The 72,089-nt window shown below is 36.9% G+C and overlaps 3 protein-coding genes across 5 annotated transcripts; 2 read left to right on the top strand and 1 right to left on the bottom strand.

The window, feature by feature from the left end:
* Positions 1-23,378: 23,378 nt before the first annotated feature.
* On the top strand, positions 23,379-24,119 carry LOC132181842 (uncharacterized protein At4g02000). Its single transcript, XM_088516748.1, has one exon. The coding sequence runs from the start codon at positions 23,379-23,381 to the stop codon at positions 24,117-24,119; it is 741 nt and encodes a 246-aa protein (XP_088372874.1).
* Positions 24,120-38,181: 14,062 nt separating this feature from the next.
* On the top strand, positions 38,182-65,003 carry LOC132180966 (uncharacterized). Of its 3 annotated transcripts, XM_059593984.2 has the most exons (18): positions 38,183-38,628; positions 39,526-39,621; positions 40,912-41,310; positions 43,083-43,286; positions 43,895-44,083; positions 44,277-44,536; positions 44,659-44,778; positions 45,007-45,096; positions 46,874-46,969; positions 52,399-52,485; positions 56,007-56,118; positions 57,237-57,528; positions 61,658-61,781; positions 61,883-61,902; positions 62,076-62,232; positions 64,031-64,319; positions 64,456-64,528; positions 64,644-65,003. In XM_059593984.2, the coding sequence occupies exons 3-18, from the start codon at positions 41,062-41,064 to the stop codon at positions 64,724-64,726; spliced, it is 2,445 nt and encodes an 814-aa protein (XP_059449967.2). In that variant the 5' UTR covers positions 38,183-38,628; positions 39,526-39,621; positions 40,912-41,061; the 3' UTR covers positions 64,727-65,003. The 3 variants fall into 3 exon arrangements, with proteins under 3 accessions (XP_059449968.2, XP_059449967.2, XP_059449966.2); XM_059593983.2 differs by lacking the exon at positions 39,526-39,621; XM_059593985.2 differs by lacking the exons at positions 39,526-39,621; positions 46,874-46,969 and having other exon boundaries at positions 38,182-38,628.
* Positions 64,790-67,680, bottom strand: MAX2 (RNI-like superfamily protein). The gene has a single exon (XM_059593986.2). The coding sequence runs from the start codon at positions 67,328-67,330 to the stop codon at positions 65,201-65,203; it is 2,130 nt and encodes a 709-aa protein (XP_059449969.2). The 5' UTR covers positions 67,331-67,680; the 3' UTR covers positions 64,790-65,200.
* Between the last annotated feature and the right edge of the window lie 4,409 nt (positions 67,681-72,089).

Here is a 72,089-nt window from a genome sequence, read left to right as displayed (position 1 = left end):
CCCCTCCCCTTCCTATTGCCGCGACTTGAACTCGCCCCTTTAGTGTCATAGTTCACAGAACACTCCAAATTCCTAATCTCCCTCTTACCCTTAGCCACACTGCTCGTATTCAAGATCAGTTGGTTGGTATCGCTTAGGTATCTCCTATATTTGGATGAGTTAAGATCAACTACAATGTTTACTAGTGGGGAAAGAGGCCAAACAGTCAACAGAAGATAGATAGCTGCATTACTTGTTCAGACAATGGGTAGCCACCTTTCCTGCAATAATGTTGGCATCTGTTTCAAGTATCATCCTGCCAAAGAGAGAAACTTGCCTTAATAAGTATCTTCCTTTACCATCACAATATTGTGGTAAATAGAGTGATGATCCAAACAACAAACTGAGCAAACAAATTTGCAGCTAAAATCCTCCACGGAAGAGGAAGCATGGTGGTGTATGTTGTGAATTCCACCGAGTATTTTGATAGCAAGACAATAATTAATGCAGTATGGTAAATAAAGTCTATTCCTCTCTGTTACCCATCTCCTTTTGATCTACCAGACCAATCTCACATTCATTATTTTATTTTTGTGAGTACTGATATCAAATTCATTGTTGGAAAGTTGGAAGACAGAAGATGCAGAGATTGATTAAGTGCTTTTATGCTTGAGTATGTGAAATTAAGAAGCATGTTAGATACCCTCCATCAACAATCCTACAACAAGGACATTCAAGAGAAGCATAAGTTAATAAATCTCTTTATCAAAATCACAAAGAAAAGGCAAGATTTATGATAAAACTACCTCAAGAGAAGGGCAACTACATCAAAGAATCCTTGAAGAACTGTGGCTAAGATGAGTTCATTTTCTTAGTCACCTCCAGTCCCACAAAGAAGTGAAGGTCCTGGTCCTCCTGGACAAACTTGTAGATAACAATGTTGTTCTCTGTTATAGTTTGTATGAACGGTTTAGACACAAAAGGCGGAGGGTATTATATTATTCAACTTATGTTAACCTAATACAGGCATCCTATTATATAGGATTAGGGAAATACCATAAAGACTAAAATACTCCCAAAACCCTAATGACTCAAACCCTAACTCTTCTAACACTCCCCCTCAAGATGGAGCATATACATCATATGAATCCAGCTTGGAAGATACAAGTAAACGAAAAACAACTAGAAAACATATTCTAACACTCCCCCTCAAGCTGGAACTGCTTGGACCACACAAGTTAATTAAATAAAACTTCAACGCCGGTCGAAAACTCGTTGGTAACTTGAACAACCATTTGATCGGTTCTCGCCGAAAAACACCAAGGCCGGTCGGATGCAACGATCACTTGATCAGTTCTTGCGGGAGAATCCAAGGCTAGTTGGATACATCGATCTTGGGATTGGTTCTCGCCGTAAAACACCAAGGCCGGTCGGATGCATCGATCACTTGATCGATTCTCGCCGGAGAATCCAAGGCCGGTCGGATACATCAATCACAAACAACAAATTTTCACATGATTAACCAACAAGATTCGCCGGAAAACAAATACTGGAAAAACAAAAAACTTTGCCGGAGCTTTGCTGGAAATATGCCAGAACTTCGTCGAGGCTTCAAAACTGGCCGGAAACACACAGAACTGGCTGACAGTACCTAAAAACACAAGAAAAACACTGAAAAACAGAACAGAAACAGTCACTGGAGGCTTGCCGGACCTTTGCCGGAGACTAGCCGGAGCTCGCAGGAACTTGAAGACAGAACACTCCGACCACTTCAACAACAGCAACTACAGAATCAATAGAGGGCAACACAGTAACGTTTCAACACCAAAAACATCAAATCGTCGGAATATATATATATATATATATATATTTTCCCGATGGCCGTTGCAACTTTTCCGGCCACCACAGAATACTCCGGCCACTTCAGACAAGATAGAAAACCACCACAGAACCATTCGGCCAGCATCACAGAACATCAAAAACAAACAATATATATATATTTTTCACCGGAAGGAGTTTCGGTCACCCTAAAACAAGAACAAAACAGCTCTACGGAGCTCTTTGAAGGTACTGCCCGTGTGGGTTAGCCCACACGGGCAGTGCGGCCACCAAGTTGAAAACTTAACTACCCAAGAATCGAAACAAGCTCTGATACCATGTTATAGTTTGTATGAACGGTTTAGACACAAAAGGCGGAGGGTATTATATTATTCAACTTATGTTAACCTAATACAGGCATCCTATTATATAGGATTAGGGAAATACCATAAAAACTAAAATACCCCCAAAACCCTAATGACTCAAACCCTAACTCTTCTAACATTCTCGAACAAAGATATCTCCGCTGCAGATCATAATTATACAGCAGTATATTCCGATCTCATGATAAAACATGCCATGTAACATATTACCAGGCTTTAAGAGGAGAGTTATAGGGCAAATATATTATTTTGTTTCTGTCTAGTGCCAGCAAAAGGAAACTTTTTTTCTGGTAGAGCAAAATTGATGAAAGACATAGCAGATAATGACTATTGTAAACTAAAGGAATATGTCTGGCCTTTTTAAATTGTATATTCACAAGGATATGCGCTTTAGTAGCTTCATGCCCGAGGATGGGTAGAATAACTGAGAAATGCAGAGAGGTCATCATTGTTTTACTAATCCTCTTGATGCTGATAAAAAAGATGTTATATCATTATTCTCAAAGCTTTGATGCAAGTAGAAATAAGATATCCAAACCTGCAATATAATTTCTATGCAGCAGTTGTATAAGGCTAACTGTTGTTAGCACACAAAAAGCATATAGAAACAATGCCCTTGAAAGTTAGAGATGTTTTCCAGTTCAATGGGAAAACTGCTGATCACAAATTTAGCCAAGATTATTTAATAAGAAAGTCATTAGCTTACACCCTTTACCTGCAAGTGGGTCCCAAAGAACATTCTAAATGAAAAATGATATTGGTCATTTTTACGGTTTCGAAACAAAAATGTTAGATGGTTGATTTGCCAGGTAGTTGTGCATTATGTAGAGCATAAAACGTGTTAATTGCAAGATGCTGTGGTTTAAACTCAACAAAGATGATTTTTGAGGTCTAAGGCAGCTATACAAAATCTTGCCATTAAAGAGTGGACAAAGGTTTTGCATGAAGAAGTATAACTTGCGGCACTGAACAATAGAACCTGTTGCAGGCATGAATTTACAAGCAATACATGCTTGTTTTGGTTATACATCTATGTGAGGCACCATTTTTTCTGAAATATATAGGAGGAAACTTTCTGATTTGGTTCAAAGACTAAAACTGCATTATAGCTTCTTTTTTTCTTTTTCTTTTTTAATTTTATTTATTTATTTATTTATGTTGGGGAACCTTTCAAAGGCAGGGCCTTTCGGACCCACCCCTGTAGAATAAACCCCGATCCCGTGCACTGCACCCTCAGAAGTTTTCCTACACAGAACTGGTTAAATCGTTAGCTTTTCACCAGGGAGTGTGATCCTAAAGGATTGTTTGCACCCAAGAGGTGTTGAACCATGGACCTTGAAGGGATAATACTTCAAGACCAAGGCCTCCACCACTTAGGCCAACCCCTTGGGATTCTAAAATTGCATTATAGTTGAGCATAAGAAAACAGTTTCTAACGTGAGAAAATAGCAAAAAATAGGCTGTAAATGCAAAATACAAATGAGAGTGTGTGCTTGCCAACATATATAACAAATCTTTTTTTTAAAAAAAAAAAAAAAAAAAAGAGAGAGAGAGAGAGAGAGAGAGAGCGATTTTGCTATTTAATGTTGAGAGTTTATTGACAAATAAATTATCAGCCAGGGATATGGCATTACATATCCTTGACAATGATGTAGGACGATATTTACCTTTATTTTCGGTAAAAACGAAAATAAAGAAAGTATCAAAAATAATATTGAAGCAACGCCGCTTGATCAGAATATTACCTGTTACCAAATAATGGAAGTACAAAAGAAAAGATTGTCACGATTCCCGCTGATTGTCAATTTTATATTATTTTATTTTATTTTATCAGGAATTTAATTTCTTTTCTTAATAAGGTTAGATTTGCTTTAATTACTTTCCTTTCCTTATTAGGATTAGGTTTACTATTGTTACTATGATTAGGTTTACTATTACTACTAGGATCAGGTTTACTATTACTACTAGAATTAGGTTTACTTTCTCTACATGTATTTCTCTTCTATAAATGGAAGAGCTTATTATGAAGAAAAAAAAAAAAACTCATTGAATTATTATCAAATCAGAGAATTTTCTCTCAAATACTCTGCGGAGTTTTATCTTTCTTTTAGCCTGCAGGCTTGTTTTTATCTTTTTGGGTAGAAGACGAAGACGCTTCTCCTTGCAGAATCAAAGACGCTGCTCTTTGATTAGTTACCTTAGTCTTTCGCTACGTTAGTTGGTATCAGAGCATGCTTTATCCTGATCATGGCCAATCAGCGCATCGGTGACAAACTTCTCTAACATCGCTGCTTTTAGGGGAAGGGCTTTTTCGAGAGCCAAATTCATGGGATATCCGAGCCGGCGTTATTCGGATTTGATGGCCAATTTATACTACAACAACTTTTATAACGATGCCGTTCGTGAGAGAGATGTTGTTTCGAGATCCGACTACTAGCGATACATCAAGCAATCACAGTCTCCTTGGAGAACCGAATTCCAAGAGTTCAAGCAAACTATGCATGCTATGCAACAGGAGGTGCGCCAAGAGATGTGCCAAATGCGGGAGACGTTGGAACGCATGCATATGGGTTCCCATTGGAATCACAGGGACAATGATGCCAAAGATGACTATGGGATCCGAGTCAAACCCGTTCAGTTTTCATACGTTGACAAGTTCTTTGACGATGACGTAATTCACATTCGACCTGTCCGTAACCATATTCATAAATCTCCAAATATGTATTATTCCTATGAAGAAAATATTAATTATGGTGGAAAGGACATTGAGACTGTTAATTTGGAGATGTCGCCAAAGAAACAATTTGTGCAACCACAACTATTTGTTCCAACGACCACATCAGTGGAAGAACAACCCCCACCTCCTCCATCACAGGTGCAACTCATCATGATCACCCCGAAAATTGTTGATTCCTTTGAAGAAAATGGTGAAGTTGTAGATGACATTCATGAAGAAATACTTGGAGGAGTTCTCCCGGAAGTAGACGAAAAGCAAAAATTGTGTCTTGAAGCTATCTATGTAGATTTCTCCAAGTACCTTTCTTTAGAGGAGCCACTCATGCTATGTCCCACGAGTTTTTTTCAAGTGGGGGTGTCTGATGTAGGACGATATTTACCTTTATTTTTAATAAAAACGAAAATAAAGAAAATATCAAAAATAATATTGGAGCAACGTCGCTTGATCAGAATATTACTCGTTACCAAACAATGGAAGTACAAAAGAAAAGATTGTCACGATTCTCGTTGATTGTCAATTTTATATTAGGATTTTTATTTTATTTTATTTTATTAGGAATTTAATTTCTTTTCTTAATAGGGTTAGATTTGCTTTAATTACTTTCCTTTCCTTATTAGGATTAGGTTTACTACTGTTACTATGATTAGGTTTACTATTACTACTAGGATTAGGTTTACTATTAATACTAAGATTAGGTTTACTTTCTCTACGAGTATTTCTCTTCTATAAATAAAAGAGCTTATTATGTAAAAAAAAAAAAACTCATTGAATTATTATCAAATCAGAGAATTCTCTTTCAAATACTCTGCGGAGTTTTATCTTTCTTTTAGCCTACGGGCTTATTTTTATCCTTTTGGGTAGAAGACCAAGTCGCTTCTCCTTGCAGAGTCAAAGACGCTGCTCTTTGATTAGTTACCTTAGTTTTCCGCTACATCAGACAAAATTCGCCAGCCTTTGAAAGATGACAAGAGTAGAAACCATATTCCAATCCAAAAAGTGTTGGTTATATGATGTATATTGCATCATTCCATCTACCCGAGCATTGGACTTCAGAGTCTTAGTAAACACAGATTTCTCAAAAGTTAATTTTGAACTATTTGTAGGCCAATCATCTGATACTTGACTGCTACACGCTTCCCTTCGGAATCTAGAAGAAGAATGTTTTTTACTGAAGGGCACAAATCCTGTAAAACATAGAAAAAATTGGATTAATAGAGTAATACATCCCTTGACATTGCAGAGGCATGCTCAAAACATCTCACACAACCAAGAGCTAACCTCACACTTTCCTGCAACTATAGTGGTTCTAGACAGCACACCAAGCAGGCTGCTACAACACTTTATGCAATTCTTGTGCATTTGTCCACCTAATACACTCAGATGTGATTCCCATCATCCAATTACTACTATTACCCACTTGACAGAATCACACGATCTGACCTAAATTAACCACATCATTTCTAAACGTCCTATCTAGGGTCATGATATCTTACACATTAATAAAAATCCCAAAATGGCCAACATTTCTAAGGTCTAACAAGTGTTTCCTTGGGTTAGGTAATATAACAAACAATTCATAAACATTCAATATCATCATAAAATACAAATAAATTATAGATCCAAGCTTATTAACACAAGGACACATCGAAACAAAGAGGGGCATCTATGCTCACACCCTGTTTGGATGCCGAGCAAACTAATACTGTTTTAGTTTCCAAGCCACCCTCAAACAATCCAAACTAGCTGTGCCAAACAAAATTAAAACCAACATAACCATACAGAATTTGTGACATTTTTATGGATCTAATCATAGTGAATGAATTAGAGACTCAAAATTTTGATTTGATCTCTCTTTTCTCTTTCATCACATTTTCTTAGGAGCCAAACAAAGATTTACACTCCCAATGGCATCACTCTGTAATTCGAAGTTAAATCTTAAATAAATATTAGGGGAAAGTCCACATAACCCCCTCCCCCCCCCCCCCTCCAAACTACCACTCAATTGACAATGTCCTCCCCCTCCCCCCCCACCCCTCCAAACTACCAAAAATTGTGAATGTTCCCCCCAATAACGAAATTATCCTTAGTAAAATTAAAAACTTAAAAAAAAAAAAAAAAAAAAAAAAAAACTAAAAAAAAAACTAAAAAAACTAAAAAACTAAAACTAACAAAAAAAAAAAAAAATCCAAACGTTGGCCAATTTTTTATTTTTTTAAATCAATTTTGTAAGAAAAAAATAAATAAATAATTCGATTTTTTTTTTTAATATAAAAATTGAAAATTTTCGTTTTTTTATTTTTATTTCTGTTTTATAATTTTATTTAAATAAAAATTTACGTTTAAAAAAATAAAATTTTCGTTTAATAAAATGAATTTTTTTAAAAAAACTAAATAAAAAAAATAGTTTTTTTTTTTAAATAAAAATTTCCGTTTAAAAAAAATTAAAAATTTTTGTTTAAAAAAACAAATTTTTTTTTAAAAAAATATTATTTTTAAATTAAAATTTTTCGTTTAAAAAAAAAAATCAATTTTTTTTTTTTGAATTTATAGGGGTATTTTTGTCTTATTGAGAAATCTATAGAGGCATTTTTGTCTTATTGCTAGTCTTGGGGGAGGACATTGACAATGTTTTGGTAGTTTGGAGAGGATATTGTCAAATTAAAAGTTTGGGGGGACATTGTCAATTGAGTGGTAGTTTGAGGGGGGTATGTGGACTTTACCCTAAATATTATATGGTGCGAAATTATGTCGATTCGTAATCACAAGAGAGAGAGAGAAAGAGAGAGAGACTTACGCGAGCCATTGATGAAGAGATGAGAATAGAACAAGCAGGCTATCAAAACTGGTTACCTCGTAAATCTAAATATATAGAGCATCTTCGGCAGTTGAGGGATATTTTAGTCACTCAAAATCAACTTTTTTAGTTTAGCTACTATTTTTTCACACTGAACTCTAGACTATCTATTTTACAATCTACTTTATTTAACTATTTTTTTAATCTATTTTTTATTATTTTTTCCCACTTATCTCTCTCACTCTCCCTCACCACGCACAATAATCCCTCCCCGTATTCATTTTTCAGCCCAAATCCCCTTCCCCTTTCTCACTCTCGCTCACCATCATAGAACCAGGATTGCTCTCTCCCCTTTCCCCTTTCACCTCTCTCACTCTCACTCACCAACTTTTTGGGTGTAATTTTTTGATGGGTGTCAATTTCGTTGGATGGGTATGGATTTTGAGGTGTGCTTTTCATATGGTTGGATGGGTGTTGATTTGGTTTGATGGGTAAGGATTTTGGGGTGTGAGTTTGGGGTGGGTGTCGATTTTCGGATTTAATTGAAGGTGAGTGAACCAAATAATTCTAAAAGTCTTTTTTGTGTCACTTTTGTGTCCCTCCAATAATGATGTGACTCTTAAAATTACCATTTGATCAAAATTCAATAATGATTAATCACAAGCACAATGGTGATTTTAAGAACCACATCATTCTTGGAGGAACATAAGAGTAACACAATAGGGACTTGTAGCATTATTCTGAGTGAACCAGTGATTTCATGTGTGGGGGAGGAAGATGAGTGAGAGAGAAAGAGAAGAGAGAAGAATCTGTGATGAGGAATCTGTGATGAGGAATCCGTGATAAGAGACAAGAAGAGAAAGTGGGAGAGAAAGAGAAGAAAAAAAATTTGGATGCCAGAATGTGTTTTAGGGAAGATGAACTAGAGAAAGAAAAAGAGGGAGAGAGAGAAAGAAGAATAAAATAAGAAAATGAGACCTTGGAAATCATATTATATTACTTACAGTGGCTAGTTTTTACTGTAGCAATGGTAGGGAAAACTTTCATTTTACAGTATTTACTATATAAAATGGAAGAAAAGAAATCCAAGATTACCCCATATGAATTATGGAAGAAGAGAAAACTTAATCTTAATTATTTTAAGGTATGGGGGTGCAGGGCTATTGTCAGATTGCCTGAACCAAAAATATTGAAATTGAGACAAAAATTCATAGAATGTATTTTCTTAGGTTATGCTCAACAAAGTGAGAGTTATAGGTTCTTAGTTGTTGAGCCTAATAATTATGTGGAGGTAAACACTATTATAGAATCTAGCGATGCAGAATTTTATGAAAATAGGTTCACATCAATTCTATCGATTAATGATAAGATGGTGGAACCTAATTAGAAATAACAATGAATCTGGTGAGCCAAGTGAACGTTCTGAAATCATGAGGGGTAAAATAATGAGAAAAAAAAAATCTTTTGGACCAGATTTCATTGTATATTTGGTTGAAGAATCTAGAGATTCATCTTGTAAACAAAAGATGATCTCACCTGATATAGATTCAGATCCTTTGACGTATGAAGAGGCTATGAAATCTCAAGATTCTGCATTTTGGAAAGAAGCAATAAATGATGAGATGGATTTTGTAATAGGAAATAACACGTGAATTTTAGTAGACCTACCCTCATGTTCCATTCCTATTGGCTGTAAATGGATTTTAAAAAGGAAATTGAAGGTAAATGGAACCATAGAAAAATTCAAAGCAAGGTTAGTAGCTAAAGGTTTTAAACAAAAAGAAGGTTTAGATTATTTTGACACTTATGCTCCTGTTTCTAGGATTGCTACCATTAGAAATTTGATTGCATTAGCATCCATTTATAATTTCGAAATTCATCAAATGGATGTTAAAACTATGTTTTTAAATGGTGAGCTTGAAGTAGAGATTTATATGCATCAACCCGAGGGATTTGTTTTGCCTAATCATGAACAAAAAGTTTGTAAATTGATTAAATCCCTCTATGGTCTTAAACAAGCTTCCAAACAGTGGCATGAAAAATTTGATAAAGCTGTGATTGTAAATGAATTTAAATCCATTATTCTAACAAGTGCATATATAGCAAGTTTCATAAAAACCAAGGAGTCATTATATGTTTATATGTTGATGACATGTTGATTTTTGGAACTGATTTTGAAAGCACTGAAAATACTAAAAAACTCTTGTCTTCCAGCTTTGACATGAAAGACTTGGGTATTACTAATGTAATTCTTGGTATTAGAATTGTTAGAAATGAGAATAGATTAGTTCTTAATCAGTCTCATTATATTGAAAAGGTTCTTGAAAGGTTTAATAAATTTGATTGCAAAATTGTGACTTCACCTTTTGATGTTAGCATGAAATTGTATCATAATACTGGTAGAGCTGTAGATCAATTGAAATATGCTAGAGTTATAGGCTGTTTGATCTATGCAATGACATGCACTAGACCTGACATTGTATATGCAGTGGGTAAAATGAGTAGATATACTAGTAACCCTAGTCATATTCATTGGATTGATGTACACAAGATTCTTAAATATTTGAAAAAGACCATGGATTATGGTATTTTGTATAGCGGATATCCTACAATGTTGGAAGGATATACAGATATTAGTTGGATCACGGATAATGATGATCACAAATCAATCAGTGAGTGGATTTTCACCCTTGGTGGAGGAGTTATCTTCTGGGGTTCTAAGAAACAGGCCCTTATTACAGACTCTACCATGGCGGCTGAGTTTGTGGCATTGGCTTCTTGTAGCAAAGAAGTTGAATGGTTGATGAATTTATTAATGGAAATTCCTTTATGGCCAAAACCTATGTCTCCAGTGTCTTTACATTATGATAGTCAAGCTACTCTGTCACAGGCTTATAGTCCTATCTATAATGGCATATCAAGGCATATTGGTTTCAGGGATAGTTATGTAAGGCAATTACTCACTGATGGAGTAATTACCATTGATTTTGTGAGATCTGTTTAAAATTTGGTAGATCAGATCCATTGACTAAAAGACTTGCAAGGGATTTGGTGTAAAAACATCAAAGGGGATGGGATTAAAGCCATTAGATCACCAATAGTGGAAACTCAACTCAACACTTGAAATATCAAGATCTTGAGTTCAATAAGCTAAAGTAAACTATATGTAGTGATTGCAAGCACGACATATTGTATTAGTTTTTAAACTAATAAAACATCCCAAGGTAAGGGTGCTCAAAACTTGTAATGCTATAGTTGAGGTTGTGTGTTATGCGCTTAATAGGCTTATAACATAGTTTTGTTGAAGTGTATTTGTTACAAGGCACTTCTAATGAGCCTACCTATACGAGTACCAGATGTGGTGCTGCCTTCTATGAGACTGAGATTTTGTTTCTAGAGCGCTCGTGAAACTAGGATATACACACAAGGCCAATCCACGTATCGGCTTAAAAAGAAATACCCAAAGAGAAGAAAAGGCATATGTGAGATATGTCCGGTTACTCAAATAGGATAACTGGTTCAAAGTTTATCTACCATGTTATTCTGATTAGCTTTGATATACTATCACTATCTAACGCCCCGGAAATTAATTAACTAGTAATTGACTCCACGATTCATCTCCTAGTCTTATTCTATGAGGAACAAAACTCAGAGATCTCTACTCCTCGAAAAGAGAGGATACTAAGCAGCGAAAATATTAAAATTCTATAAACATTAGTTAATACAACCAAAGCATCTACCACGGATCATCAAAGTAGCTAAAATCACACTATACATGTCATCTTTACAAGGGATCCATGCTATACCTTAATATGCAAGCATGCATGATAGCTCTTAAGTCTACAACATAACTCAAAAGTACTAGTTACCATGAGTACCCGCCTACGCTTACAATAAGTCTTCAAGTATCTTCCAGATTTGAATCCTCAACAATAACCAGATGATTCGTGGTATCTATCTTCTGCTAAACTATCTATAACAATATAGATGTACATATGAAGAAAAAAGGAAAATAATACAAGGGTAAGTCTGACGACTTAGTGAGTATAAACGCACATGACGTACCCGTCATTAAATGGTGAACTCAGTTGTTTATAAAGCATATGTAGCATTATGAGGTGACAGTTTATCATATATGCAATATAGATATAGTATATGCTATAATATGAAAATCATGTCATAATTCAACAGTATGGTCTACCCGAGATAGTACCCATTCTCAGTAGGGTTAGCGCTATCCCGAGGGACCTGTAATACAATACCGATGCCCCGAATATTGTACGCTACTCCATCACTAGCAGCCCGACTAAGTTCGACATTGGGTAGCCAACGCTACTAATGATGTCCGTCCTGTATTGACTAACCATTAGGCAATGGCTGCATACCAGTCAAGAATAACCAATAAATCCAAGGTCCACACACACACATTTGACCATAAAAGTTAACCTGTATAATAAGCCTATGGCCATTATCTCATATGTACCAGTGTACCATGTCATACGATGCAATTAATTTTATCCGTCTTTTACATGCATGCTTTTACAAGTCTCATCATTATCTTGTTAATCAACATACATTTTCGCAGAAGAGAGTTCAAAGTGGTTCCAAAATGTATTTCAAGAAAGTTGTAAATATACATGTTTGATATATATATAAAATAAGTGTGCTATAACGCCCCGATATTTGATCTAGCAAATATCGAAGTCTTGACGCTGCAACTTTAGAAATACAATCTTACAGCGGAGTATGTATATTTTCTTTTTCTTTTTCTATGACCTAGGAATAACTTGCACAACACAATTGAGCTGACTGAAATACCTCGAGGTGATATATTATTTAACAAAATAGAAATTTGGTTTTCATTACAACATATGTACACACTGGGTGTACTAAATATATGCCACAGACGGCACCAAATTAATATAGTAATATTTATCAAGTTCACACACATCACCACACGTAATAAAAGAGATTAACATAAATGAGACTTGCTCCATAGAGTAAGCATCAATCTTGCAGCAGATGGTCTATCAACCATCAAAACCAGTAAAGGGACCATCATCCTCACTTTCTATTCCTGCATCAAGGTCTATGTAAAGATGACATTATCATGTTTACATAAACAAACAAGTGAGTAATCTATTTTCCTAGAGATAAAGACTAGAAAGACTGTTTTGAAAAAAAGTAAGATTTAGGGCTATATATATATATAATGAATGAGTTGCGAATGCAGCTTGATGACATTAGTTTATGTTTTATGATAATCTCTTCAGACCTCTCGTCATGAGCTCTCAGCCCGCTTATGTCCGTTATGCCCCTCACACTTTAGAGATTTACCTATTTGGTGCTGGTAACTACACCGCCCCAGCTTAGTTATATAATAGGTTCGTTGGACGGTTATATACCCCCGTCCACTGAGATACCAACAGTTCCTCGCGGCAATCCACCCAGCTTATTCTTAAGGTGGCTATCTTATCAGCCCATTTTATTAGACACATTATGCAGCAGTTGTATTGCAAAATTATATTAATAAGACAAAATAAAAACTCCTATAACAATAAAACAAAGCTAATACTCAGTAAGTATATCCATACTTACACTCCTTAATGTAAAATTCTGCTCCACTTCTGCATATAAATACATACATTCAAACAATATATACATATTAGTTCATTCTCAAATAATATCATTGTTTAAAGACCCTCATCTTTTTATATTTATTTATTATTCGTCACTTCATCTTTACTTACTCATTTTATTATATTAATCCGAGATAGTCACTTATAAATAACTTTATGTCTAAATTTGTTTCTAGTGACGAGGCTAACGGCCAGTACCACTAAATACAAACTAGTATTATCATATAAATAATATATATATAAAGCATGACTCGTATTTCGGAAATGAGACCAATGGTCCGTACCTACCAAAGTATGAATCAAAATTTAAATAAAAAAAAATGACTGAATTTAGATACTGAATTCATATTTCGGGGATGAGACCAATGATCCGTATTGTCAAAAATATGAACTAAAATTTAAATGACAATAAACGAAATGACTGAATATAAAAGCTGTAAAGTAAATACTATATGTAATAAATATAGATAACATCATAAGCCCTTAATCGATTTTGTCCACTAACTCATTATTATTAATTCACTTGTATCCATTATTCTATTTTACATCATAAGTGTATTGGGTCTTAAACAATTAGATGAGAACAAATGATACAAACAATAAATCATGATATTTATACAAGAAACTCTTACCCGATAATTTTTTAGAAGTAAAGCTCCACCAAATCTTCTCTAGGTAGTAGTTTAGAAAAATAAGAACACTTGAACACTACAAGAAAGATCTTAGGCCATATGGTTTTTGGTTTAGAACTAAGAAATAGAATGAAAGGAGGAGCAAACAATTTTACTTGTTCTAAGATTGTAAACGAAAAGTGTTGTGCCAAATACTACATAAATTAATAGATAATATTTAGTACGTTTTAACTCGCAAGTGCACAAGATCAAAATAATAGTATAGTGCAGCAAGTACGAGATCAATTCAACGGAGAGACAAAAAGATAAAAAGATAAATAAAAGGTAGGTCATTGATATTTACCACTAATCATACTTAGATAATATAACAATATGATAATGATCCAATCATATTATGAATACCTAATGTTTGCTAACCTAAGGGTATGAGTGTTTACTCCTTAAGCTATTGATTTCCCTAAGCAACGAATTAGGTATGGGTGTTTACTCTAATTATTTTCTTTCTTAAAGGATTTAGCATAGGTGTCTACTAAGTTGTTCTTTAAGAAAGCATAAATCTGTGAAAATCGACAAACGCATGAGGCCTAGGGCATGGGTGTCTACTCCCGGTTCCCCATGTTGATTAACCTAAGAACCCGATGTGGATTTTTTTTGTTACTCTTATTTAACTTAGGACTCGATCACCCAAATTGATTTAATTAACTAGTCCATACCACATGTATATATTGATCAGACAAACACATATTAGGAATTCAAGAAAACAGGAATTAATCAAGTTAAGCAATACAATATTAAATAAACATAATTAGGGCTTCAATCTAGCCCTCCTAAAGAGTTAGTTACACATAATTAAAATTTAAAAGAAAAGGGAAAGAAAGAACCGAAAACCGCTCCTAGAAATAGCCTCCAAATTCATCTCCCAAAGTTGTGTCTATTCAATGATTCTTATTCTAAAGGTTTAAAGGTCTTATTTATAGGCTTATGAATACTCTAGAAAACCTAGAAACCCTAGTAAAATCGTAAGGTTTAGCCCTAGTGCAACTAGAATTAGAAAAACCCTAATATGGAAAGCAAAGGAAGTCTGGCCATAGCTTCTGGAATTCTCCAGCCACGGGTGCGCTGGATCGCAACTCGTGTGCACTCGATCGCACCTCTACGATCAATCGTATGTCTTCTACTCTCGATCGCAATGCAATCAAGTCTTCTCTTATGCGCACGAGCGCACGCCTTGCTCTTCACGTCTGGACCTCTCTGGAAGTGTGCTCGATCGCAGGTCCCCTACGATCGATTCACTACCAGAATGCTTTTGCTTGTTTCAAATCTTTTAGCTTTTTTCCAATTTTGTCCTTTAAGCCCGATACTTCTAGGAATGCTTTCTTTTCTTCCAAAAACCTATAAAACAAAGAAAATATAAAAAGGAAGGAAAATAACACAAACTAACAAAACTAAGGAATTAACAAATATAAGTTAAGGGCTAAAATATGAATATTTTGGTATTTATCACACCCTCAAACTTACATATTGCTAGTCCCTTAGCAATACAAAATTAAAAACAAAATGAAAAATGGAATGCAAAAAGATAAATCCATCTTTCGTGAGATGTACGATTGCATTTAGCATATGCAACAAGCCTTTTAAACCCCTAAGAATTCGCTAGAGGACGAATGAAGTCTCGTGAGGGTTTTCCAAGAATGTTACCCACAAACATTATGCACAAATTCATGTTATCCAAAACTCAAGTGTCACTCAAAATTATGATTTTCATTCATTAGCAAGCTTAAAAAGACAAACCCATCTTCTCAATGAATTGAAATTTTAAAGTCTAATTACTTACAAAAGACAAGCAAGGCATCACACGTTCGAAACAGTGTAAAGTGGACTAGCACACAAATATGAAGCTTCCAGTTATTTCCAATGTGCAATGTCTCAATATCTCAAAGTTCACTGAAATCTTCATTAGAATGAATAACTATGGCATAATTTTCTTTTTCTTCTCTTTTTTTTAGTCATGCTATGCATGTCTTTGTTCCCTTAAGCTTTCTAATTGATATATGTAATGAGTGTTAGTCCAATGACTCCCAAACCAGATGGTTTTAGGGCATTAGGTGTAAAACACCCCTAAGGACTTACTAACTAGAGTCAAAAAGGCTACGAAACCAAATTAACTATGACATTAACCAAATCAAAATTCTTCACCTTTTGACGTGAACACTCAGTGCTTAATGAGGCAGGAGGTCCAGTTACTTAGTGAAAACCTTATCAATGATCAATTTTTTTTTTTTTCACATAAATATATGCCAAAGTATCCATCTAATAGATCATCCAGTTTCACCCAAGACATAGAAACACACACACCAGACTTTCATGTCATACACCACAAATTATGTGCTAATGTGCTTATGTAAGATCATATCAAACATGTGAATTCTCAACTGTCCTAAGCAAGTAACCAACTAAAAAACTCATTTATCAGATCATGTGTTCAAAATTTTAAGTTCACTGATGAAATCAAATCACAATTTTTCAGATAAACCAAAATTTTAAGACAAACATGAGTATATATATATATTATAATCAAAAATATAAATATAGGAACAAAGTGTGTGTAAGTGTGTCTCCCATACCCCCAAACTTAAATTACACATTGTCCCAATGTGTGTATAACATAGAAAGATCTTACCCGAGAGATGGACGAAACTGTTTGGAATAGCATGGCTCATAGCACACCCCCAAACTTGAATGCAAGCACACTTGTTCTTGAAAAATAAAACACTAGAGTAACAAAGGAAAACAAAATAAAATAAAATAAACAAAGAAAATAAAAAGGATATGTTGTGGGGTACCTCCCATGAGCGCTAAGTTTAACGTCTTCAGCCAAATTGTGGCACTTTAAACTTGAAGCACCAGTCTTTTCTTCTCTTGCACCAAAGGGAATGAATTCTTCCTATTGCAAGATGTTTCCAAATGTTTATAGGTTGGGGAGGACCACTTTGAGTTTTCTCAAACAGTTTCTCATCCGGAGGGGAATCATGAACTTGAATAAAGTAAGAAGAAAACTCAGGGAGCTTGTCTATCTTGATGTCCTCAATTTGTTCATGTGGTAACTCTAATAGACTTCTCTCCTGGCCTCTTGGTGTTTTAGGAATAAGAGCTAATGTTGAAGAAATCTCAGTGCGCTCTTCTTTTTCCTGATGTGGCTCCTGTGGAACTTTGGTTTGCTCCTCATTCCCCTCTTCCACTTGATTTTCGACAGCTTGCTCATGATAGTTAGTCTCCTCATCCTCCATGTAGTGTCCATTAGAAAAATCTGAATGATCATACATGGGAGATGGTTCCTCTTCACGAACTACTATCTTGAAAATGAATTGCCTCAAACTGGAGCTAAGACAAGAATATGATTGACCATATAATTGTGGAGACGGCTACTCTTCTTGGCATTGTGGAGGCCAATCGGTGGAAGATGGCTCCTCTTGGTATGCTTCTTCTTCTTTGAGACTATTACCTTGCGGTTTGAGGTAGGTCTTCATCTCCTCAAATGCTTGTTGTGTAGTCTTAATCAATGTATTCATCATATCTAACGTCTCTTCAAAAAACTTAAGAGGAGGTGGTTCAGCCTGATATTGCTGTTGTGAAGCTGATTGAGAGGAATATGCATGATCATAGAATTGCTGATATGAGTGATATTGCAATCCATGAGATTGTGGAGCATGAATTCTGGGAGCTTGGGCTTGCCATGAGAGATTAGACTGTTAGCTCCATGATGGGTTACAGGAATCAAAATAGCGGTTGTTCCCCGGTCTAGAGAACGATGTGTTCATGTGCCCATAAAATTTGTTAGAAATTTGTCTCATTGTAGGACATTCTCTAACATGGTGATAAGGGTCATGGCAAAATGAACATAGTCTACAGGGTGTCGAAATGCCGCTCCATATGTGTGAAAATAAAATAGCAAAAGGTTAAAATAAAAACAAAATTAAAATTAAAACTTACGAAGATGCAGACTCAACTGACCCTGCATGAAAAGAAAAAAAAAATCAGATCTATAATTAGTACAGTAACTGTGTTGCTGTTCGGATGTGCGATCGATCGCACCGTGAGGTGCGCTTGATCGCACTGGTGCGCTCGATCGCCCTGGTTGGGCGCTCGAGCGCACCTCTAGAGGCAGGACAGGAACTATGAAAAAAACTAGAAAAAAAGAAAAATTTTAAAAATAAATTAATTAATTAAAGGAAAAAAAATTCCAAGCTATCCCCGGCAACGGCACCAAAAACTTGTTGTGCCAAATACTACCTGAATTAATAGATAATATTTAGTACGTTTTAACTCGCAAGTACACAAGATCAAAACAATAATATAGTGCAGCAAGTACGAGATCGATCCCACGGAGATTGTTAATTTTATATAGAATTAATTAAAATATGAAAATTGTCACGATATTGATATTATGAAAAGATAAAAAGATAAAAAGATAAATAAAAGGTAAGGCATTGATATCCACCATTAATCACACTTAGATAATATAACAATATATCAATGATCCAATCATATTATGAATACCTAATATTTGACAACCTAAGGGTATGGGTGTCTACTCCTTAAGCTATTAATTTTCCTAAGCAACGAATTAGGCATGGTTGTCTAATCTAATTCTTTTCTTTCTTAAAGAATTTAACATGGGTGTCTACTAAGTTGTTCTTTAAGACAGTATGAATCTATGGAAATCGACAAACACATGAGGCCTAGGGCATGGGTGTCTACTCTCAGTTTCCCATGTTGATTAACCCAAGAACCCGATGTGGATTTCTTTTGTTACTCTTATTAAACCCAGGATTCGATCATCCAAATTGATTTAATTAATTAGTCCATACCACATGCATATGTTGATCAGACAAACACATATGAGGAATTCAAGAAAACGTGATTGATCAAGTTAAGCAACACAATATGATTATCATAAAGGCGCCAATATTGAAATATTAAATAAACATAATTAGGGCATTCATAAGCGCCGAATGTTGCAAATTCAAGCCTCTTAATTTGCATATGTTAATTCCTTAGCATTGTTATTTGTTTGATTTTTTTTTGTTTTTGTGTTTTCAGGTGTTTAATAAAGATATAAGAAAATCATTGATTTTGGGCTCAAAATACATTTCAAGTACTGTAGCAAAAATACTGTAGCACATTACTGTAGCTACAGTACGCTCGAGCGCAGCTACAATGTGCTCGAGCGCACACGGGCGGCAGAGACAAAAAGGAGTCCGAAATATAGAAGGAAAGTTTTTTTAGGTCTCCCAATCCGACTAGGAGACTGATTTACGATTTTTTTTGGGATTCTTAGGGCTTCTAGGGTTCTCCTTATCCTTATAAATAGACATCTAAGCATTGAGAAAAAGGGGACATCGCTTCCTAGAGCTAGAAATCAGAAAATTGTCTTTAGAGCTTAGAAGATCATGAGCGGCTAAACCCCTTCGTGGGGTGTTGATGTAACCCTATCCAAGCACAATGGTTTGATTGTATTTAATTTCTAGATTTTCAATTTATGCATGTTGATTGTATAACTATGAGAATTGCCACCTTTTGATTCTGTTCTTAATTATTAAATGCAATTATTCTTAAATTCAAAAATCAATATTTGTGAAATTCTTCTCTTGTCTTAGAAAGTATTTTACTTTTGTTGATCTCAAATCATTCTTGTTTTCTGTGATTATGAAGATGATGGTTATACAATGAGTTTATCTGACATATGATCATTAGGATTTGATAGGTCATGCCTAGGGAAGACGGATTGTACTACACCCTAATTTAGTGTAATTTAGGTAGACAGTATGTGCCAATCGAAGATGGGTTACACTTATTCATTGATTGTATGTATCCTGTTAAAAAATTTGATAATTTATACCTAGGGAAGACGGGTCGTATCTCATCTTAGTGGTTATGTGGACAATCCGTGCTAACCGAAGATAGATTATGCTTATTCTTAAATAAGGTAGTTTTTTTGTTTATTTATAACATGCATAGAATGAATTTCTGGGATTAATTATGATTAGCTATTGTTGTGCGGATAGAGATGAAGTCAATACCCTACTCTCTCTCTCTCATATATTTACTCTCTTTCTTTTCGTTTATTTCATGCACTTTGAATTGACACAAACAAATCAAATCTCTTTTGAATTAAGTTAATTTTAATCTTCCAAATTTTGATAATAGAACCCATGTAGTGCTTGAGATTCGACACCCTCAATATAGCCATATCCTACAGGATTCGTCCTATTGCGAGTGGTAATTTTATAATTGATATTTTTTGTCACAAAAATACCACATCAGGCTTCAATCTAACCCTTCTAAAGAGTTAGTTACACATAATTAAAATAAAACTTAAAAGAAAGGGGAAAGAAAGAACCGAAAATCGCTCCTAGAAGTAGCCTCCAAATTCCTCTCCCAAAGTTGTGTCTATTCAAGGATTCATATTCTAAAGGTTTAGAGGTTTTATTTATAGGCTTAGGAATACTCTAGAAAATCTAGAAACTCTAGTAAAATCGTATGGTTTAGTCCTAGTGCAACTAGGATTAGAAAAACCCTACTATGGAAAGCAAAGGAAGTCTGGCCGCAGCTTCTGGAATTCTCCAGTGATCGGATCCCGTGTGCGCTCAATCGCACCTCTGTGATCAATCATATGTCTTCTGCACTCGATTGCAATGCGATCGAGTCTTCTCTTGTTCGCACGAGTGCACATCTTGCTCTTCATGTCTGGACCTCTTTGGAAGTGCACTCGATCGCAGGTCCCCTACAATCGATCCCACCACCAGAATGCTTTTGCTTGTTTCAAATCTTCTAGCTTTTTTCCAATTTTGTCCTTTAAGCCCGATACTTCCAGGAATGCTTTCTTTTCTTCCAAAAACCTATAAAACAAAGAAAATACAAAAAGAAAGTAAAATAGCACAAACTAACAAAACTAAGGAATTAACGAATATAAGTTTAGGGCTAAAATATGAATACTTTGGTACTTATAAGAAAGCTCAAGTGAAAGTGACTTAACTTAGGCTTCTATTTATAAGAGAATGAATGGCTAGGATTTATTTTTTCACTTTTGATCTTGAGATGTATTTAACCAAAAGAATGAACCTAGTCCATATTTCATGATCTATACCAATTAGCATTTTCGTCCAAAATGGGGGCAGTATATCCTGATCCATTTTTCGATGTCCAAACTCACACCGATTGACATGAAATTTTGAGTGTAGATAAAGGACTCTAAGACAAATGTTTTTTTTTATCTTTGATTTGACTTCATCCGAGTTCGCTTGAGTCTATTTTTGGCCTGTACAAAGTTTTCGATTCAATTTAGACTTTAACTACTTGCATTTCCACTTGGCCACTTGCCTTATTAAATTATTATTATCATGATATTTCCCATAACCCTTATTACTAGAAGACTTTAAGCTTTCAACAAAGGTAGCCAGCCTTGGTATCTTTCTTTAGCAGTTTTAATTTCGTTAGACAGTATCAAAATTAAGACACTATTTCTTAGGCTAAAAACTAAAAAGCTTCAAATTAATTTCTGACTTCACTAAACACCAATATAAATAATTTATTTACTAAATTGGGTTTAATTATGCCCATAAACATATTAGTGAAGCTAAATTTTAGAATTGAAGTGATATACAAAAGATGTCAAAAATCAGTGTAATATACCTTTAACACTAAATAGTTATTTAATATCGTTAATACACATATCATTGTTCTAATTTATCTATTATTCTTTTAATCTATTTAATATTATTTAAATAAGAGTTTTAAAATCTAGGTCGTTACACGTGCAATGCGGGAAAAGTAACAATAAATATCTCCATGTGAGTTTGTACTCACCTAGGTTGTAAGGCTCCTCCATAAAATCCCATTGAAGCTCCATAACCTCGAATACTGAGAAAAGATCTATCATTAGTTCTAAACTCGAGCTAAAACAAACCTATAACATAAAACAAGGGTGGTAGAACATCGGGCCAAAACAACGTTCCTTGGAACGTCACTGGGTGAATGCTCGGCCCCTAGGGCGAGCGCTCGACCAGAGAAGTTCAGGTAAAACCTCATTTGGTCCAATGCTCTCCCGACCTTCCTCAACTGGTCCTAAGGCTACAAAAGGGGTTTCTAACACTTCCTAACCCAAAACAACGTCTCCATGCATAAAAAAAATAAGTCTAACGGAAAGGAAATGCTAAACCAAGCTTAAATCAAGATCAAAGACAAAAACCTAACTAGAAGCTCAAACCAACAACTAAGCTAATTATGAAAAGCATAACAACTAAGTAAGAAACAAGCTAAGCTTAGAAGATTACCTCCTTGAAGCGAAACCTCCAAGAAATCTTTCCTTCTCCTCCAAGAACACCAAGGAAACACTCAAAAGCTCACACAACACTCAAGCAGCACTTCTGGGGCGAAAAATGGGCTTAGGAATGAATTGGGGGTGAGGTATTTGTGGGGGAAGAGGCTGAGGGAAAAATGAAAAATATCAGGAAAGGATCAAGCGCTCGTTGTACTACAGAGTCGAGTGCTCGTGTACTATTCACAACAATCCAAAAATGCTTTTCAGGCGTTGCAGGAGAATCTCTGAAAAGGAACGAGCGCTCAGGATTCAAAAATCCAAGATTCCCTCTTAAGACAATGTTTCCAATGCTTTCTCATCCTTTAGGAATTATCCCTTAACCTTCACACCGTAATTAATACCATACTCATTGGTTACCATGTATAAGCTGATTCTTCAGTACTACAAGCATTGGCACCTCAGTTGATCGTTCGGTGCAACAGTAAATTCTTAAAAGTCGAAGGTCCTACACTTAACCAAATGAGAACCAACACTAACATCATAATTAGAATGTACTTAGCCTTAATTTATTTTCAGGGTATTACACACTAAGTGAAGGTTCAAGTCCTCAAGACACCTTCATTTATGAATGAGTTTTCCTATTCTATTCAAGTTACTTTTTGGGCTTCACTTACAATGAAAAACGAAGGCAAGTATCTCAAAAGCTATGTCTGAAAAAGTCTCCTAAGCCTTCGAAGAACCTAATGGGGACAATGGTTGGTGTAGCCTTTGCGGTGGCGCTTACTATTTGTCTGTAATCTGTTAGGGAGAAGGTGGAAGAGGATTGTCTTGGACTATTTTTTGGGTAGACGGTTTTGCCACGAGAACAATTTTGTGCTTAGTGTATGTTAATTTTCTCCCTGGAAATCTCAAATCTAGGGCAGAAGGAATTGATTTCTTAGCCGAGAATTGTTTTTAAGACAGTTCAGTGTTTTCTCACTAGGCTTCACACCTAGGGGAGAAGGATTTGTTTCCCTTATCTCTTGAAGATTTAGGGAGGATTGTGAACTGTTAACCAGAATTTCCAGATTGAAGAGATGGCGGAAGACATGCCAAATCCATGGCCTTGTCATTCGTTGCTCGAAGAAGAAGATGTGGAGGTTGAAGTCTTCACGGAGGAGGTGCATAAGGCAGCAACCAGAGGCAAACTATGTGTAGTTGGGAAATTATTTGTAGATAGATATGTGAGCATGGAGACCCTCAAGAATGCCCTGATGAAATGGTGGAGACCTCTGGAGTCTTTAATATTCAAAGTGCTGGGTGAAAATCTCTTTCTTATTGAGTTTGAAAATACTCGAGATAAAGAGAAGGTTCTTAAGGGTAGACCCTGGGTCGTCGAAGGTGATCTATTTTTGGTGGAAGATTTTGATGGCCTTTTAGCGCCTTCAAAAATAGCTTTCAATAAAGCGTCATTTTGGATACAAATGTTTCACCTACCATTGGTCTGTATGAACAGGGAAGTGGGAAAGAAAATAGGGGCTATTGTCGGAGAAGTGGAAGAGGTTGATACGGATGCGGAAGGGATCGGTTGGGGGGAATACTTAAGAGTTAAAATCTCTTTAGATTTGTCAAAACCTCTTTCCAGGGGACGTAAATTGAAGCTGGAAGGGAAATTAACATGGATTGCCTTCCAATATGAAAGGCTCCCAAAGTATTGCTTCCATTGCGGAGTCATCCGACATGGGAGGGGGGGTGCCCGAAGAAGAGTAATATGCGAAATACGGAGCCGGCAAAATTGGCCAGGGATTGAGGGTGTCTTCTCCAACTCGACGAAATGAAAAAAACACAGAAAGGCAGAGCTTCAAACCGGGACAGGCGTGGTCGGTTCATGCAAGTATGAGAAATCATGATTCTTTGAGCTCTAAACCGGGGACACCCAGGGGGACGGAGGAGTCAGGGGAGGAGACGCCATATTGCCAGCAGGAAAATTTCGCCAAGACTGGTAGCAGAGTTAGCGGCGCTGATCAAGGACTCTATAAAGGCTCCCGCCATTTGGGGGATATGACAGATACGGCTGGATTTGGGGGAGGAAATCCTGGAATTGATTTGGAATCAAAAGAAGGGAATCATGGAATTAAAGGAGGGCGCGAAGCATGGGTGTCACCAAAAAATACTTCCTTTTTGAGCAACAATGATGAGCTGGAGGGGGAATCTCAAAATTCTGGCGGAGATATTGACTCACACGCGGTCAAGGATATTAAAGGAGGCCTTTTAGCCAAAGGAAAAAAAACAAGCGAAGATGGGTTTGAAGTACAGCCCAGGAGGATCCTCATATCCGGGCCCAATAATTGCAGACGTGGCCCGGACAGTTAAAGCGGCCCAAGAAGCAACCCGTCATCCGGAACAGGCACTGGTAGCGTGGAAAAGAAAATATGGGGAAGAAGATGAGGTTCCAGCTTCTAAAAAGAGAAAGGGATATAGGGGAGAAGGTCGCTTGGCTGAAAAGGGACGAAAAATCAGTGAAAATGCAACAACTATTTCAGGATCGGGAGTGGCAGAGGCTGCGGGACAGCCCCGCCGACCGATATGATGATTCTTAGTTGGAACTGCCGGGGGCTTGGGAACCCCCGAGCAGTTAAAGCCCTGAGCCGTTTGGTGAAGCAGAAGAGACCCAGTTTGGTGTTCCTTATGGAAACCAAGCTCCGTCAAACAAAAATGGAGCAAATCCGATGTACACTTGGTTATAATGGATTATTTGTTGTGGATAGTATTGGAAGGAGTGGGGGATTGGCGTTGTTTTGGAGTGAGGAGATTAATGTCGAAATTCAAAATTTTAGCCAGTATCATATAAATGGTGTGATTCGAGACCAACCAAATCATGTGCCATGGAAATTCACCGGTTTCTATGGTCATCCCGAAATGGGCAAACGACATGAATCGTGGTGTTTGCTAAAAATCTTGGCACGATTTTCACCCTTACCTTGGGTATGTATTGGGGACTTTAATGAAATATTGTTCCCATCGGAGAAATGGGGTGGGAATACAAGGAGCAGGAGGCTGATGTGGGATTTCCAGCAGGCTTTGGAGGAATGCGACTTAACGGATTTAGGTTTCTTGGGGCCTAAATATACCTGGAACAATGGTAGGGAGGAGGAGGATTTTATAAAAGAACGGCTCGACAGAGGGGTAGCAAATCAGGAATGGAGGGACCTATTTCCCAATGCTGAATTACGGGTGGAGTTTGCTTTGGGATCGGATCATCTACCTGTCTTTTTGTGTCTAAAAGGAGAAATTGGGAGGAGAAACAAGGTTCCAATTTTCAGATATGAAGCTAGTTGGGCTCTTGAAGAGGAGTATGGTGCAGTGGTTAAAAACTCTTAGGAAGAAGCTCCAAGGCAGGACGGCCCGTGGGAAAATCTGGCGGTGAAACTTCAATGTTGCAAAAAAAAATTTCTGCAGTGGCAGCAGAACCGGCGTAATCCTCTAAGCACTATAAACCGACTCAAAAAGGAATTGTTGAATATTCAAGGGAATGAAGGGGCAGCTTCGGTTTTGGAGGCAAATAAGATAATGAAGGAGCTACAACTTTTGACTGACCAAGAAGATATCAGATGGAGTCAAAGAGCAAAAGTCACGTGGCTTAAAAATAGGGACAAGAACACACGTTTCTATCATGAATGTGCTAATGCAAGAAAGAGGAAAAATTTTATAGGAGAAATCCTGGATGAAACGGGGCAGGAGTGGAATAATACAGAGAAGGTGGAAATGGCTTTTGTTACATATTTCTCTAGACTATTTTCTGCTGGAGAGCAAGGGGACATGGAGCAATGTCTCCAACATTTGAGCTTACGGGTTACAAGGGAGATGAACACAGATTTACTCAAAGAATTTTCAAAAGATGAAATAAGCACCGCATTGATGCAAATGGGTCCCCTCAAGGCCCCGAGCCCGGATGGTTTCACAACTGGTTTCTTCCAAAAACATTGGAGCACTATGGGGGACGAGGTATGCAACGTGGTTCTTGATATCCTCAATTCTGGAAAAATGCCTGATGAATTAAATTCGACTCATATTGTGCTAATTCCAAAAGTCAAAAACCCGTCGTGTGTGACGGAATTTCGACCAATAAGTTTATGCAATGTTATATATAAGTTGGTGTCTAAGGTGTTGGCTAATAGATTGAAGATGGTCCTTCCCCTAATAATTTCCCTAACACAAAGTGCTTTCATCCCTGGTCGGCTGATTTCGGACAATATATTGGCCGCATATGAAACGCTTCATACTATGCACACCGGAATGAAGGGGAAAAAGGGCTTTATGTCGGTCAAGCTCGATATGAGCAAGGCCTATGACAGAGTCGAATGGAGCTTTTTGGAGGCGGTCATGAGGCGTATGGGGTTCGATATAAAATGGATTAATTTAATTATGATGTGTATTACATCCACAAAGTATGCTGTCTTAGTGAATAGGAAGCCGTGTGGCAATATTACTCCTTCTTGGGGGATCCGACAAGGAGATCCCATTTCACCTTATCTTTTTTTAATTTGTGCCTAGGCTTTGAGTTCTTTGTTGACTAAGGCAAATACCGATGGGTTGCTGACAAGGGTGCCAACTTCCATAAGAGGTCCCCATGTTAGCCATCTATTTTTTGTCGACGATAGCTTATTGTTTTGCAGGGCAAATATTGTACAACGGAGCAATTTGACAAATATTTTAAGAGTGTACGAAGTAGCTTTGGGACAAAAATTGAACCAAGATAAGACAGCAATATTTTTTAGCAACAATACCCGGCCTATTGACAGAGACTCGGTGTTGGAGCTTGCAGGAATTCCAGCTTCACAAAGATATGACACCTATTTGGGTCTCCCTGCTTTAGTTGGAAAGTCGAGAACAACAGCTTTTCGCCACATCATAGACCGAGTTAGGAAGCGATTAAACGATTGGAAACTAAAGTTCTTGTCCCAAGCTGGGAAAGAGATCCTGTTAAAGGCGGTCGTTCAAGCTATTCCGACTTATTGTATGAGTGTGTTCCGTCTTCCGAAATCCCTATGTTCGGAGATAAACTCACTTATGCAAAAGTTTTGGTGGGGGCACAAAGAGAAGGATAGAAGGATTGCTTGGATGAGTTGGAGCCGTATGGGTCTCTCAAAAAAGCGCGGGGGAATGGGTTTTCGAGACTTTACTTGCTTCAATACGGCCCTTTTGGCTAAGCAATGTTGGAGGATATGGAAAGTGCCGGATAGTTTTGTTGCAAAGATTTTGAAAGCCAAGTATTTTCAGGAGAGTTCGATTTTGGAAGCCCCGCTAGGAAGAAAACCGTCTTTTGCGTGGCAAAGCATACATAGTTCTTGCGGATTGCTTCGAGAAGGATTGATTTGGAAGGTGGGATGTGGTGAAAAAATTCGTATATGGCATGATAGGTGGATTCCTCAACCTCACTCTTTCAAGGTTCAATCGAAGCCGTCTATTCTAGCCCCTACAGCGACAATGAAGGAACTTTTGGACGATGATACAGGAGGGTGGAACCATAATTTGGTGAATCAGATTTTCTCACCAGAGGAGGCCCAACTTATACTCTCCTTACCACTCAGTGGATCACGACAAGAGGATGCTCTCATCTGGAGGGGTACAGCCAAGGGGGTATTCTCTGTTCGCAATGCTTACCATATTCAAAAAGAGTTGGACAGGGTGTATCAAGCTGAAAGTTCCTGTGGAGGTCCGTCTAGCGCCATTTGGGTTAAGCTGTGGAAGTTGCAAATCCCAAACGTGGAGAAAAACTTTCTTTGGAGGGCCTGTAATGAAATACTTCCGACTAGAGCCAACCTCTATAGGCGTCATATTATTGAGAACCCGAAGTGTCTGATCTGTGAATTAGAAGATGAAACGGTAGTACATATTCTCTGGAATTGTCCTTCAGCTGCAGACGTCTGGGGAGCAGGGGAAAGAGTTTTCCAGAAAAGTTCATTATGTGGTAGGACTTTTTTTCAACTAGCTGAGGAAATGTTTGCAAGGTGTGACCGACACGAAATAATTCAGTTTGCGGGCCTTGCCAGGCGAATATGGCTTTGGCGCAATGAAGTTGTCCATGGGGGCCAGTTCACTTCTCCAGCAGAGGTTATCAGGGCCACTTTGAGTGCTATTCTGGAATACAATGCTGCTAATGTGGTGGGTGGAATTCTATCCAATACGCAGAGATCTATAAGATGGGAGGCACCACCAGTGGGCTGGATATTGGCAAACTGGGATGCTTCGATCAACAAACAGCAAGGTTGGTGGGGAATGGGTATGATTCTAAGGGACTCTAGGGGTCGGATGATTGCGGCCAAGTCTTCTTTTCGGTTGGGAGTATTAGATCCCACAGTTGCTGAGGCCATAGCTGCTTTGGAGGCCATCTGGTTTTGCAACAGATTGGGCTATGATTGGATTCAATTTGTGGGTGATGCAAAGGTGGTGGTGCAGGCTGTGCTATCAGATGAAACGGATTGGAGTCCAAAGGGCCATATTATTGAGGCGATTAAAACTGAAATTCGATCTTTCTCTCACTGGCAGATGCTATACGTGCAAAGGGAAGCTAACCACATAGCTCACGTATTGGCAAGGGAGGCTTCAAAACAGTGCATGGAAAATGAGTGGTTCAATGACCCACCAGATTGTATTAAGGACCTTCTTGTCCTTGAGCAAGATGTACCTGTTATTTTGAGTTAATCAATGAAGCTATTCTTATTCAAAAAAAGTTACTTTTTGATTTTGAAAATGTTGGGGGATTGTAGAAATATTTTCAAAATCAATAGTTATTAAATATTATTTTGTGTCTTGGGAATATTTTAAAATTGAAAGTTTTAAAGAGCATTGAATGAAGAGAATCTCACATTAAAAAGAGGGAAAGTAAAGTTGGCATTTATAAGGTTCAACTAACTTTAAGCTATTAAAAAAACTTGGGTCTACATTAGTAGTACATGCTAGTAAGGTGCAAAGCACTGGACACACACGCGCTCGTGGCGTGGGCTGTAGGGCGCTAGTGGTGCTTTGATGGCGCTGTTTGATAAGCAATTTAATTTCGAAATTCAAAACAGCAATTTAATTTCGAAATTCAAAAACAGTAGTACAGCAATTTAATTTCAAAATTTAAAAACAGCAGTTTAATTTCGAAATTATCTAAGCAGTTGTGTGGATAATTATCTCTAATTATTTAATTAATTTAAAATCTTTTCTATGTATTTTAATATATTATCTGAGTCTTTGTTTCTGAATAGAATAGAAAAACCTGAGGGTATTTTCGGATTTAATTTCGTTTTGTGCAGAATGCAATTAAATACAGAAGTTTTATGGGCTCTATTGTATCCTGGAGAAATATTTGTTGTAACCTTCTTGCATACCATATCTAGTGGGGGCAAATAATTTCTTAAGGAAAGTGATATTGTAACACACCTTAAGAGCAATTTTGTTTTCTGTATTTCCCCTATTTCTTTTACAATATATGGGTTGAGAAATTTGATATAAATTTTGGATAGAAATTATCATTAAAAATTGGTTCACTAAGGATCATAATATACCACCATACTTCTACAGCCGACGTTCACAACGGCCTACTCTATCGACACTAACTTGATGGTAGCCATTTTATCTTTTGACAGCTCCACTCACCTATTAGTATTTTAATCTACCCTATAAGTCACTCTTTTCATGACATGGTGTCTAGCTTTGATATCAAATGATATAAATCTTGAGTAAAACTCACCCTTAAAAACTGGCTTACAAGGGGAGGGTTTCCAAAAGCTTCTATGCACATAGTAAAGATTGTACTTAACTCATGTGAGACACTAAGATCATAATAGAATCACGGACTGTATTTCTTCTGTCCATTTCTAAAATTGTTGAAATATATATCTACATTTAGATTTAGGGGTTCCTCGGAGCGATTTTGTTTTTAAGGTAGATGCATGGTTTTTTTTCTTTTTTTTTTTTCTTTTTTTGAATGAATAAGAGAGATGCATCTTGTTAGAGAACACGCTCTTTATAGGTGAACTCTGCATTAGAGGGTGAAGGTTAACTAACACTCTCATCTTAGGATGTGGGCTCAAGCATGTGAATTGGCTCAAGGTGTTGGGTGTAGATGTGCAGGCCTTTGATATTGGGCCTACTTAACTTAACAAAAATGAGATCAAACCTTTTAAAAGAGACCATAAAAGCTAAAAATGATATGCATAATTTAATAGTTTATTTTTTTTATTAATAGAGTGATTTACATACCCTTAATCATAATTAACTAAGTAAACCCTTGCTAATTTTCTTACCCTAAAATTATAAACATTTCATGCAAAATACCACCTACTTTTTGAGAAAAATTGCTTTGCATGTAAAGACATGGGCAATAAGAAATGACTTCTTTTCTTGTTTTCCCATAAGCCCATTTTTCCCCATTTACACTCCACCCCCTTTGAAAAATCCACCTAGCTTTCTCTCTTCTCCCCATTCTTCCATTTTCACTTCCGTACACCTCCCTTCAAACATTTAAGTCTCTAATTGACAAATGGTTTTCTATTCTTATTTATTGCATGCCAAAATGCCACGCATTTCAAGAATTTGTTGCTTTCGCCTACAATTTTGATTAAGGTTGCAAGTAAGGGTAGGTTTGATATTGTAATTTTATAGGTAAAAAGTGCGATTTTAAATTAGATCGTAGAAAATGAATTATTTCGGATTGTGTTTTTAAAAGAAAGGTAAATTTGGAAGATCATAATTTGTTTATGCTTAGTGTACTTTTAAAAGAAAATAATAATAATCTTGTTTACGAGCTTGGCACCAATGTAATGTGGATCATGATTAAGAGAAAATACAAGTCACATTTGTATGGACAATATTGTTTGGAATTGCATTAACTAGCTTAAATACTGTATGAGTAACTCTATTCATTATCTTCCATCCCCAATTATTTGCATTATGATAGCATTAATTAGCGGTGAAAATGCGGCTGTTCGCATCTGCTAGCCGCATATGTGGATGCGATTATCAAAAATCATTATCCGTATATGAAGATGCATATAGCGGTTTTAAAAAATACGAATGCGGTTTAACCACATTTGCATCCGCCTTTTCACCCCTAACATTAATTACAGTGCTTTTGGTATATAAAAAGCTATGTCAAGAAAAAATAGGTTCATTTGGTAGAAAACAATAAATTAAAAAAAAAAAAAAAAAAAAAAAAAAAAAAAAATCTTTTTTTTTTAAAAAAAAAAATTGATTTAAAAACAAAGCCAAAAACTGTGTTTTAAGAAAGCTTGAAAATAAAGTTTTTTCTACTAAGCTCTTTTAGGCTTTTCTATAGATAGAAGATCTATTTTCTAAGCAAGCTTTCTAAAATGTCAGTCTCTCTTAATGAAAAAAAAAAAATTAATGGAAAACTTAACATTTATGAGCAAGTTTACAATTCATACACTTGATTGTCCACTACATTAAAAAGTGCCTTTTGGCTTCTGGCATAAAAGTGTGATTAATTTCAACATCCTATTTGGAGCATCTACTCATGCTTGCCCCAAAGATAGCCCTTCAAATTTGAACTAGGCCAATTTCATTGACCCAAATAAAGCAAATTTTATTTTGTCAGCCAAATCTTGAAGCAAATATAGAGTGGGTTTTACAATTTTGTCACAGACTGTTCATGTCCTTGTGGAAATCATTTCCCATAATCTTTTTTTCTCTTTTCAGTAACCATACTAGAGAATTTTTGTATCATTAAGGCTCAGTCTGTGGTACAAGGCATGGGCTGTAGTCAGGGGCGGAACCAAGATTGAGAGGAGAGGAGACGTAACTAAAAAATGAAGATTTTAAAGGGTAAAAAATTAACTTTGGGAGGTCGAACTCATAAAAAAGCATAAACTTTAAGAAAAAATTCAAAATTTTTGGAGGTTTTCTGTCCCAAGCTTAGGGCAGTTCTGCCCCTTGCTACAATTTTTGTTCCAAAAATACGAACACTTTCTAACAGGCTCGCTAACTGAAGATGAAATGACCAGTCCTCAATCCTCATAGTAGTGGTCAAAATGTTAGGCATTGCCTTTGAAGATTGCTTCCATGTGGTCTAGTTGTATCTGGAAATAGTCAAAATATAGTGGTGGAACTAGTAAGTAGTCTCCCAAGCCTCAAAATGTTCTCTCTCTTTTTTTTAATAAAAAAAATACCCTTATAATACTCTTAAAATCAAAATTTTACCCTTTATTATTTATTTTTTAATTTTGTCCCCACATGTAAAATTATAGTACTACCCTCTAGTCAAATAGGTAGCAACTACTACTATTGATGATATCATCCATCTAGTTGTATCATGCATGACCATGATGTGTTGCATGTACTTTAATTCACAACGAATTAGTCAACAATTTAATATTCTTCTTCTCTTTATTTATTTATTTATTTATTTCTTATGGTTACACATTCACTATCACCCTTTTAATGAATAAATGTGTTCCATGTTAGGGAAATATCAACATCATTATCTGGGTCATGAAGTTTGCTTGATTTGCATACATGTTAATTTGTTTCAAAACCCATTAAAACCTGCGTGTTTGGTATGAATTGACATGCTTATAATGTTTGAAATGTGTCACCAAAGTCCACCTTTTTGTTGAAAATGGCCTCTCTGTTCACAACATTGTGCACGTTTTTCTTCTGCTTTTTTTTTTTTTCTTCTTCTTCTTTTATTTCTTACTCAATTCTGCTTGCTTTTCTTCACTTTTCAATTATGGGGTGTGTGAGTGTCAAACATTTACAAGCCAAATACAGCATTATGTGGTTCTGTCCACGACCACATTATTGTGGTAGAAAAACGAATCTGACAGAATTAACTTTTACTTGCCATATTCAGTAATAACTTTAAAAATCAAATATGTAAGAGTATACATTCTTACTATACCCTTGGTTTTTTTTTTTTTTTTTTTTTTTTTTTTTTTTTATAGATGAAATAAGAGATTATTATTAATCAATAATAGACTCTTGTTTAGCAAGTACATTATCACTAATATAACTAGGAAAATCTTCCTTTCACATCTGGCTTAAAGATTGGGCAATAGCCAATTTGGCAACCCTATGCACAGCTTTATTGGCGCTTCTTTTGACATGCATGTTTGTATCTACTCTTACTGCATCCCTCCTTTTGCAGAGTAATGACTACTTTCAGTGCATCACCCTCCAACATGATGTGGTGAAAACCCAACTCTCTGCATAGTTTTACTACCTTCCAAGCCGCTATGGCATCTGTAACTGTCGGATCAACAATGTAAGGCCTAATCTGTAACGCTCCATCCCAATGACACAATATTGTATGCTTTGAGCTCCTTCAAACTAGATTTTCGACGAGGTTATTCATCCTAATACTATTATCGCATAAACACGTTTAACTAAGGAATTCTGATAGGTTTGTAACTATCACGACTTTAAAATACGTTGTTGTAAAAAATAACACAAGTATACATATAATTAAGCATATTCTTATCCTCGAGCAATGTGGGATGCCCCATAGTCGTATACATCGAGGCTAATACTTTCCTTTCATAGTCCCTTGCAATTATTCCAATGCCAATCATTATTTTTTTTCTTCTTGTTTATAGCTGCATCCCATTTTATTTTTAACTTCCTAGTGTTTTATACTTTCATTACAAGGTTCATGTACATCGTCACATCATAAGGTGAAAATGACAGTGTAATAATATAATTTTATTTATTGAAAGAGTCACATTTAGTGCTCACACACTCTCTTTCTCTTTCTTCTTTATGTTTTGTCTCTTGTTTGGGTCCGGAGTCATCTCTTTGTCTACAATCACACAAAAGTAAGGATAAAAAGAAAACCTCTCTGTCTTCTTACCTGTCATTACTTTCATTATTCAAGTTACAGAATTGGATCTATTTATTTATTATTATTTAAGTTACAATTATTATTATTTAAGGCCAGTAATTGCCGGCCAACTTTTAAATCAAGATCGTTTTCTATATCTTCACAACTTGTTCAACAAGTTGAACTTTGTATAAATGGTGCTTTAAAAACCAAATCAAAATTTATGCATGTTAAAATTATGTGTTGTAAGGACATATTATTTTAATTTTATTAAATATATATAAGTGAGAATCACATACTCTAAAAATATATTAATTTAATATACTGAATTGAAATAAAAAAATTTTCAACTTTATTTTTATTTTTTAAAAAGTCTACATACTCCATCTCAAACTATCACCCCCGATTGGCAATATCTCCCTTAAATTTTCAATTGCAACAATGTCCTTCTAAACTACCAAACAATTAACAATGTCCCCCAAAAGTAGCAAAAATGATCATAAATATTTGTTAGATAAAAATACTCCTATAAATTCGAAAAAAAAAAAAAAAAAAAAAAAATCATTTTTTTTAACAAAAACAATTTTTTTTTTAATAAAAAATTTATATTATTTTTAGTTTGGGTTAAATACCTTATCCACCCTTGTAGTTTAACTTCTTTATTTTTTGACCCTTAGGGTTTACTTTTTATCACAGGAGGTCTATTTGGTTTGCCTGAAAACGGAAACGGAAATGGTCCCTCACTGTTTGACACATGTCCGTATAATTAATTAATTTTTTTAAAAAAAAATTAAAAACATTAAAAAATTATATTTAATTAATTTTTTAAAAGCTCTTTGGCCATTTGGGGGTGGCTGGCTACCCCCTCTGGCCATGGGGTGGTTCGCCACCCCCAAAGGCCCTTCCGGCAAATTGAAAAAAAAAAAAAAAAAAAATTCGATTCGTCCTTGGAAGTGGCTAAACCACCCCCATGGCCTGGCCACCCCCAAATGGCCAAAGAGTCACCCCCAATTTTTTTTTTTTTTTTTTTTTTTTTAATTTAATTAAATATAAATTTGTAATGTTTTTAGTTTAAAAAAAATTATTTTTTTAATTAATTAATTATATGGACTCAAACCATGATTGGTGTTGACATGGCGTTCCATCAGAATTTTGACGGAGAGACCATCCATCTTTAGGCAAACTAGAAGGACCTCTTGTGATAAAAAGTAAATCTTAGGGGTCAAAAAATAAAGAAGTTAAATCATAAGGGTGAATAAGGTATTTAACCCTTTTAATTTTTTAATTTTTTTTAATTTTTTTAATTTCATTAAGTGTATTTTCGTCATTAGGGAGACATTAACAATATTTGTTAGTTTGAGAGGATATTGTCAATTAAGTGATAGTAATAGAATTCTATCGAGAATTGGGGATGTAAGATATAATATTTGAAGGGGATTCCAAAATCGTGGTACATGCTATTAAAGGAATGAAGCCACAATGGAGCAGATATGGGCAAATTGTGGCTACTATTTAAGGGTTATTAGGCAGCTTCCGGAAATGGGAAAATGATCCTTTCCATTTTAAATCCTTTCAATTTCTTCGAGTTAGTGCATTTAGAAGGACAAAATTGTCCAAATTTTTTTGAGGTTAAAATTTTTGGACAATACTACTTTTCTAAATGCACTAACCGAAAGAAATAGATGGGATTTGAAATAGAAGTGAGGTATGTGAAGAGGGAAGCCAATTCTACTGCCCACGGTTTGACAAAAGTTGCTTCCAAGGAGCCTACTGATCGGATATGGTCCATATGGATGGAGGAGGTGCTTAGTTTTATCTCTGCTACTATATCTTTAGAGCTTTCTGCTCTTGTTATTTAGAGTTTTAATGCTCTAATCTTTTTGATGAAATGGAATGAAAGATGATTTGTTTTTTTTTCTTAAAAAAGAAAAAAATTTAAAAAGAAAAAACTTTGTGAAAATGATAAAACACGACATTTTACAATCTTAAGAATTCTCAAGACAATATTTGGTGGTAAATAGATTTGGAAGTAGTTATAAGCGTCTCTAATATCTTTTTATGAGTAATGTTAGAAGCATGATTATAGTTGTTTTCAAGTTATTTTAAATGTGATTTGATTTTTAAATCAAAAACAAATCATAATTCAATAATAATAATTTTAAAAGTCCAAATTACATCTAAGAGGACAAAAAAAAAAAAAAAAAAAAAAAAAATTATAGGCCCCCTTCTAGGGTCTACAATGTTGAATATATTATGTGGAGAATGATTTGTTCACATCTCATTCCGATGGTCCAAAGTTTGTAACGAGTAAAATGGCGTCAACTTGTTTATAAATAACTCCCCCACGTGATTCATGTTCCCTAGAAAAAGCTTAGACTTGGCTTGGCTGGAGCCAATTGGGCCTCGATGGCCCACCAATCTTGTACAAATCACTAGTACCAAATAAAGCCGCCAGTAGAAAGCTTAGACTTGGCCGTGGTCATTCTTTATCCTTTTATATTACAACTTTCTTTTTTTTCTTTTTTTTTTAATAAATTTTTTTATTTATTATTATTTTAAGAATGAATTGTTTTAAGGTGCTGAAAAGAAAAGTTTATAGTAGATTTTTTGTAATTCTTTTAAGTTTTTAACTATTCCAATTTAATTTTACACTCTTTATATATTTTGGTTATAAAAAACGTAAAAATGAAATATCAATTATTAAGGGTTTGTTTGGAATTACGGTATCAATAAGTGTGACTTTAAAAATTATGTTTTTAAATCATTACTTTTTAAAATCGTAAAAGCATTTGGTAAAACATCTTAAAAATATTTTTTTATCAAATATTTGCTATGAAAAATCGTAATTAGTTTAAATTCGTGCATTTTCAAATAAGTACCCCTAATGAAGTATTTTTCCTAAACACACCTTAAAAAGCTATAGAATTTTTCTTCTTCATTATTTATAACACTTAAGCCAAATCTGTGTAAAATAGTTTCAATATAGTTTTCAAAAAGAAAAATGCTAAATGTTATATATATATATATATATATATATATATATATATATATCGTCATGAGAAAACCTTTTATCAGGACCATCTTAATAATACTCTTTTTACAGATCTCAATCAATAACCGACACATAAGCAAAAACATAAAAATTGCACAAACCTTTTATTAGGACCATCTTAATAATACTCTTTTTACAGATCTCAATCAATAACCGACACATAAGCAAAAACATAAAAAATGCACAAAAATAAGTTGGACCAAAATATACTAAATTTTAGGGTGATAAAATCTCTAAAGGATTAACTTTCCACTTCTAGGTTTTAGTTTTGAATCCAAAAACAAGTTTTAAGATATTAGAAACGGGTTTTGGGGCATTAAAAACGGGTTTTGAGACGAATCACGGCTGGCGGGATTTGAGGCGTTCACCGTCGGCCAAACCCATGGGTCCAGCGAGATCCACGACGTTGGTTTGGTGAGATCCACGCGTGGGTTTGGCTTGGGTCTTGCTGGCTACGAATTTTTTTTTTTTCTTTGATTTGGTATGATTGTTTTTACTTTTATTTTTTTGTATTTTTCTTAAATTGATAATGTGTCACATAGTAATTAGATGCTACATAATGAGAGTTATTAGGATAGACATGATATAAGGGGCTCTCTCATTCAATTGGCAGTATTGTAATGGTAAAAAAAACAATTGACAGATAAAATTATTAGTGTGATTGTTTCCACTATTTGCCACGTCATCAATATAAAAGCATCATGTCATTATTTTTGGCGATGATCTTTGGATTGCAAAATTAAAAACATATTTTTTGAAACATATTAATAAATAATATAAAATAATTTTTTTTTATAATATAAAATACAAAATTATTTTCAAACGTTAAAAAAAAAGAAAAAACACTCTTACTTTTATATTACACTTAAAAATGAAACACTTTTTAAAATTAAAATTTAAAAATAGTTTTTTTATTGAAAAGTTTTCCGTATTTCGTAGGGCATGAACTGTAATTTCACCTTTTTCTTTTAAAAGGAAAAGAGGCAGAAAAGGAGAAGAAGGGGGGAAGGGGGAGAGAGCTGCTTTGTTAAGGCTTGTCTCACGCGGACGAGAAGGTGTGGATGTTGGTGAGCCACCCACTGTGCCAGCTGGCTGTGGGAGAGAGGTCCCCAGCCCCAGATCTCCCCCCTCTCGCTCTGCACGTGACTCACCACCTCACTCTCTCTCCCAGCTCTCCTTTCTCTCTCTCTCTCTCTGAAAAAACAAAAGAAAAGCCCATCGCTTTCCTCAGCGATCAATTATATCAATCAAAAACCCCATAACTCAAATCCAACTCTCTCTCCTTTCCTCGTTTACATCAATCACTCTCTCTCTCTCTCTCTCTCTCTCTCTCTCTGTATTTCCATAGATAGATATTTGGTGTTTTGTTGCAAGGAAAGTAGGGATGAGGATTTGGAAGCGGAGCGATTGAGATGCGAATGTTGGTTTATGAGAAAGGAGGGTAGGATTCAAATGCTCGGATCTGCTGGTGGTAAAGCTTTTCCTTCTTGAATTCTAATATGAATTTTTTATTCGAATTTAGTTCCATTTGTGAATCCTGAGTTGATTTTTGATAGACTAGTGGGTTGATTGGTGGAAATATAGTGATGGTGTGGAATTGTTTATCTAAGTGTTTGTAATGGTCAGGGGATGGGTTTTTTGATATGGGGTTTAAGCAAAAGTTGGCTTGGAAGTGTGTTTTGGGAATGTGTATGTGATCTGAAGGGACTGAGGTGAAGTATTGTGTCATTAGGTTTTTCTGGAGAAGTGGGCGTCTTCCAGAGATCTTGGAATTTGATTTAAAATTGCTATATCTGTTATTTGTTTGCAATGCTTTTGGTTTTTCTTTCAGGATTAGAAATCTGAAGTTTGGGAGACACTGAAGCTAGGAATTATACCCTTATGTAAGAGATATAGTTGAATTTAAACGGTTATCTAGTTCTTTGTTAAGGATTGAGTGGCGTAATTGTGATGAGACGGTTCATAATTTGTATTAAGATTGTTAAGGTTTTGGAGATATAAGAAAACTGTTCTTGGGGAGGTAATTCTTGGTTGGTTTTCCAATGATCACATGAAGTAATCTGTTATTCAATGATCATGTTCTTGGAAACAGTAGCTTTGTCTTTGAAAATACACCTCTTTTTTTTGGTGAAAAATGTAAGACAATGTTGAAGGTTATGGGAAAGAATTCTTATGTTAGGGATTGATTGTAGGGGTTAATTGTTGATGCATGCTTAACTAGAGTTTTAGATCATTGAAGTTTAACCTGACTTGATATGTTTACAATCATTTTGATTTACCACACTATGTTCTCTCGTGTAGTTATGTAGCATGGAAATTTTGGTCAGTGCTAATTCCCCTCTTAAATTTTGCATGTGCTTCTTCTTAGAATGCCTGGGTGAAAGAAGTCTTAGTTGCTCAGGCGGTTTGACTGATTTACATCATTACATGTCATGGAAACGCTGAGTTTAACATTTACTGAAAGGTATTTTTGGGATTCCAATTCTAGGAAACACTGGGTATACATTGGCCATTGCTAGTATCTGTTTTTAACTTGTGTGACAAATATATGTTAGGTGGGATGCAAAGATTGTTCACTTGTGTATATGTAAATAACTCATGTTCTATCATTACTATTTATGTTCAGTTCATTACAAATTACACTAGGATAACCTGAATGTGTGTTTAGTTATGTGTATTAAACTCTTTTTACCGACAATAAAATATTGTTTTAACATGTATGTAGTAAATGACATTTTCCATAGCCATATAGTTGTTTCTTACATAACCAATATGAATAGGAATTAAAAAATATATGCTAAACTCATATTATTGGTAGGAAACTATATATATCTCAATAATTATTTATTCTTCTATTACTATGTTTATCCATTGAGATTATGGGCTGAACTTAAAAAATAAGCATGTGTTCAAATAGCTTTTCTTCCTTGATATAAGTATCCTCCAACTGTACGATTTCTCTGAGACGTGATATCTCTGTTGAGATAGTAACTCTGTTTTGAGATACTGGAGATAATGACAAGTGGTGTATAGGTTTGGCTTTGGAAACCTTTTGTACTTTTCTATAGCCAATATATTGAATTTGTGTTTATTAATTTCTACGTTTTGGTCATTATTTTGTTAAATTATGAGCTTTAATATTTGCATAGTGGAAAACTGCGTGCTTTAAGGTAGAGTTAAATTAATTGTTTCCTCATAGATATTATGTTAGTTAGGCATTGGCAGCATCATTTTGTACGAAAGGTTGTGATTGGGGAGGTTTTGTGAGACTGTGGTATTGGTTTGTGGAAGGTGTTAGCTTGGGGTGGAATTTATTTCCTGAAGCTGATTGGTCCATGGTTAGGAATCAGGTTATTTTCATTTCTCAGAGTCCTTGGAGATACTCATATTTGTAGAGCCAGTTCTTGTACATTACTTAAGTGGCTATTTCTTGTTTTTTGGTGATCCTTGAGTTTGAAGAGGGTCACCAACTCTATAGAAATTATGTGGACAGGTATATTGTTTGTTGCTCTTACTAGTTAGGTGGCTTCTCTTGTATACTCTATGTATCTGAGGCGCCTTATACTTTTAATGATATCTTGATTACTTATCAAAAAGTATGTTGCTCTTAGTTTTAGTTCTCCTGGTTTGTGCTTTCTGCTCTTGTCCTTTTGTCTGTAAGGGCACACCATGTTTCTGATATTCTTTTAAATCATTTACTTGTTTAAGATTTCAATTTTTTTTTTGTTTTATCGCTTTGGTTTGGGTTTTGCAGGTCATATGGCCTCCAGCTTGAAGAATTCGGAAAAATTGATGTTTGTAATCCAATGTTTTTTTAGTCTAAGAACTACTCTTAGATTGAAAATGCCTTTTATGGGGTAAGAAGTGGGAGCGAAATGGTTTTAGATTCCAAATATTTAAAGACATGGAGGAGACAAGAGATGATGCTGGGCCAGCAGAGCAAGGGCCTTCAAATGCTTCATGGTGGTCTTCAGATTTCATGGAAAGATTTGGGTCTGTTTCTTTGGGCTCTCAAGAAGAGACCATAAGTAATACAGAATTGCCTAGAAGTTTTGAGGAAGATCGGTTGTCACCTCAGAGAGCATCTCAAATTCTATGGCGTACGGGAATGCTTTCTGAACCTATCCCAAATGGTTTCTATTCTGTCATTCCGGTGAGTTTGAAGTCCAATTTTGCTGGTGCAGATAATCAAAATTTTTTTTTGTTGATATAATTGCTTCTGGATTAATTCTTTGCCTGACTTTTTCTGGAACCCAAGATGTCCAGGAGATGTATTAGTGACATGATAGTAAAGGGATGGAGTTCCCCTTGCAGTTTTTTGTTTTTAAAAACCTTTGGATGCTAAAGGTTTTCTTTTTTGCTCTTATGTTTGTGAATTTGTTTTTGTTAATTCTTTTTACTGTTCTGTACGAAGGAGTTCTTGTTTCTTGTTGAAAGTATTGTTGTTCTGGCTGTTACATATTTGATTTTATTGTGATCTTGGAAACTAAATCTTATTGAATGTTTGGCTGCATCTCATATGTGCTTTTTTTCTCCTTCTGTCACAAATCTACTGGGAAGCCTTGCTGGAATATGTAAATGGATCACCCACTTGTTTGTGTTTGTAAACAACGTACAACCTGGGCTAATTCAAGCGTTTTTGAATCAGATTCTCTGATTTTGCATCAGATCTCAAATATGATTGTTAAAGAGACTGTGCAATTTCCAAATTAAAAGGAAAGAAAGAGCAGGGTTTGAAGAGTTGATGGAAGGACAAGATCCCACTTCCAATCACAGATGTTATTAGTGGTAATTGGAGATTTTGGAAAGGTGTTTCTCTTTGTTGAGTTCTGTGTCTAGATGGTATAAAGTGGGTTTTAAACTGGCAAGGTGGGATGAATTGTAGCAACAATAAATTGTGGCTTGTATGAGTTATGGTACTATGCTAAAGTAAATTTGGTTATTGAGCAGCTTGTAATCTCTAAATGATTTGCACTGGAATGTGCCACCAAGGAGTGGAATAGGGACCCCAGTAATGTACTATAGGAGGAAATTAGAACAGTGTTAACTCTAAGTGAAGGTAGGTATTTTCTGCAGAAATGATTTAGTGTACTCTTTGTTCATAATACATAGAAGTTCATTGCTGGGCTAACTTGTGGAATATCTAGTTATGAAGGAGGATTAGTTAACTTTATTTGGGTGATTTTTTTTATCGAGCAGGTTATTTATTCTAGTTCAAGTTGATGTGTCAAGTTTTGATGAAAATTCCATTGAATGGTGCCTATGTGTACGTCAGATTGTGGTGCCCATGTGCTTCATGTGGTGTTTTGGCAAGAAAATAATGCCTGGACCCTTGAATGCAGGGAATTATTAGTGATTAAATTGAGGTCGCAGTTTGAGTGGTTCTCATCTACTGATTGTTTATTTCGTTCTGGGATGTTTTAGACGTTTATAAATTTTGGTCTTAATAATATATATATTTGTTTCTTTCCATTTCTATTATTTACCTTCCAAATACTAGGGCACCCTTTTGTTCTTTTGATAGCATTGTTTAATTACTTATCAAAAAAAGATTTAATCATTTGCCTCCCAGCTTTAATTAATAATTACCTCCTCAATGGATGGCTAGAAGATTATTCTAGAACTCATACCTATGATTCAAATTTATCCTGGACCTGTTTATTCCATTTTCAGTCAAAGCTGACATGATAATCCTCGCATGTAATTAACTCTAGCAATAAGATGTTGTAACCCATGTAGGTGGGATTAGCACTAGGTAATGATCCTTGAAGAAGACGTCTTTGAAACTTGAACCATTGTCTTTTTGTTGATGTATGCTTGAACTTGTAATTATGCTTATTGGTCCAGTGCTTGATGTGTGTGATTTAGCTGGTTTTCCACTCAATGCCTAGTCTAACTAAATTGATTGTATAAAATTATGTACAGGACAAAAGGCTGAAGGAGCTTTTTGATGCTATTCCTACGATGGAGGAGCTACATGCTTTGGAGGGAGAGGGTTTCAGAGCTGATATCATTCTTGTAGATAGCGAGAAAGATAAAAAGCTATCTATGCTGAAGCAGCTGATTGTGGCACTGGTGAAAGGGCTGAACTCAAATCCAGCTGCAATGATAAAAAAGATTGCAGGATTGGTGAGAATTTTCTTGACCGTTCTAAGAAGTTGTTTAAACTGTCATGCAATTTCATAAATAGTTTATTGTTATGTTTTTTTTTGTAGGGCTAACAAGTGTCAAACAATATGATGTCATCCAATTGATGTTTTTGATGACAGGAACCAAAATTTAATGCCAAGTACTGTTGCTTGGTTCTGGATGTGTGCTACTTTTCTCTTTTCTTATTCCAAACAACATTTTGTTTACATTTGCTGATACACTTGCATATGTTGTTCTTCATGTATGCGCCTCAAGGCGTGGACTTCTTATGGAACATGTTCTACTTGTTAAGAACCACATCTGATGATGAGATAAAAATATTTGCTGGTGTTCTGATTATAATCAGTTTTGCTGTTCAGATTGTGATATAATCTAATATAATAATTAAGAAAATGAGTTTTGTTGCCCAGCCATCTTTGAGATCACCATTTACCATAAGCATATTTGTCTCTTTGCTTGGATAAATTACTGCTGATCCCAAAATTTTAGCTGATAGTAAGCAGTAAAAGTCAACCATTTTTATGTGAAAATATGACTAATATTTCGTTTCACTAAATAAATCTATATTGACTTCTATTCCAACTCAGGTCTCTGATTTTTATAAACGGCCAAATTTGGAAAGTCCAGCGAAAGCTGCACTAGAAGAAACCTCCCACATGTTTGAGAATCAAGGTGTTCAGATGCTAGGGCAAATAAGGCATGGTTCATGCCGTCCTAGAGCAATCTTATTTAAAGTTCTAGCAGATACTGTAGGTCTTGAAAGTAGGCTCATGGTGGTAAGCTTTTAACTTCTTTTGGTTAGTTAACCTGTTCTGTTCCTTTTTTAATTTTTTTTTCCTATTGTTTTTCTCTTTCAAACAGTTATCAGCTTGAATTTTTAGTTAATAGAAGAAAATATGAAAGATATATATTTAATTTCTGATGGTCATTTCTAATATCTGGAAGGCTGTTTCTGTTTACTCTCATCAGGGTTTGCCTAATGAAGGGGTCATTGAATGTGTAGACTCATATAAGCATATGTCTGTGATAGTTGTGTTGAATTCTGTGGAACTATTGGTCGATCTTATGCGGTTTCCTGGCCAGCTGCTGCGCCGATCAACCAAGGCAATTTTTATGACCCATATTTCAGCAGCAGGGGAGAGTGATTCTGCAGAAAATGACTCCTGTGATTCACCACTAGAACCAAATAGTCCTCTTTATGGGTTTCCTGAGAGAGTAGATCCTGACAGGTGAGCTGATGGTGTTTGATTTTTACATTTTGAACCTGCACACTGATTACATGATGTTCTGGTCAATACATGCTCTCTAAAGGGTGGTTAGGTCACTATTATTCTTGTTGCTTGTGCCACAGTACCGAAAAAGATGATAACCTTCAGTTCCATAGGAAATTTGAAGCATCATCAAATGTATCTGGTCCTTCATTGAGAAACATGATGCTGCGATCAAGTACCACTATTGAAAGAAAATTGAGGTAATATTCATTACCTTATCTCAGGTAGTTCATTTTTGATTAATGGCTTTTGCAATGACTTTTCGTGTGTTTTCTTTTTTTAAAAATTATTTTTTAAAATCTAATTTACTTATCAAAAAAAAAAAAAAAAATTTAAAATCTATTATTCTTAACTTTTTGATTGAAATCCTCAAAAAAGTGTATCCCGTGACATGTTTTTATTAAATCTTTTTTGGTCAATTCTATCAGTTTCTCACATAGTGAACCCAACATTGCAAATACATGTTGGCGACGCAACCGGAAAAAGGCTATTGCTGAACAGCGAACAGCTAGTTCCAGGTTTTTCTTAATTCCTTTCTCTTGGATTGATTCTTTTTTTTTGATATTGCTAGGAATGAAACAAGTTGGTATGGAATAAGTAATCCTATTAATATACATTTTCTGAAAAATAAAAATAAAAATAAAAATCAAGAGCATATATACATTAGGAAGAAACTCAGCCAACATGCAACACCCTACGAACGGCGAACCCAACCCCACCTCCGGCAACAACTTGGAACCCCGCAAAAAAGAAAGAAAAAAGACAAAAACAAAAGAAATTATTCTATCCTGCTCTGCCGCTACAAATTTCTGTGAGTGAAACTGGGAATCTACAGGGCGCCCCAATCGTTGATGCCCCATCATCAACATCACCATTAGAGGCTGACGGAAGCACCTGCCCATCGTCAAACAACAGCTGTACATCCCCATTTCTTTGCTGTTGCTGTTTCCGTTGCCGCTGCTCCACCACCATGCTTTCAAGCTCTGCCGCAACAGTGAAGAATGCGTCATCCTTGAACCTTTGCTCGACCATGACAAACTCGCGGAGTGAGGCTGGCTTTGCTCTGTTGTCCCTACACAGCTGCCACTACCTCAACCGAGCGAGCGAGGCTGATGGAGTGTTGTTGTTTTTCTTGGTCTTCCAGAACACAGACATCGAGGACGCAGACGCTTGAGGATGATAACGTTGAGATGGGGCTCTGAAGGTAAAGGCAGGCAAGCTCATGGTGTGGTGGACTGTAGAAGAGGAGTCAGCAAAAAAGTTTTTTATTTTAATTTTTCATTTCATGGGGTCCTAGAATAGCTATTCCCCCAAAATGAGGAATATATTCGTCTTAAAAAGGTGAGGAATAACTATTCCCGATGAATAGTTATTTCCAGTAATGGTGATGCAGCCAGATAACACAATAGCTATTTCATTCCAGGGTCTATTATGTATACCTAATGTGCCATAAGCATTCCTATACGACTTTGAGTGTATAAAAAAAGTCTGTCTATTAAGAGTTTCATTAAGAGGGAACAAATATATCATAACTAGTGTTGTCATGTGGGGACGATGACTCAGTTAACTGCCTTTTGATGGATATCCTGGTGGCTGGTGAGCTGATGGATCATGAATGCTAGTTGGATTTGGTGTTGTAAACGATTATTCTTGAGGGAAGCAAGCAGATCTGTTCCTTTTGAAGGAACACTTTTGTGCTAGTCCTTTAGAAATTAGGTGCAACTTTTTGTGCGACTCCTACAAATTTTAGGTGGATACTAAGCTACTGCCTACACAATTTATTTGTTAAACTTACAATCTTGAAAATTAAAATTTTCAAACTACTCCCCCCCTCCCCCCTCCCCACAATCTTGAAAATTAAAATAATCAAACTATACTCCCCAACCCCTCCCCCTCCCCCACACACGTAAAAGAAAATCTGTGTGGGCTATATGTTACTCTTGATGGTCAAGATTCAGTTTTATTGGTCCATGAAAAGGTGATATGCTCACATACATGTACAAAGGCGCTTGGACACTAGCGGTGGCACCTTTGTAAGCATAGACATGCCCAAAAACTCATTCATGCTCTGCATGATCTGCCAATTGTTGTGTCTTGATTTTATTGTGGAGGACAGATATAGGTGGACAGATACAGTAACATTTCAATTAACTAGAAAGTAGAGACCTTTTTTCTTTTTCTTTTTTTTTTTCTTATCAAAAAAAAAAAAAAGTCTACCTTTTAGTTAATTGAAATGTTACTGTTTGATGTTTGCAGTGTTTAAGTATTGTTTTTGAAATGCTTTTGGCTTTTCAGTCCAGAGCATCCTTCATTTCGAGCACGTGGACGGTCTATGCTTAGTGGTGATAGAAAAACCTTCAGAGATTTTTCTGATGACGTGGCTTCATCAAGGTTCTTACCTCTATGATCTCACTTAAGTACATGCATAATGATCATTAGCAATTCTTCCCATGAATTTCCTGTGTTGACTTATTATTACTGGGAGCCTGAAGGTTCATTTTGTGTTTGTTGGTTGAGTTTGATTTGAAGGTTGATTGAATTTTTTTGCTTCCCCCACATTGTGATTGTTTTCTCACTTAGGCTAAAGATTTTAAAGTTGGTGTAATTTTTTTTTTGTGAGCCTAGGCATCCCTTAATTTATTCTCAAAGGATTAATACCTAATGGGGTGCAAGTCCTGGCACAAAACCCAGTCCTTCCCCTCAAACTAGGAGGCTAAAGTCATTTGGGCCCTTGGCTAATGTCTCAGTGAATTCCAAGTGTTGGTATTGATGATTCCTGATCTTTTGGTAGGGTTCTGTCCTACCTTCTTGTCTCAGTGAATCTGTGGTTTAACTTTCTGTAGGTGTTCTGACGTACACTTCAATCTATATTAGTATAGGTGGGGTCAGAACTGAATTTTTTGTCCAAGGCAGATAAAGTAGAAAAGCAATATTTATGGACAAATTTCTTTTGTACTAGATTCTTACCTTTGGTGCAATCACACTTTGGCCAAGGCCTAGCTATTACGTAGCGTGCTGAAATAGCCACATGAATCCTCTCGTCTCTTGTACCCTGCAATAGTGAAGTTTTATAATGTTGAAGGAACAAATAGAAAACACATTGTTCTGATGTTCCCTTGTGGAGTTGGAAATCAGTTTCTTAAAATGATTTTCCTTAGCTTTGGAACATCCTTTATTGATGATAGAACTAATTTATATGAAGCCAATGGTAATAAAGGTTTACAGTGAACACTTATTATACTCTGGAAACAGTATATCGTAGGTGTGAGATCCAATATAGGATTTTTATTGTTTTTTCATTGTGTTAGAACAAGCTTACTGCTTTTTAATTTAAAGGTCTTCTATCTTTTAGTTGCCCTTCTAGATTTTAAATGAATTTTTCCTTGAGTTATATAAAAAATACTTAAGAAATAACTGTTCTTTCTTGTCTAGTATTGCAGTTGATTCATCTTACCCTTGTTGAGTTTAAAGTTAAAATTTCTCTAATTACCTATCAAAAAAAAAAAAAAAAAAAAAAAGAATAAGATTTTGCCATGTGAGGGGTTTGAAGAGTAGATGATGGCGTTGTTTATCGAAATTGAAGCAAATAGGAACCAAAATGGCTTGGTTGGTGACCCAAAATTTTGTTCCAAGTTAGATAATAGGAGAAAAACGGAAATTAAAGTGGTTGGTTTGCTCTATTAATTATGATTCAAAGGGAGGGCATTCTAATAGATATAAAGGAAAGGGGAGGGGTAATAGTTTGCTTAATGAAGCCTAAGATACTATCTCAAAATGTGAGAGGGCTGAACGAGAAGGATGAGGATTAGAGGCCTTATTAGGGATTGGAAGGTGGATATTATTTGTTTACAAGAAACTAAATTGGAGTACGTTTCTAGGGAGGTGGTGAGAAGTCTATGTGGGTGTCTACATGTGGATTGGTGTTATTTAGAAGTGAGAGGAGCTTCCGGGGGGTTTTGGTTAATGTGGGATAGAAGGGTGGTGGCAAAGATGGAGGAATGTGTTGGGAATTTTCCATAACGTGTTCCTTTAGAAGTATCTGTGATGATTTTGAGTGGGTATTTGCGGGTGTATATGGTCCAAATAATGACAATGACAGGAGAGTGCTTTGGGATGAATTGGCTGGGATTGTGAGCTTGTGAGAGAAGCCATAGTGTATTGGGGGAGATTTTAATACTATTTGATATCTGAGTGAGTGATCAGGAGATACTCGTCATTCTCCAGCTATTTTAGAGTTCTTAGATATATTTCATTTTTGAACAGGGTCTTATGGACATACCTCTTGTGGGTGGAAAATTCAAGTGGTCCAATAATCGTGAGGATCAATGTTGGTCAAGAATTGATAGGTTTCTTCTTTCATAAATCAATGGTGCTTTGGTTGAGAGAGGGCGATAAGAATATAGTTTTTTCACCGGGTGGCAAATTCAAATCGAAGAAATAATACCGTGGATTCTCTAGTTGTTAATGGGTCCTTATATATTCAGATTTGACTGAAATAAAGGAGCACATAGAGCAATTTTTATTTTTAAATTAGAACAATTTAGTTGGAGGCCAAAGCTGGATGACCTTTCTTTCAATTCCGTTTGTGCAAGTGAGAGTTCTTGGTTGGAAAGAGAATTAGAGGAGAGGGAGGTATATGAGGTGGTGAGCACACTGAATGGTGATAAGGCACTATGTCTTGATGGATTCTCATTGGCTTTTTTTTCAATGAGTTTTTTTTTTTCCTTCTTCTTTCTTTGTATACATCCTGTGTACTAGGGTTGTGCTCCTCTGCGCTTTTCAATGAATTACTTATTTATCAAAAGAAAATATTCAAGGAGTTTCATGGCGGAGGAAACTTTGAGAAGAGCTTTAATACAACTTTTATTTCTCTAACTCCTAAGAAAGTTGGTGCGTGGATATTAAGGATTTTCGTCCTATAAGTCTGGCGGCTGGTGTATATAAAATCGTATCCAAAGTACTGTCGAATAGGTTGAAAAAGGTGTTTGAGAAGATCATCTCAAGTTTGCATAATTCAATTATCAGGGGGAAACAAATATTGGATTCAGTTTTGGTTGCTAATGAATGTATTTTTAGCCGAATTTGATCATGGGTCCTTGGCTTGCTGTGTAAATTGGACTTAGCGAAGGCCTACAACCATGTGAATTGGGGTTTTTTGTTGTATTTATTGAAGATAAGTGGTTTGCGGAGAAATAGTGTGCTTGGATGGCACATTGTATATCTACAGTGCAATTCTTCGTTCTAGTTAACAATGTTCCCTTTTGGTTTCTTTAGCAGTTCTCATGGCTTGAGATACTCCTGTATTTGTGGTTGTTATGGAGGCTCTGAGTAGGATGCTGCCGATCACAGTGGATTAGGAGGGAGGGGGGGAGGCTACTATCAGGTTTTTCGGTAGGTTCGAGGAATAATGAATAATTTGCAATGTCTCATCTCTCATCTTTGCAAACAACACTTTGATCTTTTGTGAGGCTAATAGTGAACAACTCCATAATTGGCATTCTCTTTTTAAATTTTGAAGCGGTTTTAGAGTTGAAGATTAATGTATCTAAATTAGAGACTATTCCATTCGGTGAAGTGTCTCATCTCTCGTCTTTGCAAACGACACTTTGATCTTTTGTGAGGCTAATAGTGAACAACTCCATAATTGGCATTCTCTTTTTAAATTTTGAAGCGGTTTTAGGCTTGAAGATTAATGTATCTAAATTAGAGACTATTCCATTCGGTGAAGTGGATGATATAGAAAGTTTGGCTAGTATCATTGGGTGTAGGGTAGCTATGCTACCGATGAAGTAGTTGGGTCTTCCTTTAGAAGCATCATATAAATCAGGTTTTTCGGTAGGTTCGAGGAATAATGAATAATTTGCAATGTCTCATCTCTCGTCTTTGCAAACAACACTTTGATCTTTTGTGAGACTAATAGTGAACAACTCCATAATTGGCATTCTCTTTTTAAATTTTGAAGCGGTTTTAGGGTTAGAGACTATTCCATTCGGTGAAGTGGATGATGTAGAAAGTTTGGCTAGTATCATTGGGTGTAGGGTAGCTATGCTACCGATGAAGTATTTGGGTCTTCCTTTAGAAGCATCATATAAATCTACCTCTATATGGACTGACATTGTAGAAAAATGGAAAGATGTTTGGCTGGTTGTTGTCAAAGGGAGGTAGAGTGACCTTGATTAAAAGTACATTGTCCAATTTGCCTATGTATTATTTGTCCTTATTTTCCATTTCAATTGTTGTGGCTAAAAGGCTTGAAAAAATTTGACGCGATTTTTAATGGGGAGGAATCAATGATGAGTTGAAGTTTCTTTTGTAAATTGGTCAAAGGTTTGTTCTCTGAAGCAAATTGGTGGTTTGGGGGTAGATATTTTGTCTCAGTTTAAGTAAGCTCTTCTGGGTATATGATTGCGATGTCATGCTACAAAGAGAGAGGCTTTGTGGGGATTGGTGGAGGAAGCAAAATGGCATGAGTGGAGGTTGGTGTTCTAAGGGGGTAGTGGGACCCTTTGAAGTTGGAGTGTGGAAATATAAGGAGGGGGTGGGAAGTTTTATTTTTTGAGATTTGTTAAATATGAAGTGGGGAGCCAGAACCAAGATAAGGTTTTGGCATGATTTATGGTGTGGGGACCAGCTATTGAAGGAATTTTTTCTAGAGTTGTTTATTTTTTCTTGCTGTAAGGAGGCATGGGTGGCGGATCATTTGTAGTTTCTGAATAGAAATCTTTAGCAGAATTTATGAAACCTGTGAAGGATTGGGAAGTAGACTTGGTGATGAGGTTTTTAATGTGTTGTACTCTCTCAAATTGAGACAAGGTGGTGAGGATAGTATTTGGTGGATCCCATCCACTAGGTGGAGTTTGAAGTAAAGTTGTTTTATCAAGTGTGCTAGTTCGTCATTTCCTTGAAACAGTATTTGGACAGTCAAGTTTCCATCAAGTGAGTTTCTTTTTAGGATGGCTGCTCTGTGAAAGATTCTGACTTTGGCTAACTTGAGGAAGAGGAAAGTCATAGTGGTGGACTGTTGTTGTATGTGTGTAAGGAGCGGATAGTCCATAGATCATTTTCTTCTCCATAGCGAAGTGGCAAGAAAATATGGACTTTGATTTTTTTTTTTAATCTTTTTAGAGTAGAATAGGTCATGCCTAGAAGGGTGATAGAATTGTTGGCTTGTTGGAGAGGTTAGTTGGGAACTCGTACTGTTTTAGGAGCTTGGAGGATGTCTTTTGTATTTAATGTGGTGCATATGGAGAGAACAAAATGCAAGGTGTTTTGAACATCAAGATATTTCGGTGAAAGAGCTAAAGAAGATCATGGTCAGATTGCTTTATAATATCTCATATTTTTCTAAATTTTCTGAATTTGTGGATTTTCTTTTTCTCTTTTTTATTTTTATTTTTATTTTCTTCTTCTTCTTCTTCTTAAAGGGGTTTTCTTTTGTATGCTTGGTGTGAACTAGGGTTTCGCTCCTTTGCTCTTTTAATGAAATTGCATTACTTACAAAAAAAAGTAATTTATACTATTTTGTATGAGCGCAAGTGTCTCCATGTTTATGTGTTTTCCTGGTTATGAAGCAAAGGTCTTTTAAAATGATTTTGATGTTTGTAAACTGTTTGGGGAGGAGGGTTATAGCCAGCATAAATTGATAAATAGTTGCATTTGTATCATTTTATCTTTGTATTGTCTGTTTACTTTTGTGATTAGTACTTCATATTTTTAGCTTTTGTTCTACTTTTTTTACTGCTTAATCTACTAATTTGTAAAGCCTATGTATAAGATCGCTAAGAATTGCTTATATATTCTATTTTCATTTTAAGCTACAGGTCTGACGGTGCATCAACATCAGAAGCTCGTAGACTCAGAAGAAGAAGTATTAGCATTACTCCGGAGATTGGTGATGATATCGTAAGGTTGATGTTTGTTTCCTTACCTTTCTAAAAGAGTGGTTGTTTCATTATGAACTGTACTGAATTTACGTTTATTATTGATTTTATACTTCAAAAACACTGTTTTCCTGCTCTCTCTATATCTTTTTTCATTTTTAAAATTTGGTTTTTATTCTGGTTTCATTGAAGAAACTTTAGTATTGAGAATTTAAAAGATCTTATTGTCATGTGTTTGTATGATCCCGAAGTATTGTTTTTCTTCTGTTCTTTTCCTCTAAATTCATGTTAATGGTTCTGGATTTGATCAAGATGTTATTGATAAATTTTTAATGTTTTTTTCACAAGAAAAAAAAAATTGATGAAAGAAGAAAAGGAAATGAATAATTGCCTAGAAACGGAGAAAATAAATCATCTATTACTCTGTGCAAAGCCAAAAAATTTAAAAATGAGGTCGATATATATACCTTATATAATAGAGATTTCTTTATAAAGTTTTTGACCCTTTATAGCATGCACAGGAGAGACTGGGTGGTAAGTTTTTGAGAATTATCACATTTTAATCTTTGAGTCTTGCCATAAGTTGTTAAATATTCTATGATAGAATATTTAAAATATAAATATATTTTAAAAAATCTATTTATTGTCAAGGGAAGGCAAATACTGGATTCGGTCCTTATAGGGAACGAATGCATTGACAGCCGTTTGCGTTCCGGGATTCCTGGTTATGCAAGCTGGACCTTGAGAAGGCTTATGATCATGTCAATTGGGACTTCTTACTGCACCTTCTTCAGAAGTGTGGTTTTGGGAAGAAATGGAGAGACTGGATTGCGTTTTGTATCTCTACGGTTCGATACTCAGTCTTGGTTAATGGAGAACCAGCAGGCTATTTTAGTAGTTCTCGGGGGATTTGTCAAGGTGATCCACTTTCTTCTTTGCTTTATGTTATTAACATGGAGGCGTTGAGTACTATGTTGGGGGAAGCGGAAGCTAGGGGGCTGGTTGCAGGGTTTTCTATAGGTCCTGTGCACAATCCGGGTTGTAGTGTGTGTCGCACTTGTTGTTTGCGGATGATACTCTGATTTTCTGTGATGCGGATGAGGAACAACTTCGCAACTTACGCTGTCTTTTTCTCTGTTTTGAAGCTGCATCAGGATTAAAGATAAATCTGTCAAAGTCTGAAATTGTTCCTATTGGGGAGGTGCAGAAGATTGATTTGTTGGCTAGCATTTTTGATTGTCGGGTGGTTGGCTTACATATGAAGTATTTGGGGCTTCCTTTGGGAGTGCATTGCAAGGATACCACAATCTGGAACGGTATGCTTGAGTCCACGGAGAGGAGGTTGGCTGGGTGGAAATTCGGTCTTTTATCAAAAGGGGGAAGGCTAACGCTGATTAAAAGTACTCTCTCTAACCTTCCAACCTATTTGTTATCTCTTTTTCCCATCCCCTCGAGTGTGGCAAATAGGTTAGAAAAGTTGCAAAGGGATTTTTTATGGGGTGGTACCAATGAGGAGACTAAGTTTCACTTAGTTAAATGGTCTTTAGTGTGCTCTCCTTTGAAGGATGGTGGTTTGGGGATTAGAAATGTGCGAAGGTTCAATCAAGCCTTATTGGGGAAATGGTTATGGCGTTATGCTACGGAGTGGGAGGCGTATTGGAGGAAGGTTGTTGAGGTAAAATATGGAAGAATGGAGGGAGATTGGTGTACAAAACAGGTTGATAGGCCCTTTGGTGTAGGGGTTTGGAAGCATATGAGAGGGTGGGAGTTTTTTTCTAAGTTCATCAGATTTGAAGTTGGTGATGGCTCCCAAATTAGGTTTTGGCATGATATTTGGTGTGGTGATCACCCTTTGAAGGAGTTTTTCCCTGAATTGTTTCGTATTGCAAGAAACAAAGAGGCTTGGGTGAGTGATAATATGCAGTTTTTGAATGAGGAAGTACATTGGAATGTTCCTTTTTGTCGAGCGGCTCAGGATTGGGAAGTGGAGGTGGTGTTGACTTTCTATGAGAAATTGTATGAGACGCGGCGTCATGATGGGGGGGTGGATCTCATTTGGTGGATCCCCTCAAAGAGGAAGCTTTTTGAGGTACGTTCTTTCTTCGGTGTGATTCCTTCTCCTGCGGAGAGGCACGAGGTGGGGAGCTATTCTTTTCTATGGAAGAGTATTTGGAAGGTTAAGGTCCTGTTCAGAGTTAGTTTCTTTGTGTGGACGACTACCCTTGGAAGGATTCTCACTTTGGATAACCTTCGGAAGAGAGGTTTGATCGTAGTGGATTGGTGTAGTATGTGTAAGAGGAGTGGAGAGTCCATTGATCATCTCCTCCTCCATTGTGACGTGGCTCGTGCTCTTTGGAGTGTTCTTTTTTCCCTTTTTGATGTGAAGTGGGTCATGAATGGTAGTATTAGTGATCTCCTTGCTGGAAAGGCCAAAGTGGTAATAAAATGGTAATGGAGGTTTGGAGAATGGCCCCTTTGTGCCTTATGTGGACTATTTGGAGGGAGAGAAATGCTCGATGTTTCGAAGATAAGGAATTGACAATGGCAGAACTTAGCAATAGGTTTCTCAATTTGTTTTTCCATTGGGCGGGTGTTTTGAACGTTCCTCAAGTTTCTTCGTTGCATCAATTTGTAGATTTATGTTCTTTTTATCTTTAAATGGGTGTCTTTGTATACTTTCTGTGTACTTGGGCTGCGTCCCTCTGCACTTTTCAATGATATTCTTGATTATTTATAAAATATATATATATAAATAGAGATAAAGGTAGTGTCACAACACTTTGATAATTGAAAAGATTGGATTTTGAATATCAATACAGACAATTGGGAGAAACTAGGTAGATCTGAAGTCTTCTTGTTCTTAATTTTACAGCATATTAGTGACAGCATCTCAGCTATTGATGGCTGTATTTTTGTGATTTAAAAAACCTGGAATTGATGTGAGTAGTGTAGATTTGGGCTAATGGCAATGATGTACTGAAGGATTCAATTCATCATCTGTTGTCCTGCTTTCCTTATTAAACTCATTTTTTCTTAAATCTCAAATCTCTTCCTATGTGGCTATTGAAGTCAGCTTATTCATATGTTAAACATTTGAATTTTCCACCTTCAGTATTCACTCGTGTGGACGTAGTTCACTGGCTAAAGAAATGCTTTCCTCAAAATTACTTGGGTTTTCCTTAAATCTGTGTTACCCTTTTGGATACAGCAGGTTGAATGGATTGCACTTGTTTGTATTTTTACTTGGTCAAATATTGAACTGAGCAATAATTTGTTTTGATGGTGCATGGACCAGTTCAACTGGTTGGTCGTATTTGGGTTTTAATGGATGAGTATATCAACTTGGGGCCTTCATCACCTAGTTTGTTCTATCCTGGTCAAGTGCTTTGCCTAATCCTCTTTTTGGACAAGGCATTGTTTTTTATTTGAATTAGTGTGCGCCATTTCACTTATCGAAAAAAACAAGTGTGTGCCATTTTGTTGGATTTGCTCATTATACAATTTGTGCATATGTGGTGCAATAACTTGGCATATAATGGACTCCTCAGGGCTGTACGTGCAATGAATGAAACATTGAAGCAAAATCGTCTTTTGAGAGAGCAAGGCGATGACAGGTCATTCTCCCCTTCAAATGACAGAAATTCAGATCTTCAGAAAGATGTATGTTCCTTGTTCCATGTAACAGAGAACCAGATTTATAATATACATTGTTTTTCTTCTTTAGCATTTCAGTAACTTATCTTCTCATTTATTGACACGTTGAGACCATGATATAGATGAGTATGATCTTCCCTTTATGGTATCTAAGTGTTTGTTTTGATGCATATGACATTTTTATATTTGCCATTTTTTAAACTATTTGATAAGTCCCTACTTTGTAATTGTTTTAGGAGATGGGATGTGATCATCATCTTGGAGGTTGATTTTCTGCGTTATTAATTTTGGGATTTGGTTGTCACTATTTTTGGTGGTATTATATCTATCGCTGTCATCTTATTTTTGTGCTTTGTATGAGATGATGTATGTACTAATGTCCTCTGTTCAGTTGCATTTTGATCGCTACTTTGGAAACTTAAAATGCTTGGTGTAACATACGACAGTATTCTAAGTATGAAATCATCAAAGCTTAATTTTCTGTACTTCTCTCTTCCTAATTTCTGAGCTGGTATTTACAATTGATCAGCTTTTTCTTAGTGCATGTAAAGGTTGCCTCAACCAGCTCCTGTAACGGATTGCTTAGTGCCTCCCGCTTTTAATATTGCTATTAATCTTCTTTGCATTTATTTCTTCCATTGCTGTAACCACCTCTCATTCTTTTACTTAGGTGTCCAGATCGACCGCACAAAACTACTTAATGTTTCTCTTAAAGATTCTCAGTTTTCAGATCACTTGCTGCTCATTCAGTCTTTCTGTGGGCTATACTAGGATGTCAAGTAAAAGTTGATGTTTGAACAGTCGAATCTGAACCAGAAATCAATTGAACAACCTCTGCCCTAAAGAAAATCTGAAGAAGTTTAATCCCCATCTCTTTGAAAAGAATATTTTACCACTTCATCTAGAAACTAAAGTTTTTTTAAAAGAAAAATGTGTTGGTATCTATTAGGTCAACATGCACATTTCTGTATGTTTTATTAGGTCTTGTGTTAAAACGTCGGCTTGCTTATGGGACTTGAAATCAACATGTGCTTTTTATTGGTTTAGTTGGTAAGCGTGGTTAATAATTTCATCTTCATAGCTTTCTGCTTAGTCGTTAATCAATTTTTTTTGTTCTACGTTAGGTATCCAGTTTCCATCTTGATGGTCATCATGACATATCAGGTGCTTTATATTCTCTTCCTCGAGACCTGATAAGTTCACAAAAGGCGGTGTCATTACCCTCGTCTCCACATGAATATAGAAGACAAACTTCTGAGAGTGGCGGACCTCCAGACTACGTTAGAAATGATGAATTGGTCTCAACATGGAATAAAGTTCTTGAATCTCCCATGTTTCAAAATAAACCTCTATTACCTTTTGAAGCATGGAGTATCGATTTCTCAGAATTGACAGTTCGAACTCGTGTTGGGATTGGTGAGCATTATTCTTTTTTAACATTCTCTTCACTATAGTTTACGTTTTAAGTTTGATGTCCCCCTGCCCCCCTTCTTCCCCCTTTTTTTTTGGCACAATGCATAGCTTGCGCAGTACTAGAATGGATATAGGTGGTCTTTGGCTTGCCTTCTCTGCCATTAAAACTGTTCCTGAGGAAAGTGATAGACCCATTCAGTCTTTGTACTAGGGTTGCCCTTATCAGTGATTGCATTCTTCATATTTTCTTTCTTACCCTAGAAAAGTAATGGATTAATGAAGAGTAAAATTCTAGTACCCCATTCTGAGATTTTGTAAAATATTCTGTTTTAATACTGGTAGTTGTTTTACCCAATTCTACTTTGCTGAGCAGACTTCAACAGACTTCTGTTGAAAAGATCAGTGCATTCAAATTTCATGTTGTTCATAATCCTCTGTGCATTGTCATATATTGGTTTTAGTGGTGGAGCCAGGAATTATACTTGTGCGGTGGAATCAATTATTTGATCTATAATAACAAATTTCATTCACATATTTCTATTTACTTTGTTTAATTGAAGACTAAATGAAACCTTAAAAAATTAATGAACTTTTTTACTTCTACGTTCTCATTGAGGAGGGATTTCTGTACAATATAAAGGTGAAATTGTTGAATGGAAGGAAATCCAAAAAACGTCTTTATAGTAATCAGTTGTTCCTAGTTTTTATCATTGATTTTGGTATATGCCATTTAAAAGAATTAGAAAAGAAGAAGACAGTCGACAAAAATTTTGGTGTTGTTGAAAGAATGCATAAAATATTGTTTTTTTTTTAATCCTTATTTTTCTTTAAGATTATGAAATTGATGCTCTCTTGAATATTGAGTGAGTATTGCATAGGAAACTACCTAATAAAAATCATTGGAACTATTCTAGTCTTAGGTAGGAGTTTTCTCATTTGCATTTGTATTACTAATCTAGAAGGATATTTCAGGGATGTTCTCAAACTGGAAACCCATCCACCAGTCATAGCCTCTAGATTCTTTTGCTCTCTTTGGAGATCACCTGAAGACCCCTTCCTCTTCCCTTTCGACCTCGAGTCTCCTCCTTCCCCCTCTCTTAATCTCTCTTTTCCTACACTCTACTTCCTCTCTCTAACCCCCTCAACCCTTTTTTCTCCCCATTACCCATGGATCCTCCAAACCCTGGCCTATAAAACGTTATTTCTCAAATGGAAGCTTTGTGTTGGAAGACCCTTCTCCCCACTCGAAGTTTTCTCAAATGACCACATCCAGTGAGACAATGTAGCTCTCATTGTCATAATTGTAGCCCTCAAGTTTCTTAACCCCCCATGGTCAGAGCTACACTCTCGAAAGCCTGGAGTTTCGCCAACCCTCTTTCCATCAAAGAGCTGGAGCCCAATAAATTTCTTTTCTCCTTCTCTCAAAAACTCCAGATAGATCGTGTTCTCAACCAAGCCTCATGGAATGTTAAGAGGTCCATTCCTTATTCTCAAGCCTTGGAACCTTCTACTCACCATTGAAGAGACCGGCTTAAACCTTTCTCCTTTCTGGGTCCAAATACATGGGCTACCTCTCCAAAACATGATTACAAAAAACGCAGTTAGCATAGGTGAAGGTATTGGGAATTTTTTGGAAGTTGAAGTTTGGTGATTTTGTGCTCATCTCTGGAAGATTTCAGCATGTTAGAGTGGAGCTAGACACAAGGAGGCCTCTGGTTCCAAGGTTCAACTTTGTTAGAGAAGGAAGACTAGGCACCTAGGTTCAACTGAAGTATGAAATGCTTGCCTATTTTTGCAACTCTTGTGGGTTAATTGGCCATAAACAAAATTTCTGCCCTCAACTGCTGTTGCTGGTTGTTGGGAGGTATGGCCCCTACCTTAGGGCCACCTCCTTAGCCCTGAGATTAACTATGTCATTCAAGGAGTAGGTGATGAGCCCTAGAGTGTGGAATGTGTTTTTGATTAAAACTCAGATCTTGCCGAGGTGGAGGCGCTAGCTGTGGAGGCACAACTGAGTCAACTCGTTTCCTACAATCCAACTTGGCCGGTGCCGCCTTTACAAGCCCAGGTATGCCATGTGGCAAACCCATCTGCTGTTCCTTTGGGTGTCCCCCCTTGAGAAGGCCAACAATCTCATCGCCCACCTTCCTCCACTTTACACTAATCCTCATTCTACCACCTGTCCCACTATCACCCAACATTTTCCTCTTCTAAACCCAGGGCGGTGGCAACTCCCCCTTAGTGATGTCTTTCAGCCTTCAGTGCAGTCCACTGCATGTAATGAGCTCTGCCATTTTTAAGCAACCCCCTTTTGGCAGTCAACCCATTTAGTTTCAATTGAAACTAAATGGCTAAACACTCTTCCGAAATTATTCAAAACCCATCACCCCCCCCCCCCCCCCCCCCTTCTTTCCTAATTGTGCCCTCTTGGGCTCCTTACCCCTCACTAGCCCTGTCATTCATCTTGAGCCCAGCTCAACTAATCTGTCGGTCCACTCACTGATAATATTTGCTCCCAGCCCACCTAACCCCCTTACCTCGATGGGCTCTTCCTCTTTTAGGAAGGCCCATAAGAGACCTCCAAAAAAAAATAAAAATAAAAACATACAATTCAACCCATTACCCTCCCACCCTCATAATCCCTCTTCCCAAGAGCCAAAGGTTTCTCCTATTGCCGACTACTCTTCAACCAAGGCCCAAAGGAGAAACAAGAGGGTTAGATTTGTTGATGAACTGGAACGATCTGCTCCTTCCCAGAAGAAAGGCCCTCTCCACTCCCTCTGTAATGCTCTATCAATCCCCCCTTCTGTGGCGAGTTGGAAGAGAACCCCACCATCTCCCACCTCCTAAACCTCTCTAGGAGAACATCAAAGGTCTGGGGGTTCCACAGGAGCTGCCTCTTGCAGGACTTGGTCGGTAGATACTAAGATGGATTTCCTCCAATCATTGCTGAAACTAAGGCCGAAGAGGTAGGCCAATGTACACCCCCACTAGTCTAATAAAGCTACTGTCTTGGAATTGTTGGGGGCTTGCCTGACCTACAGTAGTTTGAACCCTCATGGCCTTGATTAGGAAGCCAAGTCCTGAAATTATATATATATTTTTCTTGAAACTAATACATGTACTCAAAAGGCTTTATCCTAAATCAATTCGGTTTCTTTTTGTTGGTACACCCACTAGCACAAAGGGTGGACTCCTGCTCGCTTGGAGACTCGGTGTGGATTTAGATTTTTTTTGTTTATTGAAAACAATATATGTGCTTTTATCTATTCGGATCGTCCGAGCTGGAACTTGTGTGTACGACCCCCCAATAAGATAAACAAATTCCCTTTTTGGCAAATCTCTCTTTGAAGTGGGTAACTCTTTTAGTGGGTTGTGGCTATGTGTGGGAGACTTCAACACTATTCCAGATCAGGGAGAGACCTGGCGTGGATTTAGAATTTTTTTGTTTAATGAAACCAATATATGTGCTATTATCTATTGGAATCCTCCGAGTTTTGTTTTAAATTTTATTGGCACCTCAATACTCCATAGACCTCTCTTAGAAAGGCTAGGCAGGAGGTACAATAACCAGTAGCTCTACTGCGCAGAATGGCCTCATGAGTCTTGTTTGGCATTACACCTCTATATTCCCTCGTGGTCATTTAATGTTTTAAAGCATTTTTTTCTTTCTTTATTTTCTTTTTCCCTTTTCCCTAAAATTGTCTATTTTATATTAAAAGATAGGGCACGAAGAACGGCTTTCCGACAATTGAAAAATAGAAATCCTATCAAGTTGTCAGTTCTTCTGCTAACTGTTTTACTGGGATCAGGAAAGGGGGAGAAAAAGAAACTACCCTAAAAATGAAAATTTACCCAATGGATACTCGTGTGAAAGCTGGCTAATTACTCATGGTTAATTGGCTCTGTTTTCCAAGGGCTAGTATTTTACACCTTGCAAGGTGTCCCAGATTACCTATTCTATCTTGTAATTGTTTGGACTTACAAATTTGCATCTAAAACTTAGTAAAGTGCGGGGAAAAACATTTAAGGTTTTGTTTTAAAAGATGTACGGATATTATTTGTTGTATATGGCTCCAATTTCTTGAGGATACTTCATTGAGTTGAGATTTGTTGTATTTGTCACATCCAGGTTTCTTTGGAGAAGTTTTTCAAGGCATATGGAATGGAACAGAGGTCGCAATTAAGGTTTTTCTAGAGCAAGATTTGACTGCTGAAAACATGGAGGACTTCTGCAATGAGATATCCATTCTCAGGTATGTCGTAGTTGATATGTTAATTGTCAAAAAAATTCATCTCTACATCACTGACTTACATGCTTGTTCTTCTTGTGTGGGGTGCACGTGTTTCATTCCAGCCGCCTTCGACATCCTAATGGTACTTTCCCTCACCTGCTATTCTTCAAATTATGCCTTTTTATCTTTTGTTTGTTTATGCTTGCTGCATATGTTGGTTAATGTATTGTTCTTAACATACAAGCATAATAATCTCTGGTGTGACTAGCAAGTACGCAATAAATATTGATAGACTGAGTGATGCTGTTTTTGCAGTTATTTTATTTCTTGGTGCATGCACGAAGCCTCCACGCTTGTCAATGGTTACTGAATACATGGAAATGGGATCCTTGTATTATCTTATTCACTTGAGTGGTCAGAAGAAGAAGCTTAGTTGGCGGAGGAAATTAAAAATGCTGCGTGATATTTGCAGGTGTGCTCAGTCTATCCGTAACTTAAAATTCTTTCCTTTTTCTTGGCCTTAATGCTCAAAAGGATATTCCATGTCATGGTTTGCTGCGATATTGTAATTCACAAAATCAATCTTTATACACAGCCCTCCATTCACAGAGCTTATGAGTAGAAGGGTACAAATATTTGATGGGACAAGATATCCATGAGAGAATTCGTGTGCGACTAGTGAATATGGAAAGTGTTGATTGGATGCCCAGTGGAATCTGGGCAAGTGCAGCACAGGGATTTTCAACTGTTGTAGTCTAGCTATCATATTGCTGAAAAACGTCGTCATTAATGAATAATAAGGCTGCCCTGCTTCATTGGAAATGCTGGTCATGAAGCAAATCTATGAATGTGCATTACTGAAATTGGAATTTGATTGTCACAGATGAGTGGCTTGAGAAGAGCAGGTAGAGGAATGGAATTGGATGTACTCTTAAGGTCTTAATGGTAGTACTAGTAGGTAGCTAGATGGTGAAACTTGGTTAATATGGCACTGCCACATGAAGTGGAACAAAGACGGTGTCATGTGTTTAGTTGAATTTATTGGAGCATGACCATAAGGAGGCTAAGGAGCCGAGTAGTTAGGCAATGCCTTATTGATGTTGTCCTAAATGGTTGGAAAATTTTTCTTAGTTGAGTTTCTATTTAGATTCACATGAATATTTTGAAAGGCTTGGCTTTGTGCAGTGATGGTCATTTCAAAATAATGTTCTAACCTGATGCATTCTATTATTCTTATTCATGGATTTGGCAGCCTGTAGTACTATCAGATAGTCGAATGTAATGGGATGAACTCCACTAGCATTTTTACCTGTTCATTATACAAGATTCTATGATTGAATCTATACATTAGGGTTGTACAAATGGTGGCGGTTAGCAGTTATTGTCTCTAGCCGCTAACTGTAATGCCTTAGGCGGTTAGCAATTTTGAGTAACCATTGGTTAGCGGTTATTGATCCCTAAACCTCACCACGGTATCTGCCTGTCAGGTATGTCCCTTTTGGTCCTATTTTAGTGTTTTGGGCATCATTTTTGGGTGTGTTTAAACAGTTTTGGGCCTGTTTTAGTGTTTTGGTATGAAACCCTATACCAAAACGAATATTATATATATATATATATATAGGGAAAAAAAATGCAAAATCAGTCCATGTGGTTTACCTGATTTGCAATTAACTCATTGTGGTATCAAAATGAACTCAAAGGTCTCTGAAGTATATCAAAAAAACAATTTAGTTCCTATAGTTAAATTTTGTTCACTGACTTAACAGGTTCTGATAGCGTGAAACGTCAAAGCCAATAAAATTGTGATACATGCCCTAGTTAAATCAGTGTCACACTAATGGAATATGTTAAATTAGTGGACGAAATTTGACTGAATGGACTAAATTGTTTTTTTATCATACCTCAAGGACCTTAGAGTTCATTTTGATACCACATGGAGCTAATTGTAAATTAAGTAAACTACAAGGACTAATTTTGCATTTTTTCCTATATATATGTGCTATACGGTTATTAACCGCCTCTGCTTATCCTACCATTGCCAACTGCACTGCCTTAGGCAGTTGGTAGTTATTAATGATTAATAACCGCCTCTTGTCTTTACAGTCCTACTATACATGATATGAAAACTGCTTGTTCTTGTTATTGCTTTTATATTTAGTTACTGCTACTATGATTGCCATCATGATCAACATCAAAATTCAACTTGTAACTTTAAAGTGATGAAGAATATCAATGTCATATTGACTTGAATTTTCCTGATATCAATGTAGGGGTTTGATGTGCATACATCGGATGAAGATTGTTCATCGTGATATAAAGAGTGCAAACTGCCTTGTGAACAAGCATTGGACTGTTAAGATCTGTGATTTCGGGCTCTCGAGAATCATGACAGAATCACCCATGAGAGACTCTTCGTCTGCAGGAACTCCGGAATGGATGGCTCCTGAACTTATTCGAAATGAGCCCTTCACCGAAAAATGTGATGTTTTTAGCCTGGGGGTTGTAATGTGGGAGCTCTGCACGCTAAGTAGGCCATGGGAAGGGATACCACCAGAGAGGGTATATGCTTGACATATATGTCTAGTGATTCATTTCTTTGTTGTACTTTCATTCATGTTTTGACTGCACTGAATCGTTTACTGATATTTTTCTGTATAATTATTAAAGCATGGACCTCTTTTTCTCTGCCCTTCAGGTTGTTTATTCTGTTGCTAATGAGGGTTCCCGGCTGGAGGTTCCTGAAGGTCCTCTGGGCAGGCTAATTTCAGGTACTATAGTAATAGCAAAAACACTTAAAAAATACCCTAAAAAAGTTAAAACCTTTGATTTAGCTTCACTCATTTTCTACTCCTCACAAGCTCATGTTCTTGTTTCTGTTGGCAGATTGTTGGGCAGAACCGCATGAACGGCCAAACTGTGAGGAAATACTTTCCCGCTTGCTCGACTGCGAGTACTCACTCTGCTGATGCACCCTGTTTGTTTGTGTATAGAAAAAAAAAAATTACAAAAAAAAAAAAAAAACAAAAAGGAAAACCAAAAACATGGTAGAGGTGTTACATTGTGTTCCCGGCTTAATTTGTAAACTCTTAATGATTTTTCCAGTCACTGTGATAACATGAGATGGTTCATTTTCCATTTTTGACTGGCTCATACTCGTCCCTTTTTTGTGCAATCAAACCATACCAAGATCAGATTCTGGTCTTCTAATGAATTGATTGATCTCTCCAACAGTTGCAAATTACACATTCTTTGTAGACTGCCCTCAAAAATTGGCAAGAGAAAAAAGAAGCAGCAGCTTCTAAGACAACAAAAACGTGATTTGAAACTCATATATATATATATATATATATATATATGCTTTCATGATTCACCCTGAACAATTTGGTTTCTTCTGAACTGGGTACTTCTCTCGATTAACAAGCATGGACCATTTACTTATTTCAATCCGGGATCAGACGCCTATTCAATGCGTCTTCGAAGCGACTGGTGGAGTCCACCCTCATCTCTGTACTCATGTCATTCTCCGGCGCCGGATAGTAGTCCTCTCTCAGCTGCACATCTCTCAGGTTAGGTATTCTCAGCATGAAATTCATGAAATGCTCATGAGCCGTGCCATGTATAAAAAGCTTCCTCAGAGTCCCACATTCTGCAAGCAAACCAGCCGCCGGAAGTGACAAACTCCTCTGATTAACATCCCGGTCTTGCGGTGGCCAATAGTCGAGCTCCTCCAGAAGACTCAAATCCCCAATTCCATTCAGGAAAAACCTCTCCCACAGGCTCAGATCCATTTGCCCCGACGGAGCGGTCAGTGCAAAACCTATTGTATCACCACAATCCAACTGCATCTTCGACAGCCGAGGATACTGTGCCAGTGTGCTCAACCCTAAGGCAGGCTCGGACGGCTTGGGCCTTTCTCTGCAATCTCCTTCAACCCGTATCTGAATCTCCTCCAAGTTAGGACAGTCCTCAAGACCCGCCATTGGCAAAGGAGACAGAAGGTCGCCAACAGCAATCCAAAGAGAGAGATATCTCAGCCGCTCCCAGCTCTTGTACCACAACCCATTCCCGTTACTTCCCCTATACGAACAACCTGCTTCCTCCGAGTACTTGCATCTCTTCTTCTTGTTGCTCACCCCCTCGAATTCACTCCCACCAAACAAGTCCATCACATGAGCTGCATTCTGGAACTCGCCCAATTTGAAATCACAAACACCTGCCTCAGCATCCTTCTCCCCATCTTCTTCCACGCTCTCCCACACGCAATCAATATGAAGCCGCTCGATCCGATCGCAAACCGGCTCCAGTGCTCTCAAAGACGCCGCGGCATCGAGATTGATACAATCAGAAATCCCAACCTCCACCAAGCTCCTCCTCAGTAAGGAAGCCAATGTCCTCACTCCCTTCCCAGTGATCCTCTTGCACCCAACCACCTCAAATTTCTTCAATTTCCAACACCCCCTCGCGATCGCTATCAACCCCATGTCGTCCAAGTCCGCCGAGTTCTTTATCGACAGCGACTCCAGCCCTTCGCACAACGCGACCCCATCCAACTGCGATCCAATCGGCGTGCACACGCTGTGAAAGTGCCCCAGCTTCAGCACCTTGAGCTTCCCACATCTGGACCCAAGCTCTTCCAACGCTAACCCACTATCCCTCACGTTCTTACAAACATCGAGCACCAGTTCCTCTATGAGAGGCAGCCCCGAGAAGAGCTCCACCAGCGTCGCGCGGCTAATCCTCGCGTCCTCCGAACTATACCCCTCCTCGTTGGGGTCCCCACGGGTGGTCGCCAACGACGCCGTGTCGGCCAGGTGGAGAAGCGTGAGCTTGGGGCAGCTCCTCGCTATTGACAGCAAGGCGTCGTCGCCGACGAACCCAATGTACCTGGGATCGAACACACAGGCTATGAGGAGGTGCCTGAGGTTTGGGCAAGCGGCGACCACCTCTTGGATCTCGTGGGATTTGAAGCCCTCTGTGAAGGACTTGGTCAGGAGGTTGAGCTTCGTAAGCGAGGCCGCGGTGGCCGGATAGGCTTGCAGAACCGGAGGGAGATCCTCGGTCCAGTAGTAGAATTCCGATAGGTCCAGTGACGTCAGCGAGGGGCAATGCTCAAAGACCGGAGAGAAGTCGGATCCGGGAAGGATTTGCGGCCGTTGGTGCCAGCGCACAAGCTTGACGTGGCGCAATCCCGGCCATTGAGGGGACAGGACTTCTAGAACGGAGGGCGATCTGGAATAGACGGTGAGGGAGGTGACCAGCGGGAAAACGTGCCGCAGGTGGCGAGCTAGGAGCTTGGGATCGTAGGAGAGAGAGGAGGAGGAGGAGAGCAGCGCGTGGCCCCAGGGGGAGAGCAGGGAGAGGTCGAGGCGCGTGACGGAGCGGAAACAGTGAGGGATCAAGACGAGGTCGCGCGCGTTGCCTCGGAGAGTGAGGGAGGTGCGCGTGGCCTTCTCGAGCTGGAGGAACTTGTGGCATACGAGGGAGAGGGAGTTGCGCGTACGGGTGTCGGAGAGTAAGGCGAAGATGTTGGTGAGAATAGCGTCCGGCAGGTCGTTGATGGTGGCGGCCATGGTGGCGTGGCGGGGGAGAGAGTAGTTGGATTTTGTTTTGTTGGGTTATTTGGATTTTTAGTGAAGCAGACGGCGATAATAATGGTAGAGCGATAAGGGGGGGTGTGGGGGTGGGTTTTGTCGGGGTGTGGAGGAGACCCACGTGAATACGATGTATTAGGATTTGGGATTTGGGGGAAAATGGGTGAGGATGGGGGAGGGGGTTGACAAATTCACATGGGCCAGGGTCACTCCTTTGTTGAATGTTGATACTCCCAACCAGCTTTATTTACAAACCAATTTCACTCTCTCTCTTTGATCCAAACAACCCTTTTGGCGTGTTTCCCTATACAGCCTATACTATTAAATCATATCTATTTATTTTCCTTTGCGTTTTGAGCTCTTCTCGATTTCATCTTTTTTTCTTCTTTTTCTATATATATATATATTCGGAAAATGCCAATCGTTACAACAGTTTCCGAACATGTGGATCTACACGTCTGCTGCAAAACAAAAGAATTTAAGCAAAGGAGCTTGCCGGCAAAACAAAAGCAATTAAACAAAGGAGATTGTTGGATTTGCAAACCAAGTCTCACTCTAATGTTTAAGTCAGTATTTTGGGAGAAAAAGTTTGAGTTGAAGTAGGACCGTTAGACTCAATTCTTCTAGATAGCGTAGAGTTTGCCTTGGACCCGATTGTATTTCCTACTCCAATTCAACTTGGAGTAAAAGTTTAATCTAGATTCTTCAAGATAATGTCAAATATTAGGGATTGAGACCTAATAGCATCATTCCTAGGTACACGGAATAGAGATTTTGTGTACCTTTCGTGTTCAAGATGACTGTCTGGTTGTCTCGGGATACGCTTGTCCCAAAACTTTGCATGTAACATATGAATCTTCTTGGTCCAAGACTTGCCAATTTGTCACATTTTTCCGATGATGTATCTATTCGGTAGTGGACCTCTTTGTATCCGGGCTTTGAATCGGTAGATTTCTGTGGTTTATTCCTGGCACCAATCATGTTTGGAAAAACAAACTGTAAAAGAGTATGAAGTTGATATTTTTCATTTGAGACGAACACCTAATCTCCAATTTCACTACTTATTATTCACTCATTTTATCACACCATACGCAATGGCTAACATGACATAAGTTGAATAATATATAAACTAAATTTTTTTTATTTCCATTCGTCTTATTCATCACCTGTGTATGGTGATATAATTAAAAATGGGTTCAAAAATTAGAGACGTACATCATCAAAAAATGATGTATAGTGTTAAAAACAAGCCTACCCCTTATCGCCCTCCCTCCCTCCCTCCTTCCTTGTAACCACCACTTTCATGTCCACCACCCACATCCCACCTTTTTCCTTCCTCTAAAGACTTGAGATCTTCATTCACGGTTGTGGTAATTAAAGAAGCTGTGAAACAGAGAGAGAGAGGATGATAGCCTCATAGGAGTTTGGAGTGGGTGCGAGAAGCAGATGTTGATTTTATTATTATTATGGATGAAGACTGAAGTGATTGAGTTGGGCGTGGCTTCTTCTTTAGATAAGGATCAATTTTATTTGATGTGACGGATTTTTTAGATAAAAAGGAGAGGAGATGAGAGAAAGTAAAACTAGAGGCCAGGCAACGCCCTTTTTTTTTTTTTTTTAGATATCTACTATCTACACGAGGGATAAGTAAATAATATTGAAATTCAACGTTATTTCACAAACACGCAACTATATATATATCCCTCTTATATATATATATATATATATATATATATATATCATATTTTGGTTTTTTTTTTTAATCAACAAACATATTTTAAGATGTCTATTTTACACTAGTTGACTTGACATGACTTGAATGACCCCTTAAAAAAAAAATCATTTTATCTTTATTCAATTCATGTCATGTCAACTATAACGCTCTTAAAATTAATTAACTAATAAATAACTTGGAACACATATTTTTTTGTAAATCTCTTCGGAACTTATTTACTACAAAAATAAGTTCATGATTAGAATGAATTAGTGGGATCCCATGATTAATTAGAGGGCTAAATAGTGGAAGAAAAACATCATTTACATCATTAGATAGCCATACAACTAAATCGCATCCCATATCATATCTTAACGAAAAAGACAATAATGAGTATCTGTTAAGTGCCAAAATATATATATTTTAGCCTTTAATTTATATTTGTTAATTCTTTAGTTTTGCTAGTTTGTGCTATTTTATTTCTTTTTTGTATTTTCTTTGTTTTATAGGTTTTTGGAAGAAAATAAAGCATGAAGGTATCAGGTTTAAAGGACAAAATTGAAAAAAAGCTAGAAAATTTGAAGCAAGCAAAAGCATTCTGGTAGTGCGATCGATAGCAGGGGACCTGCGATCAAGCGCACTTCTAGAGAGGTCCAAACGAGTGAGCAAGGCGTGCGCTCGTGCACACAAGAGAAGACTCGATCGCATCTGCCATCGAACGCAGAAGATACACGATCGATCGCATCTGTGCGATCGAGTGCACACGGGCAGCGATTGAGCGCATCCGTGCGCTGGAGAATTCTAAGCTGTGGCTAGACTTATATTGCTTTCCATATTAGGGTTTTTCTAGTCTTAGTTGCACTAGGACTAAACCCTACGATTTTACTAGGGTTTCTAGGATTTCTAGAGTATTTCTAAGCCTATAAATAGACCTCTAAGCCTCTTAAAAAGAGGATCCTTCAATACACAATATTGGGGAGAGGAATTGGAGGCTACTTCTATGAGCCGTTTTTGGTTCTTTCTTTTGATTTTCTTTTCAAGCTTTATTTTAATTATGCGTAACTAACTCTTTAGTAGGGTTAGATTGAAGCTCTAATTATGTTTATTTAATATTTCAATATTGGCGCCTTTGTGATAATCATATTTTGATGCTTAACTTGATTAATTCCTATTTTATTGAATTCCTCATATGTGTGTGATTGGCCATTATATGCATGTGGTATGGATTAGTTAATTAAATCAATTTGGATTATTGAGTCTTGGGTTTAATAGAGTAACAAAAGATTTCCTCATGGGTTCTTGGGTTAATCAACATGAAAAATCGGGAGTATACACCTATGCCCTAGGTTCAGTGTGTTTGTCGATTTTCATAGATTTATGGTTTCTTAAAAAACAACTTAGTATACACCCATGCTAAATCCTTTAAGAAAGAAAAGAGTTAGAGTATACACCCATGCCTAATTCGTTGCTTAGGAAAATCTATAGCTTGAGCAGTATACACCCATTCCTTTAGGTTGGCAAACATTAGGTATTTATAATATAATTAAAGCATTGTCATATTGTTATATTATTTGAGCATGATTAGTGGTAGATATCAAAGCCCTGTCTTTTATTCATCTTTACTTCTTTTAAATATATCAATATCAATTTTGTGACAACTTTGATATTTTAATTATTTCGAAACAAAATCAACAATCTCTGTAGAAACGATCTTGTATTTGCTGCATTATACTAACGATTGATGTTGTGCACTTGCGAGTAAAACATACTAATTATTATCCATTAATTTAGGTAGTATTTGGCACAACAAGTTTTTGGCGCCATTGCCGGAGATTGTTTGGATTTTTTTTTTTTTTTTTAATTTTTTAATTTTTTTTTTTTAGTTTTTCCGCAATTCCTGTTCCACCTTAGGAGGTGCGCTCGAGTGCCCATTCCAGGGCGATCGAGCGCACCAGTGCGATTGATCACACATCTGGAAAGTAGCACACAAACTATTATAATTACAGATTTGATGTTTTTTTTTTCTTTTCCTTTCATGCAGGGTCAATTGAGTAAGTTTTATTTTAAATTTTGTTTTTATTTTTATTTTTCCTTTTACTTTTAATTTTAACTTCTTCTTTTTTTAAAAAATTTTTGATTTCACACATGTGGAGAGGCATTCTGACGCTCCATGGACCATGTTCATTTTGCCATGACCCTTATCACCATGTTAGCGAATGTTCTTCAATAAGACAAATTTCTAACAAATCTTTTGGGCATATGAATACATTGTTCTCTAGACCAGGGAACGATAACTATTATGATTCCTATAACTCGTCATGGAGCCAATAGTCCAATTTCTCATGGCAAGCTCAAGCTCAAGCTCCTGGAATTCATGCTCCACAATTTCATGGATTGCAACATCAATCATATTTGCAGTTCTATGATCATGCATATTCCTCTTAATCAGCTCCACAACAACAATATTAGGCTGAACCACCTGTTCTTGAGGTTTCTGAAGAGTTGTCAGATAAGATCAAAGTATTGACTGAGACTACACAGCAAGCAGTTAAGGAGATTAAGAACTCTCGCTTGCAATCAATTGCAAGGACGTAGGCCCACCTCAAACAAACAACATATTTTCTCGAAGCGGAAGAGCCCCAAAGTCAGTTGGTGATCAATCCCAATGGACACTACATGAAGGAATGTAGTATTTGCTATCATGAAGAGGAGCCATTTCCCATCAACTGATCTCAACAATATCATGAAGAACCACCTCTTCCTGAGATTTCTGAAAAGTTGTTAGAAGCAAGTTCTACCTTAGAAGAAGCAATGTCAGCTTTTCTTTGCCAAGCAGAGGAAAGTAAGCGATCATTTGAAAGGATGGAGCTCATTTCAAGCAAATATCAGATATCCTCAAAGAAGAAGAGTGTCAAGGTCAGTTGGTGGCCAATCTTAATGGATAATACATGAAGGAAGAGTGCACTAACTATCATGAGCAAGCTGTCACAATAAAGAGTGAAGAAGTGATTGAAAATCAAGTGG

Source organism: Corylus avellana, chromosome 5, assembly GCF_965113065.1.
Source record: "Corylus avellana chromosome 5, dhCorAvel1.hap1.2, whole genome shotgun sequence".
NCBI lineage: Eukaryota > Viridiplantae > Streptophyta > Magnoliopsida > Fagales > Betulaceae > Corylus > Corylus avellana.
Note: the sequence above shows the minus strand (reverse complement) of the source record. Positions and strands in the feature narration are given on the sequence as shown.

Excerpts from the sequence above, each read along its gene's own strand:
- MAX2 (XM_059593986.2), bottom strand. The coding sequence starts at position 67,330 with ATGGCCGCCACCATCAACGACCTGCCGGACGCTATTCTCACCAACATC.
- LOC132181842 (XM_088516748.1), top strand. The coding sequence starts at position 23,379 with ATGGCGGAAGACATGCCAAATCCATGGCCTTGTCATTCGTTGCTCGAA.
- LOC132180966 (XM_059593983.2), top strand. The coding sequence starts at position 41,062 with ATGGAGGAGACAAGAGATGATGCTGGGCCAGCAGAGCAAGGGCCTTCA. Across the intron at positions 44,537-44,658 it reads GAGAGAGTAGATCCTGACAG|TACCGAAAAAGATGATAACC; the intron begins GTGAGCTGATGG and ends CTTGTGCCACAG. Across the intron at positions 64,529-64,643 it reads TCTGGGCAGGCTAATTTCAG|ATTGTTGGGCAGAACCGCAT; the intron begins GTACTATAGTAA and ends TTCTGTTGGCAG.